The sequence below is a fragment of the Mauremys mutica genome, chromosome 2 (genome assembly GCF_020497125.1).
Source record: "Mauremys mutica isolate MM-2020 ecotype Southern chromosome 2, ASM2049712v1, whole genome shotgun sequence".
Lineage (NCBI taxonomy): Eukaryota > Metazoa > Chordata > Testudines > Geoemydidae > Mauremys > Mauremys mutica.
The window spans coordinates 263,353,756-263,425,844 of record NC_059073.1 but is presented as its reverse complement, the minus strand read 5'-3'; the positions used below and the strand labels follow the sequence as shown (position 1 = coordinate 263,425,844).

At 42.8% G+C, this 72,089-nt stretch overlaps 1 protein-coding gene and 1 long non-coding RNA gene across 2 annotated transcripts; one reads left to right on the top strand and one right to left on the bottom strand.

Annotated features, from left to right (window-relative positions):
* Window positions 1-22,280: 22,280 nt before the first annotated feature.
* RAB18 (RAB18, member RAS oncogene family) lies at window positions 22,281-51,217 on the bottom strand. The gene is made up of 7 exons (XM_045007103.1): window positions 51,075-51,217; window positions 40,832-40,887; window positions 29,659-29,720; window positions 25,695-25,767; window positions 24,631-24,749; window positions 24,480-24,546; window positions 22,281-23,587 (listed from the first exon to the last, which is right to left on the bottom strand). The coding sequence occupies exons 1-7, from the start codon at window positions 51,140-51,142 to the stop codon at window positions 23,412-23,414; spliced, it is 621 nt and encodes a 206-aa protein (XP_044863038.1). The 5' UTR covers window positions 51,143-51,217; the 3' UTR covers window positions 22,281-23,411.
* Window positions 51,218-62,933: 11,716 nt separating this feature from the next.
* LOC123365284 lies at window positions 62,934-67,960 on the top strand. Its single transcript, XR_006577514.1, has 3 exons — window positions 62,934-64,224; window positions 67,134-67,299; window positions 67,715-67,960. It is a non-coding gene; the product is annotated as an uncharacterized LOC123365284 (long non-coding RNA).
* The last annotated feature ends 4,129 nt before the right edge of the window (window positions 67,961-72,089 follow it).

Sequence of the window (72,089 nt, the reverse complement as noted above, 5' to 3'; positions counted from 1 at the left end):
GTTTGTGAGCAGCAGGTCAAGAAGAGCTTTTCCCCTAGTTGGTTCCTCCAGCACTTGCACCAGGAAATTGTCCCCTACACTTTCCAGAAACTTCCTAGATTGTCTGTGCACTGCTGTATTGCTCTCCCAGCAGATATCGGGGTGATTAAAGTCACCCATGAGAACCAGGGCCTGTGATCTAGCAACTTCTGTTAGTTGCTGGAAGAAAGCCTCGTCCACCTCATCCCCCTGGTCCGGTGGTCTGTAGCAGACTCCCACCACGACATTACCCTTGTTGTTCATACTTCTAAATTTAATCCAGAGACACTCAGGTTTTTCTGCAGTTTCATACTGGAGCTCTGAGCAGTCATACTGCTCTCTTACGTACAACGCAACTCCCCCACCTTTTCTGCCCTGCCTGTCCTTCCTGAACAGTTTATATCCATCCATGACAGTACTCCAATCATGTGAGTTATCCCACCAAGTCTCTGTTATTCCAATTACATCATAATTCCCTGACTGTGCCAGGACTTCTAGTTCTCCCTGCTTGTTCCCCAGGCTTCTTGCATTAGTGTATAGGCATTTAAGATAACCCGCTGATTGTCCCGCTTTCTCGGTCTGAGACAGGAGTCCTCCCCTCTTGTAATCTCCTGCTTGTGCTTCCTCCCGGTATCCCACATCCCCACTTACCTCGGGGCTTTGGTCTCCTTCCCCCGGTGAACCTAGTTTAAAGCCCTCCTCACTAGGTTAGCCAGCCTGCTTGCAAAGTCCACACCTTTGGTCCTCTGTCCACACCTTTTCATCGCACTATGTGATCGTCTCCCAAACGAGGGATGACGCCTGGTTTGGTAGGGTGGTGCTCCACCCGGATAACCCTTGAAACTTTACATTTAAACTCCTACTCGCCTCCATCAGGTATAGCTTGGAGTCACCTATAGTGGAATACACATGAGCAATCACTCGAAGAAGAAAGGACAGTTACCTGTTCCGTAACTGGCTTTCTTCGAGTTGTGTTGCTCAGGTGTATTCCATGTCCCACCCTCCTTCCCCTCTGTCAGAGTTGTCTGGCAAGAAGGAACTGAGGGTGGGGGGGGAGCACGCAGCCCCCTTTATAGCGTGATATGTCGGCGCCACTCCAGAGGTGACAGCGGGGCACCCCCACTACGGATACTGCTAAGGGAAAAACTTCCGGCACCGGTGCACATGGCGAACACGCACACACCTATAGTGGAATACACCTGAGCAACACATCTCGAAGAATGCCAGTTATGGAACAGGTAACTGTACTTTCTTAAACTGAAATCAGAGATAAAACTGGGGCAATTTGTGTGTGTAGACAAGGCCTCAGTTTCCACATTTGTAAACATGAGAGCTGTATTTACTGATGTCAGAGGTTTGCTGTGAGCAGTAATAGATTAGCCACTGAGCCAATGGGGCCCGTGCACAGGGGCCCTGGCCAATTGGGGGTTCCAGAAAAATGGACACCCTCATGCCTGCCTGGCAGTCCTGCCGGGGAGTGGGGTTGGGGCCTGGGGTCAGGGCCCAGGGGCTTGCTGCCCTCTGCCTGGCTGGTGCTGGAGCGCCCCAACCCCGCTCCCCAGCAGGAGCGCTGCAGGTATGGTTGCCAATTTTGGCTGGACGTACTCCTGGAGGTTTCTTCACATGACACAACCTTTAATTAAAGATTAATCTTTAATTCCTGGAGACTCCAGACCAATCCTGGAGGATTAGCAACCCTAGCTGGGGGGGTAAGAGAGGGAGGACTCCTGGCAGAAGGGGTGGGGAGGGGCCCCCACTTGCTCTGGCTCAGGGCCCCACAAAACCGTAATCTACCTCTGGGTATGAGAATCAATGTATTGATTTGAAAATGCAAAGCCTTATAGAACTGCTAAATATTAGATGCGAGGAGGAGTATGATTTCAAATCAGGCTTGAGCAAGAGAGAAATCATCGAGGCTAAATACTTCCATCTGCATTTGCATGAGACTCCCACTGACCTTAATATGAAGGATAGCCAAGGATCCAAGATCAGACTGTGACCACTAAAACCAAAGAAGGTTTCACATGGATGGGCCCAGCATCAGAAATATATCTGTATGAGAGAAGCAGGATGGCCTCCAAACAGAAAATTCCAGTCTTCCCAAGCAGCAGCAGCAGTGATTCTAGGGTCCAGCTCTCAAGTGGTTTTTAGGCTCCTAACTCCCATTGAAATCAATGGGAGTTAGGCACCTAAATACTTTTGAGGATTTTGGCCTAAGTCCCCTTCGCCTTGTGTAGCATTTAACACTGGGGCTCTGAGAATGAGCACACTCATCTGGGTTAGCACTGAGGCGCTAAATAATATGTTCATTTTTTACTCCTTCAGCCTATTTCTCCCAGATCCAGCAGGAACCCTGCCTCCTCCTTCACCCTCCTTCCCCTGTAGAAAAGGGGCACCTCTGATCAAGCAAGGACAGATGCCCTTTAAAATACGCAGAATGCCTTACATATCTTACCAGTACTCACTGCTGGCTGCCTCTCCCAGCATAGACACATTCTGGGGTCCTGCTGCACTACCTGAGAGCAGCATAAACCCACTGGTTTCCCCTCTTCCACCTCACTACATTTTGTACCAAACTGCCCCTACTGCTGTTTTGTGGTGAGCATAAAGGCTGAGATTCCTCCCAAAAGTCCCAGAATGGCCCTTTCTCCAGGGCACACCATCACCAGGCAGTGATACCTTAAACCCTGGACACGACCCACCTCCCAGCTAACAGTTGGTGGAAGAGACAGGCTTTCGTGCTTCACCGAGCTCTTCTTCAGGTTTGGGGAAGGTAACTAGAGTGTCTAAGCTAAATACAAGTGGGGACAGATCATTAAGCATACGGGGTTCACATATGCTGTAGGAGCCCACTTAAAAATGAACTGGCAATTAAGAGTCAGCAAATAGTGGGGTGAATTACAAATAGTTATAATGAGCTATAAAACCAGTGTCTCTGTTGAGTCCATGGTTTTTAGTGTCTATCAGAGGTATGAATTTCAATTCCCAATTTTGAGGGTATTGTGCAGGTTTCCTTTGAAGATGAGGACTGGAGAGGTCAAAGATGACGTGATTGCTTTGTGAAAAGTGTTTGCCCAGGGGTGATATGGTATTTTGTCTTTTATCATTTTTTGTGTGTGAGTTCATTCACGAGACTAGTGATTGTCTGGTTTCACCCACATAGCTGTTGTTGGGGGCATTTAGTGCACTGGATGCAGTACACGTGCTGTGATAGATATGTGTAGGACCCATGGATCTTGAAAGGTATGTTGTGGTGGGTATTGATCATTATAGCAGTTCAGATATGTCTGCAGGTTTTGCATCTGTTGTTCTGGCAGACACCTGGAAGCAGTTAGTTTCTAAAGGGTTTATTAAGACAATTCCTGCCCCCAGGCACTTACCTGCTTATGGCCAGATTGTGACCCTTGATGTACATTCATGCAGAGAAGTAAGAGGGTGAATAATAAGGGAAGCCAAAGACATCAGGGAAAAATCCATGGTTGGCAGGACTAAGGACAACCAGTAGGAGTTTTTAAAGTATATTAGGAACCATAGTATATCCAAGCAATAGTATAGACCCCTTACTAGATGGGGGTAGAAACATTGTTAATGATGCAGAAAAGGGAGAAATGATCAAGGAATAGTTCTGTTCTGTATTTGGAAAGAAACTGGATGATGTGCTTGTATCACATGAAGATGATGAAGTACTTTCCAGTTCATTAGTAATCAAAGAAGATGTTAAACAACATCTGCAAGGGATAAACATTTTTAAAATAAGCAGGCCTGGATAACTTGTACCCAAGAGTCGTAAAATAACTGGCGGAGATCTCTGGCTTGCTGACGCTGATTTTTAATGTCTTGGAATACCATGGAAATTCTAGAAGACTGCTAATTTGGGGCCAATATTCAAAAAGGGCAAGGATGATGATCGGGTAGCTACCGGCCAGTTAGCTGCACATCAATCCTGGGCGAGGTAATGTAAAAACTGATACAGGATTGAGTTAATAAAGAATTAAAGGATAGGAATATAATTAATGCCAGTTGTGACCCAGGGACCACGGGTGCCAACTAGCAGAGGGCACAGGGGGTGGATAGTGTTGTGCAGGAATCCCCTGAATCAGATATATGCATAATAATTCACCAAAGAGTGGTATGTGTGTTTTCTCTTGAGAGTCCTTAGCCCACTGGTCATCATAATCACTGTGAAATGTCTGTATGGATAATATTTAAGAAGTTATATAAGTATACACATACTGAAAATTATGTTCTTAACAACTTGGATTTAAGGCAGATCACCAGGAGATGACATACGTTGGAAATATTCCTTTCAGGCAGGAGGTAACAGACACCTATCTCCCTGTCTTGCCATTTGAGTATTGCATGCCTAGTTGCATACTGAGCCAGGTGCAAATTAAGAGATTATAAAATCTACAAAACAGAAAATCTACAGAATGAAACAAATAGTGCATGTGTATAGGTCATCGCCTCAAAGAATGAACTCAGGTTGTTTAACAAGGCCTATTTTCCAAAAAATCATGTTGACTGATGTGATGCTTGCATAGGTGTAATAAACTTTTGTAAGGTGTTTGGCTCAGTAAGCATGATGTGATTAAAAAATTAGCACTGTACAATTTCAATAGAGCATACAATTTCAATGGATTAAAAATTGGCTATCTGACAGATCTCATGAAGATGTCATCAGTGAGGATCATCATTGAATAGGGGGGTTCAAACACCTGACACTATTCAACATTTTCATCAATCATTTGGAAATAAATATAAAATTGCGGCTGATAAAATTTGTGGATGAATCAAAGATTGGCATAATGGTAAATAATGATGAGGACAGAGCAGACATACAGAGTCATCTGAATCACTCGGTAAGATGGACCCAGACAAAATACACTTTAATATAGCCAAATCCAACGTTATATATCTAGAACAAAAGGAGTACAGGCCATACTTTCAGAATGGGGGACTGTATCCTGGAAAGCAATGATTCTGAAAAGGATCTAGTGGCCATAGCAGGGTGATGACCCAGTGCCTTCCCCTGCCTGTGGTAACTGGATTTTTGGTGTCCAGTAAGGACAGGTCCCCTTTCAAACAGACTTTTCATTTGTAGGGTTGCCAGGCACCCGGCAACCCTACAATCATAGCGGAAAAGCAACTCAAGATGAGCTCCCAGTGTGATGCTGTGACAAAAAGGGCTAATGTGATCCTTGGATGTATAAATAGGGGAGTAGCGAGTACGAGAAGGGAGGTGATTTTACCTCTCTATGCAGCATTGGGGAGATCAGTACCAGAGTACTGCACCCAGTTGTGATGTCCACATTGTAACGATTTGGGGGTTCATTAAATAACAAATAAATGAATGAGAATGGAATAAAAGTTTAATAAAACTGGAGAGCTACTGTGGTGACTTGCTGCACACAGCCATGCAGTGTTCCCAACCCATGCCTCCAGGGCACATCTCCAAATTGGCACACTCATGCCACTGTCCCTTTTGAAGGAGCATCTCCAAATCACAGTCTTTCATAAACGTCTCTACATCTACCCTCTTAATGAAAAACAAATTAACTCTCTCTCTCTCTCTCTCTCTCTATATATATATAAACAGTTAATCTAATAACAATTAAATTCTCAACCCATTTAGTACATTTCCATAAACCCAATGTGTCAACTATCTAGAGAGGAGAGGTTACCATCACATCACTCTAGAGTGAGTCTTTACCACTCACTTTCCTCAAATATCCCTCCTCCAGGCAGGCTAGCAAATCTCTATGAGTCTTTCAGGACGTTTAATCTCCTGTTCTAATCTTCTCAGTATCAGCCTTTCATTAGGGTCTGTGTTGTTCTCTTGTTCCTTGAGAGTTTCTCCTTTGTGCATGGATGAAAAAGGATCAGTAACACTGGATCAGCACACATTTCAACGTAATTAAAGGGATCTATGAGTAATCCCACAAAGTTCCAACTCATTGACAGTAGATGTGGACTTTGGCATTTCAAAGTCCACATCTACTGTCAATGTGTTGAAACTTTGTGGGATTACTCATAGATCCCTTTAATTACGTTGAAATGTGTGCCCCTGGCCTGTTTAAGCTACATAAGACCTTAGATGCAGCTGTTCTTTAATGGTACCTCTTTGGCCCCAAGTATTAGTGGTGTGATTCTTCAGGCACATTCTATCACCCAGGTTAAGAGATGGGAGCCCTTTAGTCCAAAAAAAAAAATGCTTTCATTTCTCATTTTCTTTCATCTTCTTTATGACTTCGCTGCTATGAAATTTCAGCAGGTTATCAGTTATTAGTAAATCAGAACTGATCCTTCTTCCCATTAACAGCTGAGCTGGAGAAAAGCCATTCTCCAGGGGTGTACTTCAGTAAACCAGTAACACTTCATACAAATCACCTCCGCCTCCCCCAGTCAAGTGTTTTTCATAAGGTTCTTTACTGACCATATAGACCTTTCCACAAGTCCATTTTATTGGGGTTAATTTGGACTTGATTTTTTGTGATGAAAATTCCAATCTATGGCCAATTGCCTAAAATCTGCACTGGAAAATTGTGGCCCATTGTCACTAAAGACTTCATCTGGAATTCCATGTCTGGAGAAGATTCCCTTCAGCTGGTGATCACTGACTTACTATTAGTATTAAATTTCTGGATACAGAGAATAATAATCTGTGACTATTAAATAATCCTCTGTTTGCCAGATAAATAAATCAGTGCCAACCTTCTCATAAAGCCCTTGTAGAACTGGATGCACTTGACTTTTCTGCATTTGGGACCTTCAGCATTTTGCAAAATGATTATTTTTCTCACATTTATGACAGAGTTTCTCAAAGGCAACACACTGTTTGGGGCCATGCTGTGATCCACACCTTCCATATAATCATCTGTACCTAGTCTTCCTCCAGCAGTGTTTTCATAGCAAGTGGTTCCACTCTTTGATTTGATCTATTCTGTCTATATTATTTTGTATTTAGAATACGCATAAACCCTTCTGGTGAATTCAGCTCTTTGGCTTGTTTCTGCTGCCTTGCATAGTTGGAAAGGTTTTTCTAAAGTTAAGTCTCCCTCACAGAGAAGTCTCCCTTTGTTGGATGCTGTCGCTCTCTTAACACATTGTCTTTAATGCCACATGCTTTCACCTTCTTCAAACTTAAAGTTGTTATAAAATATCCAATGCTTCCTCCCCAACAACATCCAAAAAAATTGATTTCACTTTATCATTTTTATTCTTTGCCCCTATGGCTGCTTAATACAATTCAGATCTCTGTCTGAATTTTTTTTATTTCTCTGCAACATTGACTGACAATTGCAGACTGGATAGAGATTGCAACACCTCCATTTTTGGCTTTTTTCCCCTTCTTAGCCCTGATCTACACTATGAGTTTAGGTCATATTTTGCGGCGTTAGATCGATTTAACCCTGTACCCGTCCACACGATGAAGACATTTTTGTTGACTTAAAGGGCTCTTAAAATTGATTTCTGTACTCCTCCCCGACGAGGGGATTAGCGCTGAAGTTGACCCTGCTGGGTCGAATTTGGGGTAGTGTAGACACAATTTGATGGTATTGGCTTCTGGGAGCTATCCCAGAGTGCTCCATTGTGACCACTCTGGACAGCACTCTCAGCTCGGATGCACTGGCCAGGTAGACAGAAAAAGTCCTGGGAACTTTTGAATTTCAGTTCCTGTTTGGCCAGCGTGGCGAGCTCATCAGCACAGGTGACCATGGAGTCCCAGAATTGCAAAAGAGCTCCAGCATGGACTGAATGGGAGGTAGTGCATCTGATCACTGTATGGGGAGACGAATCTGTGCTATCAGAATTCCGTTCCAAAAGACGAAATGCCCGTGCTTCCCTCCTCCCCCACCCCTCCCGGGCTACCTTGGCAGTTATCCCCCACTTTGTGTCGAATTAATAAAGAATTTGAAACAATGACTTTATTGCCTCTGCAAGCAAAGATCAAAGGGGGGAGGGGAGGGCGGTTGGCTTACAGGGAAGTAGAGTGAACCAAGGGGGTGGGTTTTCATCAAGGAGAAACAAACAGAACTTTCACACTGTAGCCTGGCCAGTCATGAAACTGGTTTTCAGAGCTTCTCTGATGCACAGCACGTCCTGCTGGACTCTTCTATCCACCCTGGTGTCTGGCTGTGTATAATCAGCGGCCAGGCAATTTGCCTCAACCTCCCACCCCACCATAAACATCTCCCTCTTACTCTCCCAAATACTGTGGAGCACACAGCAATCAGTAATAACGATGGGAATATTCGTTTCACGGAGGTCTAACCGAGTCAGTAAACTGTGCCAGCAGACTTTTAAACGTCCAAAGGCACATTCTACCACCATTCTGCACTTGCTCAGCCTATAGTTGAACTGCTCCTTACTACTGTCCAGACTTCACGAGCCATGGGAGCAAGGGAGAGGCTGGGGTAGGTGCAACCGCGCGGTGCTACCGACTGGGAGAGCAGCCTGAGGCAGAAGCCTCCAGTTGGCATGATATTCCAGGAAGGACTGAATCTCCATTAGACGAAACTTAAAGAAGAGAATGACCTGGAGTCATTCCCATTTTTGTCCAGGCGCCCCCGACTGACCTCACCAAGGCCGGCCAGGAGTACCCATGTCTGCTCAGGTGCCTCCGACCAACCTAACTGAGGTTGGCCAGGAGCACCCACGGGACAGTGACGATGGTTAGCAGTTGTATTGCACTGTCTGCTGTCCGCAAGGCAAGGCAAGGGGATGCTGCTGTGTAGTACTGCAGCACCGCATCTGCCAGCAGCACCCAGGAGACATACGGTGACAGTGAGCTGAGTGGGCTTCATGCTTGCCATAGTATGTTATCTGCATGGGTAACCCAGGAAAAAAGGGGAGAAATGATTTTTTGCTATTGCTTTCATGGAGGGCGGGGGGGCCTGATGACATGTACCCAGAACCACCAGTGACAATGTTTTTGCCCCATCAGGCATTGGGAGCTCAACCCAGAAGTCCAATGGGCTGCAGAGACTACAGGAACTGTGGGATAGCTACCACAGTGCAACGCTCCAAAGGTCAACGTTAGCTTTGGTACTGTGGTTGCACACCGCTGACAATGAGTTTAAAGTAGGGACACGCAATTGACTGTATCAAATCAATTTCTAAAAAAATCAACTTCTATTAAATCAACCTAATTTTGTAGTGTAGAAATACCCATAAGCTAGTCAAGCTACAATTGTGCTCACCAAATACATGCAAAAGCCTCTGTGCTTGGTGCTTCAAGTGCTTCTCTGCTGCCTTCCTTTGTCTCTGCTTTCAGTTGCGAAATAAGAATTAACATCAAAATGACTACAGTTTCATTCAGGACTTCTGACACTATGTAATGATCTTGGGGTTCATTAAATAACAAAGCAGTGAATGAGAAAAAAATAAAACTTTGATAAAATAAACCAGAGAGCTACTGTGGTGAACTGCTGCAAAAGGCCATGCAGTGTTCCCAACCCCCACCTGCAGGGTACATCTCCAAAGTGCCACAATCACAACACTGTCCCGTATGAGGGAGTGTCTCCAAATCACAATCTTTCATAAACATATATCTACACACACACACACACACACACACAAAAAAAGATGTTGGAAAAGGTGTGGGCGATTCAAGAGCTGGAGAAAATGCCTAACAGAGAGGTAATGAACTCAATCTTTATGGTTTATCAAAAAGAAGCTTGAGAGGTGATGGCATTACAGTGTATGAGTACCTTCACATGGAGAAAATACTGAATACTAAAGGACTCATTAATCTTGTGGAGAAAGGCAAAACAAGAACCAGTGGCTGGAACCTGAAGCCAGACCAATTCAAATTAGAAATAAGGTACAATTTTTGAAAGAGTGAGGATGAGTAACGACTCAAACAAACTACCAAAGGATGTGGTGGACTCTATCTCTTGACATCTTCAGATCAAGACTGGATACCTTTCTGGAAGAGATGCTTTAGCCAGACAAGTTCTTGGGTTCCATCCAGGTATAACTGGGTGAAATTTAATGGCCTGGGTTAAATAGGTGGTTAGATTAGAAGATTTAATGTTCCCATCTAGCTTTAAACTCTATGAATCTATGAGAAAGGAGTATAAGGTGGCTCTTACATGAGCTACCTCTATTGTTAGTCTATGCCTTGGGGTTATGGGAGGTGGCAACCAGCCTCCATAGAGCTGCTACTCTTTTCCCATATAGGTGGTCAGGGAGTGGATGGAATATTGGCTCCACCCTGCCTCCCAGCAGAACTGAGCTGGTATGGAGAGGGTATAGGACTGATGTATATGGTATAGGTACAGATTACCTCCCTTCTGGAGCAAAAGTGATGGGGGACAGAACTAGAATTAGTTTGTGATTCTGACTCTCAGTCTGAGGCCTGGTCTGGTCCTGAGGCAGCATAACTACATCCTGCCCCTTACTCAGGGCTTGTGACAAAGCCCCAGTCACCACCTTTAGTACCTCCTAGTACAGACCCTCATACAATGAATGAGAAGATTAGAAGGTCCACTCAAATAGCAGTGCAGAATTCTTTGCAGACCATCCCCCACCCACATCTTTCAGTGGTGGATTATTCTTGAAAGGCTTCACACATTTAGTGCCTTCTAAATTGAAAGGGTAGCAGGATGGAATGCTTAAAAGGAAGGATGGTTTAGTGGCAAGAACACTAAAATGGGTCTTGGGAGATACTGGCTCAATTCCTTGGTCTGCCACAGCCTTACTGGGTGACCTTGTGCACGATACTTAGTCTCTCTGTGCCTCAGTTCCCCATCTGTAAAAATGGACATAATATGAGTTCCTGACCTCACAGGGTGGTCAGAGGTTAAATATGTTAAAGACTGTGAGGCACATATTACTTATATAGCACCTATTACTGCATCTTACAATATGCTTTCTCCATGTATCAATTTGTAAAGTCTCTTCTTACATGTGCAGATGTTTTATGATAATGTTCAGACTGTTTAAATAAAAATTCCAGTACATGCATGCCCCAATATTAAAACAGCTGTATAAAATTTCAGTAAAGACCAAAATTACAGTTTCAAGGCTCCACCTCATCTCTTGTAATCAGAGTATTAAAATGATTTTAAAGAGATATGAAAAACACATTAACTTCATCATTTTAACTTTTTCTTTCCTATTAAGCTCCTCTGAATTGCTTTGTTTTGAAACAGGCTTGGGCAGTGCCAGTGTTTTCTTTGGCAGATATGGAAACCTGGGTTTGGGGATAAAAGTAAATTGCTCCAGAGCACCAAGATGAGATTAGGAGATTTGACAGGACTTCATGCAAACCAGTTCTGCACAGGCATAGGAGCAGTTTTTCTTCCCTTCCTTTTAAAGACAAAAATCTTTGCAGGAATGGAGTCCAGGCTAGGTGGCAAACTCCTAAACCCTTGGTAAGCCTACAAGAAAGGCTTTTGGGGAGGTGGGCTTAGAGAGGGTGAGAATACACAACTTAAACGTGGTTGTATGTAATTTTTCTTGCAATGTTCACATGCACTTGAACAATAGCATAGTCCCAAAAATGGACTTTTATGTTAATCTGTTCTTCTAGCAGTTGAGGTAGACAGAAAAGGCACTTTAAAACTCACTTAGCCTTGAAAATGTCTTGGCCTGAATTGTTTCACCTAATAAAAAATATCACACTGTATGGCCTATGCATACCTAGTGGCCGAGGACAGAAGGGAGCATGTTAAGTACAAGGAGAGGAACACATACTTCAGCCTTTATCCACACACAACAGCTGAAACTATGCTAGGAGCACCAATCTTGGGCAAGGTTGTTACCATTCTGGTGTCTGTGACCAGTGGGGACATTTTTCTTTCCCTGAGAACTGTGCTAGGAGTCAGTGTTCTGCATGAGCTAGATATGAGTTTTGGGAGCATGGTTTAGTGAGCACAATGTTCAGAAAGAAAATAATCCTGTGTCTAATGGACAGGAGAACAATGATAACAGCAGCTGTATTTAAACAAGTATTGCAGCAATTTCCAATCAAATGTTGGCATTGAGCACTTGCCGGTAATTAGGGACTATCACAGTATTTCCCCAAATAAGCAAGTTTAGTTCCTTTTCATAAACTAAATTACAGTCATCATGCTACATAATTTCTTCCTTTCTCATCTTTAGCCACTATACAAGCTCAAGCCGTGCCTATGAGGTTGAGCATCCCTGAAATGTTTTCTGCTAGATACCTTTTTACCATTGAATTAAATTTAGGACTAAAATTTTCCATTAAGCATAGGGAAAACTGCACTAATGTTAATTACTTGCAGGTGGTTGCTAGCATGCTAATAGGAATCATTCTAGTATGGTTTCAACTATACAGTGTTGACAGGGCTAAATTCTGCAATTATTTAATTTATTTAGATGCCCAGAGTTGTGGAGCATTTTAAATGCAGAGGCTCAAGACACAATGGAAGCGCAGAAGGAATGGGAAAACAGTCAATTAAAAACTAAAGTAAAATGACTTTAAAATGTACAATTTACTTAGATGAAAAAAACATTCAAAAAACTTAAAACACCATCTGCCATACAAATTATGGTGTTTCCTGCATTTGTTTTCCCTTAACATATTTCCATGTGGTTCCAGGTTCCCTTGCTCTATGATTCCCACTTCAACTAAGCAGGGCACAATGTTATCATTGGTGATCCCCTCTATCTGCCTGACCTCAGGCACAGCCCCTAGAAAGCCAATCATCCAGATGCCAGTTGTCTGAGCTCAGTTATGAATCAGAACTCTAGGGCAGATCTCCTGGAATATTTGCAGTACTACAGAGTAATTAAAAGAAGTCAAGGTGTTTTTATTAACAATTAAGTCTCATAATACCTTTGAGATGTAGACTCCCTATGTATAAAATAGCCTCTCTTTACCATGATAGCCTGAAGTGGCTTTCCCCAAAGTCATAAAACTGAATCTAGTATCTACTTTCAGGTTTAAGCTCTATTATACTAGGATTAATCTCTACAAGGACCAAGCATGTACGTTTGTGTGCTTTTTCAATGCAAGTGGCAACTACATTTTCAGGTTCAGTACTGTATTGCCTGACAAGGGGGAAAAGTTAAAATGGCCACTGTAAAAGTTTTAAACATCACTCTGCAATGCTCTTTCCCATCCAGTAGTCAGTTTGATTACACTTCCATTCTACATAAAAGTCATCAAGAGTTTTCACACTCATGATCTATAGAAAAATACCCCTGGAATGACACGGCTCTGTACAAGCATTACAAAGGATTATAGCAACAGCTCTGGTTGAAGGAGAACACTTTTTACTTGTCACTAAGGTTTACAACTTAGGGACATGGTTAGACTCAAAGCTATTACTGGATACTCAGCTAAGAGACCCAGGCAAGAAGACATTTCTCTCTAATCTGCATTTGATAAGGCAAGTGATACTACTCTGAAATACAGAGCTTGCTGCACTTACCCATGCCTTTGACATCTTTCAGATGGCTAATGTACAGTATACATTAGGGAGGCTACAGCTCAATTCCACTGTGAAAGCAACTAGTGCAGAATACTACAGTTCATTTGTTGATTGGAATGTCACATTGTGAGTACATCAGGCCAATGCTTCAGGTGCCTCAATGCTTTGTTACCTCAGAGTTGCCAGGGGAAATTCAGTGCATTAGTTTTAACTGCTAAAGCCCTTAGTAGTTTGGGAGCTGGTTAATGAGGAACTGACTCTCCTCACATCATTCTGCCACAGATGAAATCAGGAGAGGCACAGAAGAGAGAGAGAAGGGAGATGCCAACAGGGTGCTCTGCATGAAGACCCCTTGGCTTCGGAACTCACTTCCTGGTTTAGTCCATCATAGTCTAGATCTATAAGCCTTTCAATCACATTCCAAGACTTCTCACAGGCATTTGAGTTGATGGTTTTATTGATAGTTAGGAGTAGTGAATTAATAGGTGAATGAGGAGGAAAACCTGTATGACATGTTACAAGAAAGGAAAAAGATGGCAGAGATAGCACCATCCTACATAGCAAGCTGCCACTGGATCAGGAATAGATAGAAATGATAAATTGAGACAGATCAGATTCCAAACCCACGGTGTATCCCAAGTGGATCTTACCTACTTCTGACACCTGGCTCAGAGAATAGGATTGTTTTTAGTTTGTTCACAGACTTTCACAATACTTATTTACTTTACCATATCAATGAATTCTCACTGACTTCACTCTGAATTGACAAGTGTGGGTATGCGCACACCAGGGAGGGAGTAGCTGATAGTATGAACAGGATATTTGTTATTGGCGAATAATAGATGGTCAGTTTAATCATTGTATCAGTACCCAGTACAGTGAATAAATGCATGCTAATGGAATAAGGTCTTGTATAAAAGAAAGATTGTATAATGACATCCATATTTAGTCAGATAGAGACACTTTTTAAAAATGAGACTAACACATGTAGTAGTCTACTGTCCAGTTCACTAGACAAAAATAGAGCAGTAAATTAACAGTTAACATAAGCAGAAAGAATACATGTAGAATCCCCTCAATCTTGAAGGGGGAAATGATTTTTTAAATTTATTTTTATATATAAAACAGCAATTTCCATCTTGAGACAAAACAAGAACCTGCAGTAATTCAGGTATCAACCATCCTCCCCTAACTGTAACCTCACAAGTCTTTGTTTACTACCGAGTTCCACCAGATTGCTGGATTAGGAATACTTTGTAGACTAGTGTCCCATCCATTTGAAAGGAAAGGAGAGTGTTGTTAAAACTTAGCTAGAAAGAGTAGTGCTGCTACTGTAATTGGTTTGCAGTAGGATTGTGGTTACAAATACTAAGTTAGTCATTTGCTAGTTCATCTGCACAGTAGATTTCTTAGTTGAGGGAAGCTTACAACAATTTTTAATAGGTTCTAGATCTGCTATTTCTAGCCAAGACATTTGAATTTAAGGCAAATTATACAAATCAGTTTAGAATTTAGAAGGTTTAGTTCAATTTAAGAGAGGAATTTACATTTTGTAATAAAAGAGTTTTATTATAGCTCTTTGGCTCCTGGGGACCATGGGCATCTACCTTCTTGGAAAGAAGGGGCAATATAACCTGTGGGGACAGAATTGAAAATAACTCTTCTCCTTGCAGTCCGATGTGATGCTGGCCACATCACTCCCTTGCATACCATTGGCCATGAAACTGACATGCCTTAACTGTGTCAACCCAATGAGCCATTGTGTTGGGGGAAACGATGGTTTGCCCTCAAGATTATCATGCGATTACACAGTACTTTTGGCTTCCCACATCCTTCTCTCAGTTTGTTTCAAAGAAAGGAATCCTCAAAGGTTCCAGTTCAAATCCTTTTGAGATTATGACAAAGAAAAGGCAGCAGTTGCCATCCAGCAATAGTCACTGCCATGGTTTAAAAAGTCTGTAAACTATACCCAAGAAAAGAGCTGTATTTTGAAACATGCTTCATTAAGAAATCTTGAAAGACCCCTACTGAAGAAGAGGCAGCCAGATGTCACTGATTTATAAGCAAAGGCCCAGAAGCTGTTACAAGGCGGTCACAAGAACATATTTCAGGAAGATAGGTTAGATCTGTGAGACAACTCTAAGGTTGCAACTTAAAAACAGTGAATACTTGCCTGAAAACTGGGCCCCATGTTAGATCTCGAATAACCAACCTTTTATTTGAAGAATGTTAGCCTGGGAGGGGCTCTCATCCCACTGAACAAGCAAGATCCTAGTGATGTTGGGTCTGCTTAAGGTTAGATGTTACAGCTTCATTGTTGCTCACTCTGGCACCTGGCTGGTTGAAATCAAAACAGAAGCTCTGTGGCAGACACCAAAGCATCAGCAGAATAGCAGAGCTGTCTCTAACTACATTATTAGATCTCCATTTAGCTTCACTTATAGTATAGATCAAAACACTAAAAAATAATAAAACATCTGCAGCTGTAGGGCTCCATACAGAAGGCAGGCAATGCTCCTTTAGTAACTACTTCATTACCATAAATAAGTGCTACCCACTTCTGCCCTTTAAAGTTTACATCAGGGTTCTCAAACTCAATTTACCTTAGGGCCAGTGCCAATCCTCAAATCCTCCCAGCGGGCCAATAATGTCACTCATGCCACCCAAAACTCTGCCCCCACCTGCCTAAGGCTCTGGGCGAAGGTCCGGGGTAGGGGATTGGGGTTCAGGCTCTGGGAGTGAGTTTGGGTGCAGAAGGGGTGAGAGCTTGGGCTCTGGGAATTTGGGTGCTGGGTGCAGGCTCTCGGCTGGGGGTGCAGGAGGAGGAGATGGGGTTGCAGGCTCTGGGAGGAAGTTTGGGGGATAGGGAGGGGGTACAGGTTCTGGGAGGAAGTTTGGGGCCAGGAGGCAGTATGTGGGGTGCAGGATCTGAGAGGGGGGTCAGGGGTGCAGCACTTACCTGGGGCTCCGGGAGGGCTGGGGGGCCGCCGCACACTGCTGCCCACAGGCACCGCCCCCGCAGCTTCTTATTGGCTGCAGGGGCACTTAGGGTGGGGGCAGCATGTGGAAGCACAGCCCCTCCCCGGGGCCAGCAGCCACTGGTGCGAGCAGGCAGATGCCGCTCAGCACTGCCAGGCCCCTGGGGCAGAGCGCCCGGGGGTAGCAGGTGGGGGCAAGGGAGAGACCTGGCCCCAAATCTGCTGGAGCCCCGCAGGCCGGGAGTTTGAGACCCCTAATTTACATCATGAGCAGACCCCAGGCATCTTCACACACCATTCTATGCGAGTCAAGCAGGGCTTCATGATCAATATGTTGCACATCCACTCAAAATGATAATCCTGTAGTCTAACACAGTTGCCAGTGTCAAGACCTGAAACCAAAGTTTTTAAAATGGTCCTAATGTTCTCCAGTCAGCATCTCCTTTATTCCCCTACTGAAAGAAAGGAGGGGAGAAGTGGGCTGTAGATGGATAGGTTCTCAATGACATTTGCTTAAACTACCAAACCCTAGGATATATTAGCCAATTATTCTCTCTTTCAGGAGACAGTAGATCCTATCAAATGAGATATTCCTTACCTACTTTCATAAGCCAGGAGGAATAAGGCTCTCATCCATGAACGGCAAACCTAGTCTTCCACACCCTCATGAGGCATGCCCGGGGGTGATGCTGAAACCCAAGCAGGGGAAATTTTTGTTTCCTTGCTCTGGTCGTCTCTGGTACAAGTCAGCAAAGATAGAAGAATGGCCACAGCTGTCACATCTGCCTGGTGTAGCCAGACTATTCCCTGAACCTGAGTAACTGCTGAGTAATTAGTTATTGCATACATAGCAGAGAGTCTGTTTCACCTCTCTCTCTACAATAGCCCTTTGGGCAACCCTGCATCCAGATCAAGCGTGTTTCACTTAGGCCAGTACCTCTTCACCAGCATGCCGGACTCCTCCTCTGTCAGTTAACCATATGTTCTGGCTTACAGGTAATGTTGTCAGCAGCTGATGACAGCCAGCATTCCCCATGAGATGCTTGATAGTCTCTTTCTGCTGGGTATAGGTTCTTTAACATTTGTAGAATCCGCTGGAATAGACTTCCTGGGGATCCTCAAGGTGAGCCTCTACTTTTGGGAGTTGTATTGGTAGATTACACCAATCAGGGGCGGCTCTAGCAATTTCACCGCCCCAAGCACAGCGGCACGACGCGGGGGGCGCTCTGGCAGTCGCCGGTCCCGCGGCTCCGGTGAACCTCCTGCAGATGTGCCTGCGGAGAGTCCGCTGGTCCCGCGACTCCAGTGGAGCATCCGCAGGCACGCCTGCGGGAGGTCCACCAGAGCCGCCTGCCACCCTCCCGGCAACCGGCAGAGCGCCCCCCGTGGCATGTCGCCCCAAGCACGCGCTTGGCGTGCTGGGGCCTGGAGCCGGCCCTGACACCAATGGAACTATACTGCCAAAGCTGGCCCACCCATGAAAGCTCTGGGGCCCTCTAGGTTTTCAATTAACCATGGGAAAGCAGTTACCTGAATACAAAGCCAAGGTGCTGAGGAGTTAATGCAAACAGTACAAATCACCTAATGTTCACTACCATAGACATCTTGGCATCAAGCCGCTCACTCCCTCCACACTAGGGCTTTGGAGCTGTGCTCTGGCTCCGCTCCAGCTCCAGGCAAAAAATCTGCAGCTCCACTGCTTCAGAGCCGCTCCGTGCTCCAGCTCTGGGCTCTGCTCCAAAGCCCTGCTCCACACTGACCTAGAGGATCACCAGGGGTCATAGTTGAACTATGGCAGATGAAGCACACAGGCAGAAAGTCACAACACCAATGGCACAAAAATTCTGAATGCATCTACCCAGGGGCAGCTCTAGGAATTTTGCCGTCCCAAGCACGGCAGGCAGGCTGCCTTCCGCAGCACGCCTGTGGGAGGTCCGCCGAAGCCGCGGGACCAGCGGACCCTCCGCAGGCAAGCCGCCGAGGGCAGCCTGCCTGCTGCCCTCGCGGTGCCAGCAGAGCACCCCCCACGGCTTGCTGCCCCAAGCACGTGCTTGGCGTGCTGGGGCCTGGAGCCGCCCCTGCATCTACCAGTAGCATAAACAACTCCTCTAGAACTATGCCACTCTAGTAAAGGAGGACCTTTTACTCCCCCACAGTCAATGCAGCAGACTCACAGCTAGTACAGTGAACTAGCTTATCATCCCAAACTGCACAGGCCAGAAATCCAACCCAAGTATCAACCACTGTAAAAAAACAAAAAAACAAAAAAAACCCCACCTATCAGCACACTTTGATAGTTCCATGTGTATTCATTTGATCTTAACTGGGAAAAAAAACTCCATCCCAACCCCATTGTATTATTCACCCCATCACTCTTGAGCTCATTGAGCTGCCCTACCCCCAACACAAGTGCCAAAATTCAAGGAACCCTGAAAAATATTACTGCCACAACCTGGGAAACAAATCCATACCTCTCCTGACTGTTAAAAGCCAGTGAACAACTATGGTCACTATTAATAGAAGTTTTCAATGCCTTTTTCAGGGAAGAACCCTTACCCAAATGCAATAGTTTGATCAACCCTCAAGAAACCACCATTTGATCTTGGAAGACCTGTCCAATTACCATCTCACCTGAAACGTCCCATTCCTGGACAAAACAATTGAGAAAATAGAAGCCAGCAAGCTCCAACATGTGACATCAGCCAAAATCCTGGATGCCTCACAAATCAGGGTTCAGAGCAGGGCACAATGCATAGACAGCACTAACAGCCTTAGAGGAGCACTTCAGTCAGTGAACACAGGCAAAATCTCCACACTCATAATGCTGAACCTCTCCTCAGCTTTTGACACAATAAAACACAAAAGTTAACCTGCTTACATCAAACAATAGAAGATGGCCCAGCACTGCAGTGGTTTTAATCATTCCTCTCCAGCACAATTCAAAGTGGTGATGGGTAATTGCTTCTTGTCTCTGCAGGCCATCACCTGCATGATCCCAGTGATCCCCTCTTCAATATCTACATGAGACCACTAGGAAATACTGTGAGATGCTATGGACTCAGCTGCCAACAATATGCAGACGACACTGTCTTATTCAGCATTGATGCAGTCACCACTGCTATGGTTATGTCTACACGGAGTTAAAAAACCCTGCAGCACAGTCTCAGAGCTCAGGTAAGTTGACTCAGTCTCATGGGGCTTGGACCGCAGGGCTATAAAATTAGTGTAAAATGTTCCCACTCAAGCTGGAGCATGGGCTCTGAGACTCACTTCCCTCATGGGCTGCTAAGCCCCACCAATAGAAACATTGCAAGATATGCTTTCAATCTCCCACAGAAGGTTATGGTAGAACGGTTGAATCTTAAGAATGAAGCTTTGTGGTATTCCACAAATGGAAACTTTACAAGTAGTGGTGTAACTGCCCATCTCAACCTTCTGCCGGTCTGAGAGGAAGGATTTGAATCATTTCCACGTATTCTTAGCAGCATCCAGTGGCAAAAGAAATAGAAGACTGAAATTCTGCAGACATCCAGTAGAATGAGCAAGTATTAAGCAGTTTTCAATGACAGTTTTCTTCCACTAATATACAAAACAATTGTGCCATGGCCTGGTCTAGAGCCTTGCTGGACCATTTTCTGGCTGCCTTGGAGAATATGTGAACTTCCATGACTTTGCTCAGAAATGGAAAATACGGACAGATAGTAGTGTGAAGTATGTAGCACCAAGAACCTATTTCTTGCATATTGGTCAGACAATAGCAAGTTTTAAGGTGGGAGGTAGACTTCTAATCCTTCCTTAGTGCAGTCTTTTTACTGGAAGATTCAGGCAGCCTTTCAGTCACAAAAAGATGACCATAAAACAGTCACAAGTGGTGACTTGCACTTTCTTCAGTGTTTATTGGATGTCCTACATAAGTAGGCCAAATTCTGAAGAGAGCAATAACCTAGGCACATGGCTGTCTAATTCAGTCACTAAGATAGTACAATTGCTATAAAATTGTCGGTGGTGGACTGAGTTCTGTAAGACAAGGGAGCCCAGTTACTGTGGTTTCCTGCCCAGAATAGCTCTACTGGGTATTGCTGGAGTCTCCAACCTCTGCATAATTCTCAGCACAACGGAGAACTCCCATTAGTTGAGGCAACTGAAATTCCCAGCTTATGGAGCAGGGAGACTAGTTCAAGCACACCCTCCCAAGAGTGCAAAGCGAGTCTATTCTAAATTAAGACTTATGTTGCCCTCTTTATCTCCTCACCACCACATACTAAACTCCATCTACAAACTTCACAAATTCTACACATTTCAGCAGTTGCTGCTGGACACAGAGTTTATCCAAGAGCTCTCACAAGCATGAAGTATAGACTGAGTTAGCATTGTAGCTTAGGCACAATCCTTCATTTTGCAAAATGATTTTGCCGAACACCATTCCTATAGAGGTAGCTGGTAGCAACAGACAGACTGTCAAACAGCCGCTAAACAGCTTTCAACACATGTAAATCAGAACACAGATGATGCAAGTGTCATTTGCAACACAACTGCAGGCACCAACAATGTAAGCAAAATATAGTGGGATTTCTTTAGTCAGTTAACTGGTACCAAGGATTTGGAGCTGCTCTGTACTAGATGGTACAGTATCTTGTCCAGATTATTGAGAAATTTAGTGCATGAATGTTGGGGTAACAGAGGGTTGTCAGGAAAAATGAGGAAGGGGAAGAATGGCTTAAGATAAGTCACCCCTCAGCAAATAAGCACAGAAGATCAAAAGGACTATAGCAGGGTTAAAAATCGGCACTTAAATGTGTTTGTGTGTTGGGAGTTAATTATTGCTGTTCAAAACTGCACTGAAACATAGGACCCAACTGAGAGGGTGGCTGAAGAAGTTAGGCCTGTCAAAGTTAGCAGGGGATGGTAAGGTATATGTGCCTGCAGACCAGTTTAAAAAATCTTTCCATTAATGCTTTTTTTTTTTTTTTTTTTTAACTGGAAAATAAAAATAATGTTCAGAAAGCAGCTGATCACTATATTCCATTGGTCACAGCCTCCCAAAGGCAGTCAGACCTGCAGGGTAACAGTTGCTACACAGGGTACTGTAGTCTAGGGGTCAGTTTAAGTGGCAGAATTCTGTGGTGGAATGTAAAAAGGTACAATGCCTGAAACATAAGGGAATGCACTCAGCCTAGACGGGACAGAGCTGCAGCTAGCCCTGAAACTGACAACTAGCTAAAAGTTAAATAATTAGTATCATTTATCAGAAAGTTGCATTTCAGCAGCTGAGGTTTTATGTCAATATTTTTGTAAATGTGTACCTACCCTAATCAAGCATTCAAAGCATAGAGCCAGGACAACCTCACCACTGATGAATAATTGGGTTAGCAAACGTATGCTGTATCAAGACACAGGTAGACACGTCTAAAGTTTTAATGCAACATGGAAGTGTATTAAATTATTGATTACATTTACATATTTAAATGATCCTACTAACAGTAATAGTACTTAAGATACAATATTTGGTAAAAACAGCTAGTATATTTAAGTCTTCAAATTTTGGTAATGTTTTCTACCAAGTGTAAGAGTAGAAATTCATCTATGGAAACCTTGCTAAGTGTACTTAACCAGAAACAATCCAATTGGCTGCAAAATACAGACTTACTATGATGGATTGCTGACATCTACAGAAAATGCAATATTAAAAGGCATTTTAATGTACATTTACAAGAAACTGCTTAGTAGTTTGTTCCAATATGGAGATCAGTTACTTGATTAATTAAGAAGGATGTGCCTAGGCTTGTCTTTGCTTTAATGCACCAGAAATAATCCCTCCACAAAAAGTGTACTAAAAAAATATACACCTGTACAATAGGAAGAGGATAGAAAAGTTGAATACTGTGGAAAAAATTTATTAGTCTATACAGGTAAGTCTTCTGAAACAGATAAACCATTGGTTGTTTACAGTAAACCCAAGTGAAATACTCATTGCAATAGTATTTTCCCCAGAGATCCAAAAGCAGTGTGACTTTCCCCATATTTAGTGTCTGAAAGGAAATTATGTTTCTGAACAAATAGCCACACAAAGCAGTTGTGTGATATAGACCTTCATAGCCATAAGTGAGCTACAGTTTGAGATACATGTACATTACCAATGTTTAGGAAAAGAGCATCTGGACTTAAGTGTGGCAAGCTGATTCACAATGAAAGAATAAAAAGACACCATTCAAATCCTTGGCCAAAAAATGAAGACTCTACAGCAGGACTACAGTGGGCAGCATCATAAAGACTACTGTGCAAGAATGCCATAAATTTAATAGATAAATATGACAGGATTAAAACACCAGTTAAGCAATCAAGTTATCAACTGAAGTGATGATTTTTTAAAAAATCCCTTACTGTGTTTGCTCAACTTCTCAAAGGAAATATTAGAAATCTCTTCAAAAAGTGTTCAGTTTAACTATAAACTGGCAGAGGCCATAGTTTAGATAGCTCTGCTTAATGAAAAAGAATTTCTAAACAGACTTGGCTGTAAGAATTGTGTAATCATGCTGTTTATGTTATACAGTACCAACAAGGACAAGCATTTATCAGTAAAAGATATCATATTTTAGCTTGCATCATTTTTAGGATGTATGCATATAAAGCAATTCTATAATTCCAACAGTACTTAAACAAAAAAATCCAGACAAAAAGCAGACAGAATGCAGCAATGTATATTTGTTAGATGGATTTTTTTTTTTAAAGAGTAGTTACATGATGAATGTATAAGGTCATAAAATTTGAGTGCATTTGTTCTTGTTATTTTATGCTACATATAAAAAACCTGAAGATTGCAAGATGGGCATGCTTACCAGAACATTTTTCAACTGGGAAAGCTGCTGAGCATGTTTTCCTACAAATGTTCACCGCCATGATACAAAACAAATATGTGCAAACTGCAAGGTCCCTAAAAATAGCAGTTAATGAATTTACAGAAAGGTGACACTATCTGTTTAAATATGCAAGAGGATAAGCTTCCCAGAGTTTATAACATAGAACAGTATCCACCACAGGCTCTTCCTCCATAGCCTTCTTCTTGGTTTGATAACTTTACGCCTCGGTTTTGGCTCTCACTTTCCCACAGTCCAGGAGTCTGAATGATTTTTTCAACAAGTTCTTCAAAGGCACACTGCACACCATCACATGTTTTTGCACTTGCCTCTGGGGGAAGAGAGATTTAAGAAGTCAAGCAAGCATTAATGTATCATTCACCATCTTCTTACTTTAACTGTAGAGAACCAACAGGTGTTAAACTCAACATGCATCCTACACTTTTGGTACAGAAGGGAAAGTAGTCACAGATGAACAGCAAGTCCTAGTAGTTAAGGCAGTAAGATGACTTACTCTCTACAGACAGATATGAGCTTTGACATGCTATGTGAAATATTATTCTAACAATTGGCATGTTCAAGTTTTTTTTTTTTAAACTTGAAAGTCTAGCAATGTTAAAGGGTCTATTATACTTTACAGCACAGCCTTGTACTGACATAAAACAAGTCTTGTAATAAGCTAGTGAAGTACTAAGCTAGTGAGGTACTGAGTTAGCAGGATATATGGTCCAGTCATTAGAGTAGTCACAGTGAGTGAGGTTTCTACTAGACATCACCAAATTTAATCCCACTTAGAGAGGTTTCTTAATATGGGAGAGTGGAATAGAGAATGGTATTAGGAACATAAAACAGCCTTTATTTTGACCACAGCATTTAGATACAAAGGTGATGGATGCACTAGAAGCGTACAGATTGAAAAGAACAACTCCAGCTCCAGTCAGGCAGTTTCATCTGCCATGAGTCTAGAAATTTGGATAGACTCATTTTAAGACCAGTCTAAACAAGATGGGAATACCTATCTTGAGGATGTTGAGGCTTAAGTTACATTTTTTTAAAGCACTTAAACAATGCAGCTGAAAGGTACTATTAGATTAGTCAGCTGATACAGTAAAATTTTCACCTTGGCGATTCTGTAAAAAATGGAATCTAACCACAGTTTTATTTGTTACATAATGGTAACTTAAAATATCATGTAGGCTTTACATTCATCTTCAAGAGCATACCTATAAACAACATGGAATGTTTTCTTGCAAATTTGAGACCTTCATTCCTGTCTACTGCACGGTTTTCCTGCAAGAAGAAACAGTACATTATATGCTGTGACAGAAGTATAAGTATAAAACTACTGAAGGTAATTTTTCCAAGTCTGCTTACCTTATCAATCTTGTTTCCAACTAACATTTTAACTATGTCATTCCTTGTGCAATATGTCTCCAATTCATTTAGCCAATTGTCCAGTTTGACAAAGGTGTCTCTTCTTGTGACATCATAAACTGAAAAATATTGCCAATGGTCACTAACCTGATTTAACACATTAAAGACGTTTCCAAATAATTTATTGCAACTATTAAGTGATTGCAGACATTCAAAATCTGAATTATTTTTAAAAATATTTGTAGACAGATCAGCATAATTTCAAGTTATTGCATATACAATAGGACACGAATGAGGTTGAGAATCCTCTTAGAGCCAAGGTGCTTTGTATTTAAGGCTAACAATCACCAAAATTATTTTTGCCCCTAGATTTTTTGTCCACCACTCAACTCCAGCTACAGCGAAACAGACATTGTGCTCCAAGTGCCTAGTAAGGAGGCTTCCAACACACAGTGAGGCAAATACCCAAAGGCAAAGCAATAGTTATCTTCAGAGGGCAGATGCAAGAAGTAAGGTTTTTTGACCCAGTTCTCCTTTCCTTCTATCTGAAGCACAGACTTCTTAATTTAAACCACAGTCTTTTCTAAATGACATTGGGGGGGGGGGTGATAAAAAGGTCATCACTGTTGGGAGCACAATGGATGATATATTTTAGTTAAATAAAACATTGAGACTTGTCTACGTGGCACTGTTCATCCTGATTATGGGGGAGTGTGCATTGTTGGTACCTTTTAGTATGTGTCAGCAGAGTTTACATGGGATAGTAAGAGCATAACATTTTAGCGTGCTCTACATTTCACATCCCTGTAGTCAGAACTGTGGTGCTGTGTATACAAGCTGTGATGGATTTCTTTTGAAAAGAAGGGAGGTGGTTTCCTGATGGAAAGAGATGCTCAAGATGCTTAGATACTCCAGTAATTGGGAGCATTGAACTAGAAGCCAAGAATTTCAGTATTAAATAGCCAAACATAGTTGGAGAAGAATTAGATGGTCTTTAACTTTTACGTAAAACTAGAAAAAAAAAATCAAAGTTTTTAAAGTGGTACATTGAGTAGCATACTTACCTAGAATAACACCCTGTGCTCCTCTATAGTAGCTGGGCGTTAATGTTCTGAACCGCTCCTGACCTGCAGTATCCTAAAAATATTCAGAATGTTTTCCATTACTGTACTTGCACAAAATAATCTACTCTATGTGCTACTGAAAGAAAGTATAGCATCTGCAAGTTCTAATTAACACAATAATAAAGAAACTTCAGAACAATCATGGAATATAGCACCACCAAAGGAATCAAGTTTAATTACCTTTAGATGAAATACAATTAAGATTAGATGCAGAGTTGATAAGACTTTTGCTTTAGGAAGTGGCTTTTAAAGTCTTAGCATTTAAGTAAAATAAGCCACTCTACAATGATATAGGGCACTCACATTTCCACTAAGGCTATTGCTGCTCTACAGCTAACAGGTAAGTGAGACACCAGTGCAACAGATTCACTTGTTTCTAAGTGAACATTTTAGGTTTGCAAAACACTGCAAAGTCTTGTGATAACAAGACAAGATATATGGCTTTTCACTGCTCAGTATTTGATAATTAGCTTCAAACCACAAAAAAACATGTTTAACACGAATAGGGCAAACCAAGCTGTAGCAGAAGTACCAAAAAACTGATCACATTCCTTCTTAAACTGAAGTAGCTTGTGAAATCAGATTTATATCTGAGGACTTTATGAACTTAAAGCACGAATAGGTCTGCAGAGACCAAGTATCAAAATGCTGATTACATATGCTTTGTTGTAGATACTTGAAACTACAGTGAACTATAAGCACCACAGATCACGAGAATATGCATGCATCAGAAACTGAGAAGCTCATTAACTCAAACTCTGTCCCAGTTTAGAAGCGTATTGCTTACAAACAAGAAGTAAATGCCACCCAATCTACCTCCAAAAGAACAGTCATTCCAATAATATCAGCAACGTTTTTCCATTCAGGTTCAAAATTCACTCCACCACCATAGATCCTGAATATTCAGGCTCAATGTGAGTGGAGTGCAGAACACTTCAGTGAAGAGAAAAGTCTACTCCCACCCCCATCTCAAACTAGAGCCAGAGCACAGGATTCCTTTGCAAATGCCTCTCACCAGTCTACACCCAGGGACTGTTATCCAGGGCTGTAATAGTATTGCTTCTCCAGGCCACCTGAAGCACAGAAATGCAGAACTCTGGCCCCTCCACCAGCCTGTTTCCCTACCAGACACCACTGTGGTTTTCTAGACTTGCATGGAGACCGTACCACTGTACGTGGGTACACAGAAACCAGCAATCTTCCTAGCACTTAATGAACATGTTTTATGCTGCATTCCTGAGTTTAGCATGGACCATGAGTGACTGTAGTGGTCACAGAGAAAGCCAGCAGTTTTATAACTTAGGTTTGTGTTTTGGAGATGCAGGCCTTAAAAGAAAAGAGAAGTTATCTTTCCCTTTGAGTAGGATTCTCTCTACGAATGATTCACCCTGTCTCTTTTTTTTTTTTTTTCCTGAAGAGTATGCAGGTGTCCTATCTGGCTCATTTTCTTCCTCCCAGGAAAGAGTTCTGCTGCTCTGTGACTCCTGCCTCAGAGAGGAAATGTTCCATTGGCTCCTGTTCTTTCTCATATGCTTATGAGGCCCTTATATGGCTGTGTCCATTTTCTCAGGCCTTGTCTACACTGGGAGGGGAGGAATTGATTTAAGTTATGCAACTTCAGCTATGTTATTCACGTAGCTAAGTCGACGTACTTAGATCTACTTACCGCAGTGTCTTCACTATGGTGAGTCTACTGCTGCCGCTCCCCCGTCGACTCTGCCTGCACCTCTCGCCAAGTTGGAGTACAGGAGTCGACAGGAGAGTGCATGGGGATTGATTTATTGTGTCTAGACTAGACACGATAAATCAATCGCCACTGGATCAATCGCTGCCCATCGATCCGGCCGGTAGCGAAGACATAACCTCAGTCATCATATCCACTCTGCTTTGCTTGATCGAGGATATGTTTGGAGATCTGACTGTAAGTGCCTACCTCAGAGCCTACGATTTGGTACTTGAGGTATGCAGCACTTTTGATATCAAAGCAAGGGAAGTATCCCCGATCTATATTTTTCTCCCTCCTGTACTCTGCTTCTTTCCTCAGACAGACCAGGCAGGCATCACCAGAATTGCTCCATTTTGCTTAGCAGTGAAAGAGTTTCAAGCAGCCCGCCACCACAGAGCAACTGACAGCCCTGGAATTCCAGTGGTTGTTCCATAACAGAGGTGAAGTCTGTGACCATAGAACATGAGCCCTGTGTGACAAAGTGGGGGGGTTTCTGTGTTTTCCAGTGGGTTGCATGCAGAGGGGGTGGGACTCAGTGTCCTTGGGTGTTACTGGTTTAAAGAGGTGAGGGGAGAGGGAGTTTGTTGTTACAGAGGACCGGAGAGGGATCTTGAGACCCCAGCCGATGGCCTGGAGGATGGAGACCCCAGCGACTGGTGACCTGGAGACCCAGCACAGGAGTCACAGCCCGTTCTGGCCAGTGGGAGGACAATGGGCTGTGAAGAGAGGACCCCAGTGACCTGACCAGCCGGTTCTGGCCAGAGGAGGGCTGAGAGGAGAGTAGACCCAGGCCTTCCTGTTTACAAGCCTGTTTACCTGGAGAGAAGACAATGGACAGAGGCGGGGCTTGGGGCTGGGGATATTGGAGGCCCAGCTGGGAAGCAGGGGGGGCTCTGGGCTGGAGAGAGGGAGCAGGCAGAGCCCACCTGGCTGCAGGGAGACTGGGATATGCTGGGCTGAGGGAGGCCAGGCTTGAGGCCCTGAGAGTTTCCTGTGCTGTGTTCAACTCTCAATAAACCCTCCTGTTTTATGCTGGCTGAGTGTCACTTTGGTCTAGAGAACAGGGTTGCATAAATCCCTTCAGGGTTGAGGAGGCCCAGGGGGTCCAGTGCGAGTGGACTCCCCAAGGGGCTCATGGCAGAGAGAGACGTGCTAAGGCTCAGAGAGTTGCAGCTCCAGGAGGTGGAGGGGCCTGACCCTGAGAGAGAGTGGACCCCCTGAGAAGGGCTGTCACACTGTAGGGGGTTCTCCCTACGGACCACACGGGGCCACAAGTGGCCACGATCTGTGAGTCCATGACACCTTGCTTATGGATTAAAAAGCAAATATATCATTAAGAGTTATTGGGAAACCTTTGCCCTCTCTTTCTTTCCATAGTTCAAGGTTTGAGGTTTCCCTTCAACAGTCAAGGTCATCACAAGTACTTAAACTGAGTTATGCAGGATACAGAGCTTCTTGCTCTATTTTAGCTGCTATTTTAATAGAGGAAATCCTGAACTCAAACCTTAGCAGGCAAACTCCTTTTGGTTCACCGGAGTGTTTCTACATTCTTGTCACTTTAAAGTTACATTAAAGTTACTACTGTAAATTAAACATGCACACCTGTGGCAATTCTCAAGCTATGTAAAATGTATGGAAAATGTAAAGTCTTAGTTCAGAAGATTTTTTCTTTAGAAATGTGAATTCAGTGTGAGAAGCTTTATACCTAATTTTACATGTTTAGTTATCAGGCTCAAACTGTGTAGTCTGGATATCAAACTCAAGTAGAAGTTATAAGAGGCACAGGTAAAATTTATTTGTAGTCAAATTAAGGACTTTTCCTTCTAACGTAACTCCATACTCTCCTGTATACTTGTTGGCCTCTAAATTTTGTTTGATAACAGTAAAAAAGTCTCTTCCCATAAGAGAGTTCTACAGAACATTTTCTTCTTTCAGATACCAGAGCTGATACTATAGCTATGTTACCTATCCTGAAAACGGGAAAATCCCACCAGTAACCTTTTCATGAATGACCCAGTACAACCAAAAGACAAACACAAAAAACCCTACACACCCCTCTACTAACAAAGCCTGTTAACATGGCAAATCCCTTCAACTGCATATTTCCATAAAAATCATCACCACTAGTACAAATCAAACTACGTAAAGCTCTGGTGTTTTACTATGTTCAGAACTTACCCATATTGCCAGTTTAGCTTTATTTCCATCAACTGAAATTGTTTTCACCTTGAAGTCAACACCTGGAAAAATAAAAAGGTTTTAATTCTCCTTCAAACATGCGTTATGATTAATTTTGTCAGATAGAAAGACAACAAAAGATCCAAGTAAGTCAAACTGAAGTTGTGCTTGACAATAGCAGGTGGAATGGATTAGTTTAATCCGTTACTATTTGCCCACTCACCCCCCACATCTCTCCTACTTTCCTTCTATGGTCCTACACCAGGCATTGAAATTAAGGCTTAGAAGAGTCTTCAAGTAACCTTGGGCCATGGGCCAATAGGTATATCATGGAAGTGAAGCAGGTACTAATATTTCCTTCATGAAGTGTAGTGTTCTTGAGTATGCTGTTTAGGTTAACTCCAAATTCCCTCCTCCTCCACATAGTTTGCTCCAGTCTAGATTCCAATATCTAACCTTTCATTCCACCATTTCCTAGTGTGGATCAGCTATACCAGAAGCTATGGGCTTGATGCATTCCATAGTCCCATGTTATGCAGGAGATCAGACTAGGTGGTCATAATTATCCCCCTTCTGGCCTTAAGATCTAAGACACTGATCTAACAGTTAAAGGCTATTCAGATGAAGATGCTGTAATGCCTCTTAGAAAAGTCCCAGCAGACAGTGCTGGTCAATTGCTTCTCTGTCCCAGGGAACCTCAAGGATATCACCTGGGGTCTATTCTATTACTTCTTGCTTAAAAAGCCACTGGGAGGATTAAACAGGAAAGATGGTTTGTGGCATACTCATTGCTGAGGACACTCAATTATCTTCCACACATTTGACCCAGCTAGTGCAGTGGGACTAATGGCTTACTGTTTGCATGAGGACAAGCTGCCCAAAGCTCAGTCCAGATAAGATAGAAATAATGTTACTAGATTGGGGGGGGAGGGGGAGAGTATGCATGTCACCTTCAACAAAAGTTTGGGTACTATTAGGTTCTGGGTTGCTCCTGAATGCCTAGGTATTGTCTGTGGTCAAGACTGCCTCTCCACCCCTGGCTAGGAGAGTGGACCAGTTCCTGGTAGATGAAGACCTGGGCTCAATTATTCATAATTTGTCACCAACAGGCTAGATTAGAGTGTTTTACATGGGATTACAACCATACCATTTAGAAACTTTAGTATGGAATGTCTTTTATGAAGCAGTGCTTCACCTAGAGAGCATATTACATTAGCATTTCCAGAGTCACATACACTGCTAATAAGTCTGAATGGAGTTCAAGGTATTTTCAGTTTATCAAGTCACAAATGACAGCCTGGTTACCTGGCACACTGCTTTCATGCGAGGATGCTGCTGTTACAATCAATGGAGTCACTACAGCTGGAGTCTAACTCAATTTTCTGAAGGGTCCTTTACTTTGGAACTCTCTCCCTGCTTGACTGCTCCACAGCTTGGATTCATTAATTTTCTAGGCACACTACATCATGAAACACCTAGATCAGGGGTCGGCAACCTACGGCATGCGTGCCAAAGGTGGCACGCGAGCCGATTTTTGACAGCACACAGAGTGGGCTGAGCTGCTCAGCCTGCCACCGCTCTGGGGTTCCCGCTGCTGGGCCCTGGCCAACCAGGGTCCCTCCGCCGGTCCCACTCAGCGCCCACTGCTGGCCTGGGGTTCCTTCCCCCATGCTGGCAGTGGGCTGAGACCCCAGCTGGCAGGAACCAGTGGCTGAAACCCCAGAGGGGGGCTGACGGAGACGCTCAGCCCACCCCTGAAACCCCAGAGCTAGGTGAGCTGACTCGCTCAGCCTGCTGCTGCTCTGGGGTTCTGGCTGCTGGCCCCTTACCAGCTGGGGTCCCAACTGCAGCCCCACTCACCTTGCTTCCAGCACAGACCCCCTGCCAGACAGGGTCCAGGCCTCTGGCCCTGCTCAGCCCTACCAGCCACCAGCTCCACTCACCTCAGCTGCTGATCTGGGGTTCCAGCCGCTGACCTCCTGCCAGCAGTTATCAACCTTATAACTCAGAAGCCAGTGTGCAGCTTAAAGTATCTAAATACGTGCCACCAGACACTGGAAAACTCAGCAAGGGCAAGGATCACACTAAACTAATAAGATCTGCATTTTAATTTTAAATAAAGCTTCTGAAACATTTTGAAAACCTTGTTTACTTTACATATAACAGTAGTTTTGTTATATATTATAGACTTATAGAAAGACCTTCTAAAAAACATTAAAATGCATTACCGGCACGCGAAGCCTTAAATTAGAGTGTATACATGAAGACTTGGCACACCACTGCTGAAAGGTTGCCGACCCCAAACCTAGATTTGCTATAAGATTTATCTAGGTCATGATTGTAGAATGCACTGAATATTAGAGAGATTTTTTATAAAAAAACCCACTGTCATCAAAACTACTTTTATAACCAAAAAAGTACACTAAAGTCTAGTTTATTTGAATGTTTTTAAATTAAGATTCTTAATCCATAATTGACAGTTTATAACAGTACCACATATTCAGAGGGGTGGCCGTGTTAGTCTGGATCTGTAAAAGCAGCAAAAGAGTCCTGTGGCACCTTATAGACTAACAGTCGTATTGGAGCATGAGCTTTCGTGGGTGAATACCCACTTCGTCGGATGCATGTACATCCACTCCAATACGTCCGTTAGTCTATAAAGTGCCACAGGACTCTTTGCTGATTTTACAGTACCACATAATGTTTTCTTAAGATTGGTTTAGCACACAATTACTGTTGAATGAACAGGCTGCAGAGCCAGAAATTCTAATCACTATATCTCCAGTTACATGTCAGTAGCAAATGTGCTGTAAGTAGGTAAAACAGGAACTTGTCATGCTTACAATTTGATTTAGATTAAGCCTAAATAACCTGCTGCCCTGTCAATTTTCAGCATTCAACATAAAAAGAGCTGGCTCTTAAAACTAATAGCATTCTATGCTGAGCTGCATCAAAGGGTACCTCTGCTAAAACCATGACAGCCCTAACGAACAGCTAAGTAGTGTACATTTTAAAACAGATATATACTTTAAGCTACAATTATTTTTTACAACCCTGTTTTTACATGATCATGACCATCTTAAAAACAAAAAAAACCACAGAAGCCACTTTAGCTGAAATTTCTCTCATTCTCAGCCCAATTATAAGTTTCAGGAAGTGAGCATAGCTTGTCTATACCACTACAAAAAGTTTAGCTGAACTTTGAGGTAATGGCACCTTGCTCAGATTCCACAAACAGGCCCAAGATTTTGTTCCTGGATACAGTTATGCAACTTCAACTGGAAATGCACACACATCTTTGACATCATTGGTCCCCATTATCAGTTACTCCTTCTGAGCAATAGAGGCCAATCAAGATTAACACACACACAAAATCAATTTTGAATTTGATGGAGGTATTTAAAAATGTAAACTTAGTGTTATATTTACTCTTATAATACATGCATAGGAAAAAGTATTTTAAAATAAGCATGCTGCTTAGCATTACACCAAATTGTATATTTTAACCCTTTTAGGTGATAATGGGAAGGAGAGCATAGTTACAGTATAGTAGAAGACATAAATAGTAACTTGACCCATGTTTCTAACAAACTGCAGGGCTCTTGATGCAACAAGACTATCACCTTAACTTGTACAAAAGAAACCCGTTATCACAATGCTAAACGTAGTTATGATCTCTGTAAATGTATCACTGATACGCATTAATATTTGAGCTGTTGCTACTTTAGTCTTCATTAATTTGATAAGAAGCCCAATTAAAAAAAAAAGTGAGCTTGCAGAAAAGCACATTTGTAACATAGCTAGATTCCACAAACAGACAGATGCAAAAAGGGTTAACCATGAAAAGTCTACTGGTGTAAACACAGCAAATGCACAATCCACCAGCATAGATTCAGAACACATACAAATACCTTATATTTATACTGTACATATAGTTCCTTTCATCCAGAAAGATCTCAAGAACTTTGAATTGAATGCCAGTATTACTTCATCCACTACTGAAATAAGTTGTCTAAGAGTGCACGTGGGACACCATGCTACACAGCAATTCTGGGGGACTGGGGGAGAATGGTAAAATGAGGAAGCGAACAAAAGATTTATCCAGCTGAAAATACTGGGGGTTAAGTTATTTACAATGCAACTTGTCCTCTGGTTGGACTTTGGCCAGGAAAATCTACTCTTATAAGAGTATCTTTGGAAAGTTAATGGATCTGTGTTCAGGCTTTCATTTCACAGTGCTACCAGAAGATTACGTACAAATACATGGCTAAATAGGGTGAAATCCTGGACCAGTGAAGTCAATGGAAAGACTCCCATTTACTTTAAAGGAACTATGACTTCATCCATAGTATTTACATATGCAGCACATTAGTAACTCTGGACTTTCTACTCCCAGCCTTCAGCCATTTGAGCTAAAGGAGAGTTGACAGTAACCATCTAAGCCAGTGGTCCCCAACCTTTTCCGGGTGGCGGGCGCCAGATGACAAGCCACCGAGGACTGTGGCCGGCTGACAAGAATCTGGCAAGAAACTGCAATGTCAAGAGGCATCGCCGCCGAAAATCAGAGGAATTTTGGCGGTGACGCCTCTTGATGACGCCACTTTTCAGCGGCATTTTGGCAGATGCTTCTCCGTCGGCCAGTACGCGGGTGCACATGCGTCAAGGCACCTGCGGGCACCGCGTCGGGGACCCCTGATCTAAGCCCTGGTCTACACTGAGGGGGGGGGAGGGGAGGAGTTGATCTAAGTTACGCAACTTCATCTACGTGAATAACGTGCTGTCACTCCCCCATCGACTCTGCCTGCACTTCTTGCAGTGCTGGAGTACAGGAGTCAACGAGAGAGGGCTTGGAGGTCAATTTATTGATCCCCACTGGATCGATTGCTGCTCGCTGATCTGGCGGGTAGTGTAGACCTACCCTTAGTGACCAAACAAAGCAAGTCTGACACTTAATCCAATAGAGAGCAGTGCTACCCACCAGCTAGTACAGTGGTTCTCAAACTTTTGTACTGGTGACCCCTTTTATAGGCTTGCTATGAGTGTGGACCCCCCCCTTAAATATACTAAAAGGTGTTTTTAATTTATAACACCATTACAATGCTGAAGGCAAAGCGGGACTTGGGGGTGTAGCCTGACAGCTCCCAACCCACCGTGTAATACCCTCACAACCCCAAGGGGTAACAAACCCCAGTTTGAGAACCCCTGAACTAGTACATGATAATGGCATTTCTGAGGTTCAAAATACTATACACCACCATGTTGGAGCACTGGTCCATAGAGCCCTGTGCAGATACATAATTAGTATCCACATGTGATCCACAAAAAATGATCCACAGATATCTGCAGATTTGCAGGGCTTTAGATATAAAATTTGGATCCAACCGCAATCCACAAAAATAGTCCATGGATGTGGATACCTGTGGATAATTTGTGGTTTGCAGGGCTCTACTGATCCAGTAGAGCTATTTACTGGCCAACAAAGCTGACGGTGTCATGAGCTAGGACCACCAAAGGACAATAGCCACTGAAGACCTCATGCCACAGTTCAGCCTAGAATTTGAGAGGCCTTCCCTGAGTTGTTGAGCATGATCATCGGTATGCATGGAAATATGCAGTTATGCATTAGCAGAGGCTAAGAGAAAGGAAAGCTAACTATTTAACAATGTAATCCCTCTCCAAAGTAGGCAGGGCACTGCACTTTGTATTTCACAAGTGGAGTTCATTCCCAGGAGGAAGGTCTTAACATTTTTAAACCTCCATTCCAAAAATGGAACAAAGTTCTATCAGCACAATAAAATAGCTCAGCTCCTACATTTCTATTAACTCAGCATACTTCTCTTCCCCCCCCGCCGAAAAAAAAACAAAAAAAAGGAAAAAGAGCATAAAAGGAGATACTTTTACAATGGGATACTGCTTAATGTTAGCCATGTAAGTTAGCCCTTTGGAACCTCAGTCTTCCTCCTCCATCCATTAAGAGAGGGACTTATATCCATTACTGGAAAAGTGGTTTCAGGATTTTTTTTTTAAATTAAGCACATTTAAGCTTTATTCTGTGTTTATGAATGCTTTTTCCTCTCCTCTTTAAAGCATTTCAGAACACTGGCCATGCACAGTTCAAGACACTTTTTTTGAGAGCTATTACACCCAGCAAATAAGTTAAGTGCCAAAAGTTAGCATTGTAGCAATGCTCAGGTTGAGAAATCAGCTTTTAAATTAGGAGCTTGATAATTTAAGATTTTAAGCTTATGCCAATCAATTACATATAAGCATTTCTAATTTATTCCTGTCCTTTGTAAGGCTCTATTTGTTGCTATGTAGTCTACAATGTAAGTTCTCTCTACTATGCTTGGCATTAATGTTGCCACTTTTTTTTTTAAGTTCCTTATTTTCTGAACTGATTGCTGCATATTTCTCAAATCTTTCATTGATAGGTTTTGCATTGTTACATGGTACATGCACCAACTTCAGAAAGTGAACAGTCTACAACAATGCATGTTAGAACAAGAAGTTAGGCCAATTGTGCATATTAACTGATAGGGACCAAATTTCATGTATGAAATTTTGCTATTGGCTCCCAAAGGCTCATGACTAGACTAAATCATTCCTTCTATAAGGGCACTCGCAGGCTTTTCATAAGAACAGAAAATGTGGGCATAAAGGCAAGATTTGGAATTCCACCTGGGCAGGGTCATAACTATAATGGAATGGTTAATCCAGGACCATCAACGAAGAGGTTAAAAATATGATTAATGCAAGTCGGCAAGATTTAATGGAAGATAGGTCTTATCTGACAAGCCAGCTGTCTTTCTGACTGGCCTGGCTAATGAAAGCAACTTCATTGATGTGTCTACATGGGAACACTAAGGAAAGTTAATCTGAATCAAATGTGTGAATTTAAAAGTGGAGTAGTTAAATTGCATTAAACTCTTGTTTAGATACTCTCACTCAGAATTAAAGTAACCTTAATTGGGTTTAAGTAAACTAAATGTTATTAAAATGTCAGGTTGAATACAAGATGTAGTTGTTAATGGGGGAAGTATCAATTATCAGGGTTGTTTCTAGCAGGTCCCTCAGAAATGTGTTCTTGGTCCAATGCTATTTAATTTTTATCAATGATCTAGATGATTTAAAATCTTTGCTGGTAAAAATTTGTAGATCACAAAGATTGCTGAGATAGTAAATAATGAGGACTGGTTACTGTTAGAGTGATCTGAATCACCCAGTTAAATGGTTATAATTCAATAAAATGTTTTACTACTGTCAGTCTAATTGAGGTATTTTATCTGGAAATCAAGAATGCAGGTTATACCTACACAATGGGAGACCATCTGGGCAGTGATTTAGAAGGATTTAGAGGTCAACATAGTCACCTCAATATGAGTTCTCAGTGCAATGCTGTGGCAAAATGGACTAACAAGATTTTTGATGTACACGTGGACTATTAAGCAGAAGTAGGGGATGCACTTCTCAAAACGGATGTGGAAATCCTGGAGAGTTCACAGGAGGACCACAAAAATGATCCAGGGGCTGGAAAACCCCCCAAAACAAAACAGCCTTACAGTATGAGTAGAGCCCCATGCAGATACAAGACTTGTAGGCGCATTTGATCTGCAAACATAGTCCGTAGATATCTGCAGACATAAAATGGATATTCATAGATCTGCAGGGCTCTAAGTACGAGCCTTAAGGAGCTCAACTTATTCAGCTTAATGAAGATACTGTTGACACGTAGTTTGATCACTATGTACAGGTTCTATACAGGGAAAAGATCTGATGAGGCTTTTACAATTTTGCTGACAAAGGCATAAGATGCAGTGGCTTAAAGTTGGACAAATTAAACCCTGAAATAAGCATTTCCTAGCAGTGAGGGTAATTAAACAATGGAACAGATCAGCTCAACAGAGAAGATGGTAGACTCAGCATTGCTTGGAGTCTTTAAAACAAGATTACATAACTTTCTAAATTATATGCTTTAAACCAGATTCTGGTAGAAGCAGCCTGTGTGTCAGAAGCCAGGCTGGTCTCTTCTTGCTTGGGAATCTGTGAATCCCCATGTTCATCCCCTTCCTTAATGGGCCACAGCAGAACAAGATTGCCTGCATCGCCTTCAGCATGGTCAAAACACTTGCAGCTTTGCATTAATACAATAGCTATAATCAATTTTCATGCTTAGGGCTTCAGCCAGTAACCTGCAGGCATCAGGAAGGAAATCCCCTCCCCCTCAATGCACAATTGGCCAGATGTATAGTTTCACATCCCACACCTTCCTCTGAAGCATCAAAGAGTAGCCACAGCTGGAGATGGAACACAGGATAAAGGTGAAGCAGTGCTCTGAAGAGGTTCATAGAATCCTTTTTTCTTAGATGGCTGGTCAGTGTGTCTTGCTCAAGGTCAAACTGATCACCAGGTTTGTCATTGGGAAGCAATTTTTAACTCAGGTCACACTGGCAGGGACCTTGGGGAATGGAGGTGGAGGGTTTGCCTTCCTCTGCAGCATGAATTGCCTGTTAGGATAATCTGGGCATCTCTCACCAAGTCAATTCCCCACTATCACAGGGACTTCAGGCACTGGTAACACCTCAGTCTATCCTGTTTTCTGTTTGTGACACACAACAGTTTAGTCTCCTGAGGACTGAAATGCTTTAATCTAACTAAACTTTTTGCAGAATTTTATATTGAAGACTTCATTATTAAATCTTGTAAAAAGAAGAAGCTGGATGTTTGTGTGCCCAGGAAAGTATGTGAAGCAGCTAAGATACACATTTGATAGCTGTGTCTGCTAAGGAGAGGAGATCAGTAGTGAAACAGTTAATATTGCGATCTATATCACCATTAGATTTTAGAGTCAACAACACTTCATTGAGATGAACGATGAAAGCTCTCCCATAAGAACTATTTTTGAGTCCATTTTTAAGATAGTATTTCTTTGGTTTATGCCAGGCACCTTGTTGGGAAGGTTCTCTTGCAAAACAGTTTAGAACCTCAGTATTATTAAAGTCAAGCTTTGTTCCAGAGTAAAAGGTGGATACTGGGGCTCTTATACAACTGTGGAATAATAGTGTCCACAGGGCTAGCAGCAGTATGTAGCAGTAAAACTGTAACTAGTAATCTACATCAGCTAATGATATGGTTAATGAAGTTAAACAATATGCTTCAAGTTCAACATTAACTTTAGGTTGATACAGAATCAATTTTTGATTCCTTTGCTGAAAAGTTTTAATATTTGGGAGTTTATGCAATAGTTGACAATTATCAGCTTTATATAGATTTGGCCCCTTGAGAAGAGACATTTTTAAAACTCAGGCAAGTTGACCTGCATCATGAGTTTTATCCTCAATTCATGTTCCATTAATGGTTTCCTTCAGGGCCTGCACTGTTTAAGGAAAAAGCAGCAGGAGCTCAAAGGACCTCCTTTTTTCTTGCCAGGATGAGCTCAAGCAGTTCTTGTTGATGTGGAAATATATTTCTACTCAATACTCACCTGAAAGCAAGTGAGCTGACAGAGCATTGACATTTTTGTCACCATACTGATGTATGTCCATAATACTGCAGTGCTAGTGCCAGGGGATATCACTGAAAAGAAAGGTACATCTTTTTCTCACTCCACAAGCCATTAAGAGACGGTAGATTGAAAGGATGGTATCAAGCAATGCCTTGTCAACAAGTCCCAACTACTAATTTGGGCAACTGAGACATCCAAAAGAAGTGAAGTATTAGTATTTCTGCAATACCTATTTTTTCTGCTTTAGGAGTTGGAATTAAAATATGGCTATCCCTAAATAGTTTCCTACTCACCGCCCCCCCCAATATTTAATTCAGCTAGTCAAATACATTAGACAACTATACAGTTATTTTTGGCTTTACATTAGTGTTTCTCTCTCAGTAGCCACCTCGACTGATCAAGAGTTTAAGGAAAATTACTTGCTCTCTTCCAGGTCTTTAGTTAGAACCTCCATTGCAGAAAGTCTAGTGTTAGAATTAGAATACCTTGTACAGGAAAGTTACCTTAATTTGCTCCCAGTTCACCAGCTATTTGTTTATCTTGGATTACGGTCATATGATACATTACATAATAGCAGGACGGGTTTTAGGCATTTTACTGCCTTTTACAAACTTCAATATCCATACCAGCACCCTTCCCATTCTGGGGTCTGTCTCTCCCTCCTAAATACAATTCAATTAATGCTGGGCCCTTACTGCTACCCATATCACTCACACCATCCCGGCACACAGTTTTTTAGCAGCTCTGGGCACTCCCCTCTTCCCTTGGGCCACTTGCCCAGGAGCTAATAGTTATTTTGGGGTAGGTAAGGAAGGAGCCACTTCTTACCATTCAGACATCTGTTCCTTGAAGTGGGAGGATTAGGAGACAGGAGTTCAGTGCCCAGTATAATGTAGAGCTTCTCTGGAGCAGGCCACCTATGCAACTTACTCTAACATGAATTCTGTGCAGTATTCTTCTTACTATTAAACTAAGTTCCAATCTCCTATTACTTTTGAGAGATTTTACTGATTTCTCACATAGGTTAGCAAGAATCTTTTGCGCACGGCTCTAATAAATTCACTAACACCATGAGTGTGGTTGTAGTGCTAACAGATTTAGGTTTCCTTCAGTGACAGTCCATGTCTATACCTTCCATCTTCAAGAATACAGAATACACACGTGACAACACTGTCTCAATTCTGAACTAATTTTGTACAAAGTATAACAGCGCCCAATTACTGTTTGTACTTCTGTAGTGTTTATAGTGTACAGAGTTACATATGTCTACACCTAAAAAGTTTCAGCGGCATACCTGCACCACAATAGTGCTGCAATGTAGGCACTACCTAAGCTGACAGGAGGCATTCTCCCATTGGTGTAGGTAATCCAACTCCCCAACAGACAGTAGGTAGGTCTTCTGTCAACCTAGCATTGTCTACAGTGGGGGCTAGGTCAGCTTAAACTATGCCACTTAGGGGTGTGCATTTTTTACACCCTCAAGCAACATAGTTTAACTGACTTCATTTCTAGTGTAGACCAGGCTAATGATGAGCCAAGATCATCCCCTTCCCCCTTACTGAAGAGCAGATAAGGTTGAACCTCATTACCAGTTGCGCAAACACAGCAAGTCACTGTCTTCTACCTAAGTTAGTTTGAATTTTTATGAAGTCGTGTTGCACACACACTTACCAATTGTTGCTGCAAGTTCTGGGTCAAATGTATCATCTGTGAACCGCAACAAAAGGCTGATGGAGGGAGGAAAAAAAGATACTATTAGAACACTAAGTATTTTGTTGTTGCAGTGTAACTGTAGCTTGCCAGATGAGTGCATTATTGTATACCACAAGTCTGAAAGCAACATTAATATAAAACAAGGTAGACCTGAGTGTCATCTTCAAGACAGTGCAAATAAAAGGAATGCATGTCAGCTTGCTGTATAACTAATTATGTTTTGAGAAAGGAGTAGTTATTTTTACTCTTCAATTCCAATACTGAGTAAGCCTCTTTGAGGCTAGGCCTCAATCCAAAACAACGTCACATGCTCTACTGTTCAGAATATTTTATTTCTATTGTTCTATTTCAAGTCTCCTAAAACTCAGTGCAAAAAAGCACAACATTTTTACAAGTTTGAAAGAAGCTCCAGAGTGCAAGTTCACTTACCACAGTAGGAAGAATCTAAGGAACAATACATGTGCAAAACTTTTTAGACACAGAAAGCCACAGAACTTTAGTGGTAAGTATGAAAAACCTCACAATTATTTCTATTTCTAATGTACAGGTTCCAAAATACACTGAAAAATATGAACGCAACCTCACACAAATTAAAGTTCTGATGAAACTGTGAACACTAAAGTTAAATTTTACATTGTACAGGTGTGGATGGCACTTCAAATTATAGAAAGTTCTGTAACGGGCCCATCTAAAAATCTATTATCCAAGAGCAGCTAGTCCTATAAAAAGAGGGGAAGAGTCAGTGAAGACACCCAGAGAAATACAGGAGGACTCGCAGAAGATTGCGAGGGAGAATAAAAGACAAGAGAACTTGCAGTCAGAAAAAAAAAAACACAGGGGGAAGGCCAGAGAATCACACTATCACCTGGAAAAGGCAGGTCTACGTGATTGGTGACTTCCTACTAAGAACAGACAGGCCTGTCACCAGACCTGATCCGGAGAAAAAGAAGGGTGTGCTGTCTGCCAGAAGCTAAGACTTGGGATGTGGACCTGAGGTTGAAGAAGATCCTAATTGGAGCAGGAAAGAATCCACTGATTATTCCCACATGAAGGACAAATTATACTTTCCAGCGAGAATCTAGCTGTAACAAGGGAGGATATGCCAGGCTGGGAAATGGAGGCTCAAATGATCTTCAGTGGGATCTACATGTCCCTAGAGTGGGAGAACAAAGGGGAGACAAGATGATGATCAACAGATGGTTCGGGCAGTGGTGCTATAAGGAGGACTTTGGGATGTTTGACCACTGGAAGGCATTCATGGACAGAAGACTGTTCTCCTGGGATGGACTCCACCTGTGCCAGGAGGGAAATAAACTTCTGGGATGGATGCTGGCACAACTGATTAAGAGTTTAAAATAGGAACTTGGAGGAGACAGTTGGGAGACGCTTGTGTAATCTTCATGCTTGATTTGAACATTGAGCAGGAGGAAAATCAAGTAAGGAAGGATACAGCAATGGAGAAAGGAACAGCAGCAGGGAGTACAATGGACATTAAGAGGAAAGACAGTGCTGATACCTATGAAGCTAACAGTCAGTTAGATGATACTGAAAGTAGAATGACTATGCATTTGGCTGAGGAATCTGGGCAAAAGACAAGTTTTAACACCATTGCAAGGAACCTGGGTAACAAAATAGAAGAACTAGAACTACAGATGCAGAAAGTGAAACCAGATATTATAGGGATAACAGAAACATGGAATAGTAGTCATGACTGGAGTACAGGTATCAAAGGGTAAATATTGTTCAAGAAACAGAAATAAAGGTAAAGGTGGTAGAATAGCATTGTATGCTAATGATGAGATAGACTGTAAAGACATTAGAAGAGATGGAATGACTAAGACAGAATCTGTTTTGGCCAAAATCACGTTGGGGAAGAAAGCTGTTAGAGGTTTCCCCTGGGATAGTACTAGGGGTATGCTACAGACCTCCAGGATCCAATTTGGTTACAGACAGAGACCTCTTTAATGTTTTTGGTGAAATAAATACTACTAGGAATTGCATGATTATGGGAGATGTTAATTAGTTAGGGAAGTGGACTGGACAGAAGAACTCAAGGATCTGAATGTGGAGGAGGCTTGGAATTACCTTAAGTCAAAGCTGCAGAAACTATCCAAAGCCTGCATCCCAAGCAAGGGGGAAAATTTTGTAGGGGAGAGTTGCAGACCAAGCTGTATAAGCAAGCATCTCAAACAGGTAATTAAGAGAAAGCCTACAAGGAATGGAAGATGGGATGGATTAGCAAGGAAAGCTACCTCTTGAAGGTCAGGAAGTGTAGGTATAAAATGAGAACTGTCAAAAGCCAAACAGAGTTGGACCTTGCAAAGGAAATTAAAACCGGTAGTAAGAGGTTCTATAACCATATAAGATGAAAAAAAGAAAGTAGGTGGACCGCTAAGCACAGAGGATGGGGTGGAGATTCAAGATAATACTGTATAGGCATGGCCCAACAACTAAATGAATACTCTGCCTCAGTTTTTAATATGACTAATGAATAGCTTAGGGGCAGTGGCAGGGTGGCTAATGGGAATGAGTATATGGAAGTGACCACATCCGAGGTGGAAGTCAAACTCAAACAGTTTAACAGGACTAAATCTGGGGACCCAGATAATCTCCATCTGAGAATATTAAAGGAACTAGCACGTGAAATTGCAAGCCCAAATAGCAAGAATTTTTCAAGAAACTGTAAACTTGGGGGTTATATCCTATGACTGGAAAATTGCTAATACAGTTCCTACTTATAAGAAAGGGTAAAAGTGATCTGGGAAGCTACAGGCCTGTTAGTTTGACTTGAACTGTATGCAAGGCAGGGTGGATTTGATTTAAATCATGATTTAAATCACCAGTCAGGAAGACTTGATTTAATCATGGGTTTCTACATAAAGGTGCATTCTTGTTGGTTGTTATAACCTTAATACAGTAACTCCTCAATTAATGTTGTAGTTACATTCCTGAAAAATGCAACTTTAAGTGAAATGATGTTAAGCGAATCCAATTTCCCCATAAGAATTAATGTAAATGAGGGGGTTAGGTTCCAGGGAATTTTTTTCCCCCCACCAAACAAGACTATACGATATACACATACACAGAGTATAAGTTTTTAATACTGGTACGCAGTGATGATGATTGTGAAGCTTGGTTGAGGTGGAGGAGTCAGAGGGTGGGATATTTCCCTTACTGCTAAATGATGAACTAGCAATTGGCTGAGCCCTCAAAGGTTAACTCTCTCACTCTACAAGGCAGCAGGAATGAAGGGAGGGGTATGTGTGAGAGATATGCGCATTTACCCTTTAATTACACTGCCTTGTTAATTAGATCAGCTTGCTGAGACCTCAGCTGCTGCAAGCTCCTTCTGTCCTGAGCCCTGATGTGTCCCCCCTGCTGGAAGATGGAGTAAGCGGGGTGCAGGAGCAGGAGGGAGGGGGACACCCTGACATTAGCCTTCTTCTTCCTTCCCTCCCCCCCGCACAGCAGGAAGGAGTCTCGGGAGCAGCCCCAAGGCAGAGGGCAGGAGCAGCACATGGCAGAGAGAGAGGGGGGCGGGGACAGCTGCACTGCAGGCAGCTGCTACATAGGGAACTTAGGGGAGCAGGGGGCTGACCAGCTAGCTGCAATGGGCTGCTCTTCCTGCAAGCAGTAGACAAAGCAGGTGGCTGCCAAACGAGGTTAGAAGGAAGCATTGCACAACTTTAAACGAGCATGTTCCCTAATTGATCAGCAACATAACAACGTTAAGTGAGGAGTTACTGTACATATTCTTCACAACTCAGAGATAGATGTAGGTTTCATTTTTAGAAGGTATACACTACACATTTTTAAAGTGATTTATTTTGAAGACTTTTCAGATTAGTTATCTCAGAAAATGAATGACGGGTTATTTCATTTACCAAAGGTAATTGAAGCAGATATTTATGAAGTCATTGGGAGGTGAACTATCTCCAATTCAACAGGTTAATCATTAATATTTGGAGGATTTTCTTGCCATGCTGTATTAGGAGGAGATCATCATCAGACAGACATTTAAATTGTTTTATTTAACTAAAACAATGTTATGTATTCTGGATTTTTTTCTTCAACAGCAAACATATATTAACAAAACAGGCATATGAATTTTTTAATCTAGTTAAACATTCAAGTTTTTTAAAATCAGGTGTTTTTTTAAATAAAATAGTTAAATGAAAAACAAATTAAATCAACTATGTCAACCAGCTCAATATGAAAAACTCAAAATATTGGCTTCTGCAGCTAAGTTACTTCACCTTCATTTTCCTGTTTTTATTTTCCAGATTATGAACAAACAAGCTTTCCTGCTTTTTCAGGTCCCAAACGATTTCTCAATTTGGAATGAATTAGTCCAAGGGAAGAAAATATTCTTTCTACACCGGCAGAAGAAGCTACTGCCATTAAGTGAGATTATCACTTCATCAGTCTCTGAATCCAAGTGCTTAAGTGACTTCAACCAGTTCCCTGGTGTGACTCTCTTTAAAACATCAAACATATATTTCTTGAATGGTTCTTATTCCCAAACTGGGACTCTTTTACAGCTTGCTGCCATTATAGGTTTTCCCTTCTAGTGAAAGAATGGTATGGTAGATCTCAAAATCAATTAAGGCTACACTCAGAAAGACCTCAAGACTTCTGGAATACGCTGCTCAAACAGTTCCACTTTTGATTCTACTGCCAGTCCCTCCCTTCTCACATTTATCTACAGACTTCTTCTCCTTGTCCAGATGTATTTCACCCTCAACAATAGGGTGACCAGATGTCCCGATTTTATAGGGACAGTCCCGATTTTTTGGTCTTTTTCTTATATGGGCTATTACCCCCCATCCTCTGTCCCGAGTTTTCACATTTGCTGTCTGGTCACCGTACTCAGTCTTCTATTCATTGAACTTTTTGAAACTTTGCACTTTTAGAGAGGTAAGGGATTGACTCTGTGTTCACAAATTTGCAGAGGGACAATAGGGTTGATTTTAAATAAATATATAAAGGTAAGAAATAAGAAAACATTTTTTGCTGTTAACAAGCACGTTATCTCTGGAGACACAAATCCACAGTTTGACAACTGCAAAACTAAGCATCTCTGATGGTATCTTCTAGACTGACCACTGAGTCCCATTGGGTAGATAAAAAGATGAACCTAAATAATCTATATAGAAGCCCCTAGAATCCCATAAATTTGGGTCCCTAATCCATGAACTATTGGAACTCATTTACAAAACTTGTCTTAAACATTACATGAATATATTGTCTCTTCCTATAGAATTAATAATCCCTATTCCATGATGAGATAGTTTTAATTAAGATACATTATAGCTCAAAGATACCTTTAGATTGTTTTTTGAGGAAATCAAAAAAAAAAAATCAGATAAAAAAATCCAATTAAAAAATCATTGATTTTTATCCACCCTGATGCAAGGACTTAGAACAAATTTTGAAAGAGAAAGCAGCCAAGGATATAGAGGTAAACAGTAATTGGGATAAAATACAACATGGCTTTACAAAAGGTAGAGCATGCCCAACCAACCTGATCTTTGAGAAGTTAACTGAGTTTTTAAAAAAAGGAAATGCATTAGATCTAATCTATCTGGTTTCAGTAAGGCACTTGATATAATTTCTCATGTGGAGTGTTAGTTAAATTGGAGAATATGGAGAACTGAAAGGTGGATAAGGAATTGGTTAAAGGGGAGACTACAATGGGTCATAGAGAAAGATGAACTGTCAGGCTGGAGAGAGGTTACTAGTGGAGTTCCTCAGGGATCAGTCTTGGGACTGAATCTTATTTAAGATTTTTTATTAATAAACTTGGAACAAGAAGTGGGAGTGTGCTAACAAAATCTGTGGATGACACAAAGTTGGGAGGTATTGCCAATATGGAGGAGGACCAAAATATCATACAAGAAGAGCTGGATGGCATTGAAACGGGACTAATAGAAATGGGATGAAATTTAATAGTTCAAAGTCATGCACTTAGTGAACAACAAAAATAATGTTTGCTATAAGCTAGAGATGTATCAGTTGGAAGTGACAAGAGGAGAAAGATCTGGGTGTATTGGTTGATCATAGGATGACTATGAGCGGCCAATGTGATGTGGCAGTGAAAAAGGCTAATGCAGTCCTATGATGCATCAGACAAGGTATTTCTGTAGAGAGGAAAGTGTTAGTATTATTATACAAGGCACTGAGGAGATTTCAAGGCACTGAGGAGATTTCATCTGGAATACTGTACGCAATTCTGGTCTCCCATGTTTAAGAAAGATTAATTCAAATTGGAACAGGTAAAGAGACGGGCTACTAGGATGATCCGACAAATGAAAAACCTACCTTATGAGAGGAGACTCAAAGACCTTGGCTTGTTTAGCCCAACCAAAAGAGGGCTATTGGAAGATGATTGTTCTCTATAAATACATCAGAGGGATAAACACCAGGGAGGGAGAGGGGCTATTTAAATTAAGTGCCAACATGCACACAAAAACAAGTGGATATAAACTGGTTATCAACAAGTTTAGGCTTAAAATTAGACAAAGGTTTCTAACTATCAGAGGAGTGACGGTTCTGGACCAGCTTTCCAAGGGGAACAGTGGAGGGCAAAAAACCTACTTGGCTTCAAGACTGAGCTTGATAAGTTTATAGAGGGGATAGTATGAGGAGACTGGCTACTTGCCAGCGTAAGCAATCTGTCACTGCTAGCAGCAAATATCTCCAGTGGCTGGAACACTAGATGGGGAGGGCTCTGAGTTACTACAGAGAATTCTTTCCCAGGTGCCTGGCTGGTGAGTATTGCCTACATGCTCAGGGTCTAACTAATTCTTATATTGGGGGTGGGAAGGAATTTCCCCCTGGGTCAGACTGACAGAGACAATGGGATTTTTTTGCCTTCCTCTGCAGCATGGGGCATGGGTCACTTGCAGGCTTAAACTAGTGTAAATGGTGGATTCTCTGTAACTTGAAGGCTTTAAATCATGATTTGAGGACTTCAGTAATTCAGCCAGAGGTTGTGTTTCTGTTACAGGAGTGGTTGGGTGAAGTTCTGTGGCCTGTAACGTGCAGGAGGTGAGACTAGATTATCATGATAGTGCCTTCTGGCCTTAAAGTCTATGTACAAGGATTCTCATTTTGGCATATTAGCCATAATACTACACTGAGAAAGTTCCTTTTAAGATACTGATCAGTGATTTTACATGTTTGGGACAAGAGTTTATAACCATGTGGCAGACAGCCAATAACTATGATGGACATCCTGTATTGAATTTCACTGTTTAGTGCAGCAAAATACAGGGCATCTGAAGTGTGACACTATCACATATAGAAACCAAGTTTATTTTACAGAGAGTTTGAACGTAAGTGCTGGTATGGCCAGAAATGTGACTATAGAACTTCCTCAACTTTATCTGCTGTGTGTGTGCGTATTGCAAGCCCTAACTGCTTACTTTACAAAGGAGTAAGAGCTTAATTAAGGAAGGGTTAAATTGTCCGAGCAGAAGCAGTGTTTTTAGTATAAAAAAAACACTACAGTAACTCATCGCTGAACATCCTCCCACTTAACATTGTTTCAAAGTTACATCACTGCTCCATTAGGGAACATACTCGTTTAAAGTTGTGCAATGCTCCCTTATAACGTCGTTTGGCTGACTTTACAAGGGAGCATTGCACAAGTTCCTCTTCTCGGCTTCCTCTCCCTCCCTTTCTCCCAGTGCTTTCCCCGCCACCAAACAGCTGTTTGGCAGTGCTTAGGACTTTCTGGGAGGGATGGAGGGAGGGAGTGAGCGAGTGGGGAAGCTGTAAGTGAGGATTTACTGTACTTGACACAAAGTTGCAGTTTACCTTCCAAGTAAGTGAAGAAAACTTTAAATGCTAAGTGGCTTTAATGTTATTCTGGGATATAAAATAGTAAAATCCTTATGACACAGAAATAAGATTTTAAATGTCTGTTTTGAGATATTAAATACATACAATAGGTAACTAAGATGTGGGAGTTATTTATCTAAGTGTAAACTTTCACAAGGTCACATGAACAAGAGATGACTTAATCTAAAAGAAATGTGCTCAAGTCATGTCGGTCATCACAGGATTAGTGCAAAACTTTACAGATCCGATACACTGAGGGTTAGAAAGAAGCAGTGACTAGCTGTCACCTTGTTTAAACTATTAGAAAGCAATACTTTTAGCAGTAGCTGTTTCCCTTTTATCTGATGCAAGATAGCAGAATTAAGTTATTGTTTTAAAAAGCATTTATTTCTAAATGTAATACAGTTAGGCTTGCAATGATTAGACTTTTTTTATTAGTAAATGTCAACAAACAGTAATGGAAATAAACCAAAAAATATTTTGATAATAGAAATTTACAGATAGGCAAAAGAAAGAAAAATGATGTTTGAGAACTGCATTTGATTTAAGGATATTTACTTAGTGATTTAATATTCTAAAGCTTTAACTTTGTACAGCTCAAGGTCTACTGTCATTAAGTAACAAGGGGCAGGGGAGGAATAGCTCAGTGGTTTGAGCATTGGCCTGCTAAACCCAGGGTTGTGAGTTCAATCCTTGACGGGGCCACTTAAGGATATGGGGCAAAAATTGGTCCTGCTAGTGAAGGCAGGGGGCTGGACTCAATGACCTTTCAAGGTCCCTTCCAGTTCTAGGAGATTGGTATATCTCCAATTATTATAATTACTGTGACACCCCCCAACTGTCCAACCCCACATAATTTCCCATATCTGTGAAAATAAATTAAAATCAGTAAAAATGATTTAACACTATTATCCACCAAAATGATAAAAAATAAAAATCAAATTCTGCCAAACCTAACTTTGATACCCTCACATGTACAGAATATACATCTTTTCGACACAGTGTGGTCAGGTCCCTCTTTTCAGATCTCATTTGAAAGACCCATGCATAATAAAATGGAGAGGAGTCAACATATGTCTGAGTAGGGCAGTTTTGATATTTTTATTTAGTCCCTGTTTTAACTAGGTCAGGGGACTGTTCAAAGAACCCCTATTCCCTCACTGCAAGAAGGTCCATGCTAGTATGATCCTCAGGTACTGGGAAGCAGTGGTTCAGAAGTAGTTTAACAAGTTGCACCTAAAGCACCATTGGTGGGGTGGGGGGGGAGCTAAGAGGGAGCCTGCTTCTGAACAGAAACTGAGAGGACAACTAGGTAAGAGGGTCCTCAAGGATAAGCAGGAGGGAAGATTTCCTCCTCACAGTCAGGCTCATCCCAGACAAGGCATGGGAGGCCCCTAAATGAGGAGGGGCAGAGGGTAAAGTCCCAAACCTGAGGCAGGGGGCAGTCTGTGACCAGATCCAGGACGTGAAGGGCCCCTGCTAGCTGTGACCAGGGACGGAGGAAAGGGGTCCGGACCTGAGGGGAGGGGGGACGCCGCTGGCTGTCACCAGGGCCGGAGGGAAGGGGCCTGGCCTGGCCCAGAGGCGGGCCCACAGCTGGCTGTTAACACAAGGGGCCCGGACCTGAGGGGAGGGGGGACGCCGCTAGCTGTCACCAGGGCCGGAGGGGAGGGGCCCGGATCCTCCCGCTGGGTGTGAGCAAGGGAGGGGCCCGGACCTGAGGGGGGCGGGGCCGCAGGCTGTCACCAGAGCCAGAGGGCCCCAGACCTGAGGGGGGAGGGGAAGGTTGGCTGTCAACAGGGCCGGGGGAGGGGCCCGGACCCGAGGAGGGGGGACGCCGCTGGCTGTCAACAGGACCGGAGGGGCCCAGACCTGAGGGGGGGGAGGGAGGTCCAGAACTGGCGGGGGGGCGTTGGCTGGAGGGGCCCAGATCCTCCCGCTGGGTGTGAACAAGGGAGAGGTCCGGACCTGAAGCGGGGGGGGGGGACGACCCGGACCTGAGGCGGGGGGGGGGTTCCGCCGCTGGCTGTCAACAGGGCCGGGGGGGCCCAGACCTGAGGGGGGGGAGGGAGGTCCAGAACTGGCGGGGGGGGGCGTTGGCTGGAGGGGCCCAGATCCTCCCGCTGGGTGTGAACAAGGGAGGGGTCCGGACCTGACGGGGGGGGGGGAAGACCCGGACCTGAGGCGGGGGGGGGGGTTCCGCCGCTGACTGTCAACAGGGCCGGGGGGCGAGGCGATACCCGAGACCGGCAGCGCCGCACCAGGAGGCCTCGCCGGGCCCCTCGGGAGGCGGGTGGCCAGCACAGCACCGGGCCCAGTCATGACCAGCCGGCCCGAGACACTGGCGCTGCCTCACCTGGACTTGCCGACGCCGCTCTCGCCGATGATGAGGATCTTCAGCGTGGTCAGTATGTCCTCGTCCATCCCGAGCGAGCCCAACTCTCGGCTCCTTGCGCAGGCTAGTCTAGTCCAGTCCGCTCGTGACTGCGCATGCGCACGCAGCCCTTTTTATTTTTCAGTTTTCTAGCGCAGCCCCTCCACGCATGCGCTTTGACCCGTCTCCACTTACCAGTCCGAACTTCCGACGCCTCCCCTGCGGCGCATGCGCCGGAGAAGGCAGTTGTCTTTAGCCGCTCACAGGCGGGTGCGTTCGGCGATGTGCTGTCAGCGCGCGACCGGTCTGCGCGCCCCGCTCAGTACCTCAGCGAACAGCCCCGTGCGCTGCGTCACCCGCGCAGACTGGGGCCATCGGCTGCTGCTCTTCTGCCCCCGGCCTGGGTGCTGCCCGGGGGCTATGGCTGCGCTGCGGCCCGGATCAGCCCCCCCCACCCCTGGGTGCTGCCCGGGGGGTATGGCTGCGCTGCGGCCGGGGGATCAGCCCCCCACCCCTGGGTGCTGCCCGGGGGGTATGGCTGCGCTGCGGCCGGGATTAGCCCCCCCATACCTGGGTGCTGCCCGGGGGGTATGGCTGAGCTATGGCCGGAATCAGCCCCCCCCCCCACTCCTGGGTGCTGCCCGGGGGGTATGGCTGCACTGCGGCCGGGATCAGCCCCCCCACCCCTGGGTGCTGCCCGGGGGGTATGGCTGCGCTGCGGTTGGGGGATCAGCCCCCCACACCTGGGTGCTGCCCAGGGGGTATGGCTGAGCTATGGCCGGGATCAGCCCCCCACCCCTGGGTGCTGCCCAGGTGGTATGGCTGCGCTGCGGTTGGGGGATCAGCCCCCACACCTGGGTGCTGCCCGGGGGCTATGGCTGCGCTGCGGCCGGAGGATCAGCCCCCCACACCTGGGTGCTGCCTGGGGGGTATGGCTGCGCTCCTTTTGGGGGATCAGCCCCCACACACCTGGGTGCTGCCCGGGGGTATGGCTGTGCTGTGGCCAGAATCAGCCTCCCACACCTGGGTGCTGCCCGGGGGGTGTGGCTGCGCTGCGGTTGGAGGATCAGCCCCCCACACCTGGGTGCTGCCCAGAGGGTATGGCTGAGCTATGGCCGGGATCAGCCCCCCACACATGGGTGCTGCTGGGGGGCTATGGCTGCGCTGCGGCTGGGATCAGCCCCCCACACCTGGGTGCTGCCCAGGGGGTATGGCTGAGCTATGGCCGGGATCAGCCCCCCACCCCTGGGTGCTGCCCAGGTGGTATGGCTGCGCTGCGGTTGGGGGATCAGCCCCCACACCTGGGTGCTGCCCGGGGGCTATGGCTGCGCTGCGGCCGGAGGATCAGCCCCCCACACCTGGGTGCTGCCTGGGGGGTATGGCTGCGCTCCTTTTGGGGGATCAGCCCCCACACACCTGGGTGCTGCCCGGGGGTATGGCTGTGCTGTGGCCAGAATCAGCCTCCCACACCTGGGTGCTGCCCGGGGGGTGTGGCTGCGCTGCGGTTGGAGGATCAGCCCCCCACACCTGGGTGCTGCCCAGAGGGTATGGCTGAGCTATGGCCGGGATCAGCCCCCCACACATGGGTGCTGCTGGGGGGCTATGGCTGCGCTGCGGCTGGGATCAGCCCCCCACACCTGGGTGCTGCCCAGGTGGTATGGCTGCGCTGCGGCTGGGGGATCAGCCCCCACACCTGGGTGCAGCCCAGGGGGTATGGCTGCACTGCGGTTGGGGGATCAGTCTCCCCCCTGTAAACAAACTTGCACTAGCTCCGCTCCAGCATGCCAAAAATTGCAGCATGGAAGTTGTGATGGGGGTGGCAGCTCGGGCTAGTCACCTGACTCAGACCCAAGAGGTGGAAGGGCTTGGACTCCAGCCACCAGTGGAGCCCCAATGTCCGTGGGCTATTTCTAGCATGCTAGTGTAACCCACACACCTTCTGGGTGTGGTGTTCTGTCCCATCTAGTGGCACAAAATCGACTTAAAGAGAGAGATAAAATGACTCTGCTCTACAGCCTTAGCTAACAGCCAGTCTGCTTTTAGTTTATGCAGTAGAGGCTCCTGCACTAAGCGCCAGAGATTCCAGCTTCAATCCTGCCCACCGACAGACCCTGGTTGTCAGTGTTTTTCTAGCTCCAGCAGAGTTAGCAGTGTCTACCCATGCTGGGAGGCATGATCACAGCTATTCTGTGGACATATCCTTATTAGTGACCAAATCTACACGGGGAAGTGGGACAACAGGCTAAATACTATATTGGGGAAGGGGCTCTATTCAAGAGAATTGGGGTCTTACCCCTCAGGGATTTGGAAGGGATAAATTGAGGGCATTTGCTATGGGGAGATGGGGAATTGTCAAGAAACCGTCTGCCCACCCTGTTTATCCATTTTCCCTCCTCTTACATCATTCTTAGCCTACTATTCATCCAGTTACCACAGGAAATAAAATTACTATATAAATTATACACATATACTTGGGGAGCCAGGGCTAGAACCTTGTACTACCCAAAAAGAAGGGCCCTACTTAAGATAAAGGATTAGCAGTAGGTATTTTATTCCTTCCTCGTATCAGCTTCTAGAGGGCAAGTGCATATATATATAGACAGACTCCTTCCATCCTGCTCTCTCAGAGCCATTCTGTACTGGATGAAGTTTCAGGGTCTAGCTGAGAAGCAGCTCGGCACCATGATTCCTTTAAAAGTGCGGAGGGGTTGCCATCCATACCTGCCTGTCTTCAGGGTTTCAGCTGAAAACAGCTGAAATTATAAATTATTTTCTTGATTTAAAATAAGGTCTAAATTATCTTTCCCCTCCCCCCTCCCCAGGTGCTGAATATTTCAGTTTCTCTGTGTAGGCAGGTGTGGTACCTTTGGGACTGGATATCACAGCTGAAGTAGAGAAAAAGTCAGATACAACTGCAAAGAGGAAGGAGAGAGGGAGGGCTACTACCAAATGGAGACTAGCAAGCAAATCATGTTGAAATGGAGAACAAAATCACTTTCAATGTGCTGGGGCACGCATGCTACCCCTCAAAACTGAAATATTCAGCATGTAATTGGAACATTTGCTCAAACCTATCCTTACAAATATTAATATTGATGCAATCACTGCTTGAATACTGTATTCAATTCTGTTGCCCACAGTTCAAGAAGGATGTTGAAAAATTGGAAAGGGTTCAGAGAAGAGCCACAAGAATGATTAAAGGATTAGAAAACCTGCCTTACAGTGATAGACAGTATTTAGCTCAATCTATTTAGCTTAACAAAGAAAACGTTAAGCGGTGACTTTATTACAGTTTATAAATACATACATAGAGAACAAATATTTAATAATGGGCTCTTTAACGGAGAAAGGTATAACATGGTCCAGTGGCTGGAAGTTATAGCTAGACAAATTCAGACTGGAAATAAGGTGTACCTTTTTAACAGTGAGGTAGTTCACTGGAACAGTTTACCAAGGATTGTGGTGGATTCTCCATCACTGACAATTTTTAAATCAATATCAGATGTTTTCTAAAAGAGATGCTCTAAGTATTATTTGGGGGTAGTCCTATGGCCTGTGTTATACAGATGTCAGACTAGATGATCACAGTGGTTCCTTCTGGCCATGGAATCTATAAATATAAATGCATACAAGCTCATATATAAAAGTTACATTGACATGATACAATATTGTACCAGTACCTTTTTTGTACCAACTGTACCTTTTTGCCTGTACAGACCTGCTTTACAGGTATATCAATAAATGTATTGGTTTCCTAATGTTCTCCATTCACTTCCCCCATCTCCTGTCCCACACATATTGCATATTTTGAGATTATTTTTTTCAGGTTAACATGACCCATCCCCCTTCTGGACACTTGATGACACAGGTCCTTCCCTGGGAGATGCTTGATCAGGATAAGGAGTAATGGGTTTAATCTGCAGCAAGGGAGATTTAGGTTAGAAATTAGGGGAAACTTTCTAATTATAAGGATAGGTAAACACTAGAATAGGCTTCCAAGGGAAGTTATGGAATCCCTGTAATTAGAGGTTTTTAAGAACCGGTTAGACAAACACCTGTCAGGTATAATCTAGGTATACTTGGACTCACCTCAGCACAGAGGGGCTGGGCTATATGACTTCTTGAGGTCCCTTTCAGTCCTAAAGTTCTATGATTCCCTCAGGGATCCTAACTCCCAATGACTGTGCTATATGAGCACGAAAACAATCATTGTCTTATTAGATGTTACAGGCACATCCCTGCAAATAGATGACTATGGCTGTGTCTCTTGTAATATTCTGAGATGCGTTGAAGGTGTTATATATTATTTTATTACACTAGTATGTATATAAATCCATATAATTTTGGGGCCCTGTGCACTGTGGCAGTTGCCCCCCCTCCCACCCGCTTCTGGAGGGTGGGAGCTCCCCGGTGAGAGAGCAAGCACTCCCTATCCTCCTCCCACAGCAGCTCCTGTCCCATGTAGCTGGCCTGGCTCTTCACTCCAACCTGTTGGCTTTTCCCACATTGTTCAGGAGTGACACCCCCCTGTGATGTGATGCTCTGCCACATCCCCTTTGTGGCCCTGAGTTGCTTTGTGTGTGGGTGTGGGAAGGTGGTTTTTTTCCTCCAGTGATTGGGGGCTCCACTGAGATGGGAGCCATATGCCAGTGCACTGAGTGCACATTGGTTAATCCAGGCCTGTTGAAGTCACTTAGCACCTCACAGAATCAGACCTTACATCTCAGTTTCCATTTAAATAACAGAAAGTTTCTAGCAATTTTGCTTTCAAAGATATCTTTGAAAAAGTAAACTGATTGCCAGGATTGAAGGTTTGTTGCTTATTTTCCTGAAAGCCAGTGACTGCCTCTCCACCCCTTTACCCAGAGCTGATCTATGAAAAACAGGGCCACTGGATTCCTTGACTGATGGCTGCATGGATAAGTGCCATCTAGCTCATTACTGATTTAATGCTGATGCCACTCTGTGAGGCACTCTGAGCCAACTGTCTGCAGTTGGACCAGCTCCCATGCTGAGCAGATGTAACTTGTAGCCATAAGGATGGGTGACTCAGTAAGGTGAGATGCAATGTAAAGTATGGGATTGACAACAAAGTCTAGTCCTGGGTGTGACAGACTCCTTTGACAGTTTTGCCAAATCACTTAACCTTTCTGTTTTAATTTTGACATCTGTAGAATGGGGATAATAAAATTTACCTCAGAAGATGTTCCAGCAATTGATTAGGTAGTATTTACGCATTTTCTCCAGGCTGCACACAAAACCTTCTGAAGCAGAGGTCCACAAATTGTGGGGCATGCCCCCAGCAGGGGGTGGAGGAACGTTCAGGAGGTGCAGTTGGTGCCCAAGCCTTTTCTGGAGTCCTGAGTATAATGAAAATGAGCATGCTATGGCTGACCTCTCCTTTGAAGGCTCCAACCTATTTTTCTGAAGGAGATGCATGAGAATACCGTCTCTCTCCCTGCTGTCAGCAGCCAGGTTAAGCACAGCCTCTCCTGCAGAGATTCACAAGCCTACACATGCTCAATGAGTTTCCGTGACCAGCGCAGAGGACTAAGGAGCCAGGTATGTAACATTGAGCAATTAAAGTAAACTGCTCATAGTCAACACACTTTTAAGAGATGGATTACACATTGTTGTGATAATGATGGACAGGAACTGGCTATTTGGTAGGTGGGTAACATGAAAAATTGTGTTGCAGGCCTACCCAAAAATGCTAACGCTGCTTTTGATAGTGACATCATAACTTTGAACATTTTTCAGGAAAACTCAGTTCTTGCTGGTAGTGAAAATCAACACATTTTTAAGATAATTAAAAAGGTACTCTGTATTAATCATTTATAGACTATCCTGGTTTTATGCTAAAGGAATTTGGTTACCTTCAGTAGTGTTCAAGTTTAGTTTTGTGCCTTTAAATGTGGCAAATTTACTAACTAAATGTTAGGCTTCAGTGCTCATTTCACAACTCACCGCACTTTATATCAGCTGGAAGATTTTGTAAAAGGCTGGCCAAGTCTCCATTCTGTTAAATTCTGTTCAAATAAATGGATTAATCATTTAATCCCAACAAGAGCAAGCAGTAGTTTTAAAAATCAAAGCCACTTTTTCAGCACTGTGTCAATAACCTTTCAGCTCAACCAAGAACTGACTTTTAAGACTGATTGGATGCACTAAATACACTTTTAAAAATATCTCTAAAGCTACCATTAAAAAGGTATAAACATAGCAATGCACAAGTGTACCTCTGTTTGGGCATCAGTTTCAGGTGTGCATTCATTACATCCTAAAAAGGAGCAACATATCTTTTATATTTTTAATTACAACAAAAGTACCAACCGTGAAAAGGATGGGGCAACGATCAGTGAAAGATCACAGAAGGACCAATGACACATGTGACTAGTTCTGAACCTTGGAGTTTTCCCTCGGTAGCCAAATGTGAGTAAGGCAGAGGTGTGCACCTTGTAAGCATACTGAAACAATTAGGGTTGTGATGAAATTTCTTTGTTCATAGGAAGTATATTTTTATCCAGTACAGTAATCTTAGAAATATTTTACCTAACACCATAAAAAAGTAGAAGTTAAAGAAGGGGCTATTCATAGAACAGACCAAGATGACAAGTCAGTTTCAAATAGAATATATATGCAGGGATCTTGATGAGTTATAAAAAGAATTAGTAACACATTTCCAAAGCTTAGTATCCCCACTTCACTGCATTCATTTCTGAAAGGCTAACTCGAGACTTCTTGCAGATTTATAATGGTGGTGATAGAGCAAGAGATATTTTTCTGAATATAGGAAACTCTTGCTTGTGGGTGCAGATTAGGCTGGTATGTGTCTGCAAGCAAACCAAATCAAGTAATTTCTTAGCAATTGTTCTAGGTAAGAAAATAAATAGACCACTTTTTTTTTCTTAAATAGATTGAACCTTGAATAAAGGTTGTTAAAAGGAGGAAAGTCAGCAATGAGTCTTTTTTGCACTTGAGAACAAATGCCCTCATTTACCACAAGCCAGTTGGTCTCATGACTTAATAAGGCTAATGCAGCACCTTACAAGAGGCTTTGCCCTCATACACATCTGCAACATATGATTCAAAGGCTGCCACAACAGAAGCCATCTGATAAGTTAGGAACACAACCAACCAAGTGAAAAAGATCCTTTTCTGGCTCAGGAATATGGATGTGAGAAAGTGAGGAAGTGACGAGGGCCCACGGTACAAGAGGGAATGGGCCATCTGTCTGGCGGTGCTGTGTCTGACAGGCTGAGAATCTGAATGAAGTGCCCCTAAAATTCAGGTGCTGGATGAAAGGTGTATAGTAAGCAAGGATGCCTGAGTAATAGGAGTTTTCTTCTCCCTCCTGCAGTTGCAGATCATGCTGCATCCACAAATTTCCAGGCTTAGACAGAAAGGACTAGGAATTGGAACCCAAGTTTCTGTGTATTATGTAAAAGGCCAATACTAGATTCCAAGGCTGTCGCAAGTCAGCTGCCATTATTCAATTCTCTCCTATGCCCGTTCATCACTAACTAGCCATGGCAGCATAACAGCACACATTGTATATCCTTTCTTACATCTTCCCCTATAAAAACTGCAGCATCAGAGAGTCTTGAAAAGATTTTCTTCTATCCTGCCATGGCTACTGCAGCCTCCTCTTCTCTGAGGTCTTCAAACCACAATTTGAGGACTTCAATAACTCAGACATAGGTTAGGGGTTTGTTACAGGAGTGGGTGGGTGAGATTCTGTGGCCTGTGTTGTGCAGGAGGTTGGACTAGATGATCATAATGGTCCCTTCTGACCTGAAAGTCTATGAGTCTATAAGTATCTATGTTTTCGGTTTCATCATGTTACTTTTTCATTTATAATATCTTATTATTTTGGGGGCTTATGCTGGAGCATACTGAGCAGCTGCAAGTTTCTTTCAATGGGAAATGGGGGTGTTCACCCTTCACAATGAAGTCTATTATAGTTGTAATAGTAATAATAAATATTACTATAGTGTCTCACAGTTACGTAATGCCCTTCATCCCAAAGTGATTTGCAAACTCCTTAGGAATCTTTTTAACAACTGCAAGTGAAGCTACCCCTGCTGTAGAAAGCAGCAACTGTTTAACAGCACACTGCAGTACTGCAGAACCGTTTAGGACAGGAGAAAAAAAAATACCATCTCTATTTGCAAGTGAAGCATAAAGTTAGATCGGTAAAGACAAAATATAATTACCTAAATTAGGATTTGGGCAGGACAACAGCTAACACTCGCTGGTACACTCTTGTGAAAATTGTAACGGGGGTGTTTAATCACAACTAAGGCTGCAAGTTTCTTTCAGAGATTACAGATTCTGTGACTTTCTGTGACCTCCGTGATTTCTGCCACAGCTGGTGCAGCTGGCTTCGGGGCTGTACAGGCAGTTCAGGCAGCCCCAGGCCAGTTGCACTGGCTGCAGCTGGGGCAGTCTCGGGCCACCGCACCTCTGCCCCCCAACAGCAGCAGGGGAAGTTTGGGAGTGTGGGGGTCTCAGGGCTAGGGTGTGGGAGTGGGTGAGGGCTCTGGGCAGCGCTTACCTTTGGGGGGTTCCCCGGAAGCAGCACCATTTCCTTCCCTCCCTTAGCGCCTAGCTCTATGTGCTGCCTCTTCCCGCAGTCACCGTCCCCACAACTCACATTGGCCACAGTTCCTGGCCAATGGGAGCTGCGGAGCTGGCAAAGCGTGGAGTTAGGAGCTTAGGGAGGGACATGTCGCCACTTCCAAGAAGCCGGGTAGGGAGCCTGCCAATCCCACCAACTTCTCTCCCCCCCACCCTCCCCCAGCATGAGTCCTGGGCTGCTCCCACCCAAGCACCACGGCACCCCAATGACAGCTCCCCCCTGCACTCGCAGTACCCCCTGGACTGGCCCCTCAACACCTGCCACACTCCCGCACTCCCAAGGACCCTGCAATGTCCCCCGGGCTTCCCCCACAGTAGCCACGCCCCACCACGAGCACCCGCAGCACTCCCAAGATTTAGTCAGGGGTATAGTACAAGTCATGGACAGATCACGGGTCGTGAATTTTTGTTTACTACCCGTGACATGTCCATTACTTTTACTAAAAATACTGTGACTAAAACGTAGCCTTAATCACAACTAATGTTCAGAGCCTTGTTTTTACATTTTACTTGATGTAAATTACCTACTAATTAAACAATCCTTTCCCACACCATGCTGGGGTATTGGTTTACTATTATTTTTAATATTTCTGTTGCTTTAGTGTCCAGAGGCCTGCATCAGGATTGGACCCTACTGTGTTTAGGTGCTGTATGGCCACAGGTCTATGTCCTAAAGAGCTGATCCAGAGAGAAAAGAACCATCTATTAGGTAGAGAATAATAATGCCTATGCCATCTTGAGTTTTCTTGGTGAACTGCTCCTTCAAATACTGACCAGACTTGACCCTGTCTAACTCATGAAATAAGAACGGCCATACTGGGTCAGACCAAAGGTCCATCTTGCCCAGTATTCTGTCTTCCGACAGTGGCCAATGTCAGGTGTCCCAGAGGGAATTAACAGAACAGGTAATCAAGTGATCCATCCCCTGCTGCCCATTCCCGGGTGCTCATTCACATTCCCCAGCACAATCCTGGTGGTGGCACAATGCACAGTGCTAATTTCAAGAACAACATATATGCAATTTCATCTTCTCATAACAACATGTAAACCAAAATGCTTACAGATAAACCAAAACATTTCTTCTGTATCAGGAGTTTGAATTAGGTGACTGAGTTTTCCTGGCATTGAGAGGATTATTCTCTGTTTTACCTATTGCACCTCTGTTATAAGTATATATAGTTGCACATACTTTTTTTGTGTCTTGTTGATTTGCTAAGATTACTTTTCCACTGGGTTTCCTGCATCTTGGTAGTATTCCCCCTTGATTCTCTGGATTCAGTTAGTTAATTGTCTATTTATGAAGCATCTGGTAACTTGAATGCAGTTAGAGTTTTTTATATTTGTCATTTAGCCTTTGGATAGTCTTCACTATAGTCCCCAGAGTCTTGTATCCTGTTTTTAACTTCTGTTCATATCACATGCCATCCATTGTGTCTGGGTAGCTTTTCCGATGAGTATTTCAATTATGTGTCAATATGAAGTATTTGTTATGGGCTTCAAAAGACTCTGGTTTCCATTTGTCATTTGAGCTTTTTACATAGAGTGCTGAGAGCATATTGAACTTTGGAAGCACTTTTGCAGATCTTCATGCCTTTGTTTGATCCTTAATTTCTAGGGGACTCTTAAGTATCTTTAGCTATTAGTAATTGTTTTAACAAGATGATTTAAACCTAAACTATTCTTCATGATAATCTGAGCTGGTGAGGCACAGTATGCTCACCAATATAAGTGATTCTAGATTCCACAGTACTGTGATATGAATCATTTCCTGCTGTCTCTAAACTTTTAACAGTCTGATGCCTTCCTCATGCAGAACATTTCCTTATCAACTTTTTGGAGTATACAATATAGCTTTACGGAGATTTGCCAATGTATAAATACTCATTCCTGTTGTAGTTGAACGAATTTGTTTCCAGAATTTTCCATGGGCAATCCATTACCTTATTTTTTAACTTAATTTCAGCTTTGCTGTTGTTCATTTACTTGGAGGCTGTCAAAGATGAAAAAGCACCACTGTGTTATTAATGATCATCATGAGTTATACTAGTTCCAGATTTCCAACTTGATCCAGCTCCCATTGAGGTTAATGGGACAAATCTATAATTAACTTCACTGTCAGCAAGACAAGGCCCTAATCCAGTTTTTTAGTTGCAGTATTGGTTCTGGGTTTACAATACCTCAATATAGAAATAACACATAACTGTACTGTGTTTGTGTCTGAAGAGTAATATATACTGCTGTTGAATGCTAGCTAGATCGCTCCATATTAGAACAAAAACTCAGTTATTTTTTCCCATGGTAATCTGGATTACTTAGTTGTTTTCTTGTAGAATTACAGATGCCTGAACTTGTTCATTTTTTTTTTAATATCTAGATCTACAAACCAGAAGCCAGGGAATTTCAGCACCTAACATTCCCAGTACAGAGCCCCTTATTTTCAGTCTCTACTCACTTACACAGTGCTTGAGATTCCTCCTATTGAAGCTAATAGAAAAACTTGTGATTTCAACAGGAGCGAAATTTTTGTGCACATTCCACTGTTCTGTCATGATTCATGAATAGGAGTATGAATCTGTAATACAGAGTCTATGCATAGTGATAAGGAATGTACTTATTTGTTTGGAGGAAATTAGAAAAATAATTGTTTAATAAGAGAAATTAATTCATCTATTCAAGCAGGAAAGAGCTAATTCCAGTTCAGAAACTCAACCCACCAAAGCTATGGAAACAGGCTACAGAGTTATAAGCATTACATCCTCAGAATACACTCTAATTGACTGATCTGGATGCACAAAACAGTTAACCAGCAGCTTCTATGATGTGATGACTCCTCTTCTAGATTTCACATACATCACAGTGCTCACTGTGATATCACTGGAGTTGGTATAATGAAGTTCACATATCCATGAGGTGATATAATCTTCTAGTTTAATTTTAAATTAATTCTGGGGCACATGGCACCTCAGCCTTATTATATGGTTTTTCAGCAGTGATTGGAGACTGATGTAATCCAAGTACGAACAGGATGGTTCAAAAGACTTATTTGTTCAAGAGTGCTGTTCAAAAGACTCTTAATTTGATCACTTGCTAAGAATTATTCAGAATTATTTTTAAAACAGGTATTAATAAATGTTGTGTGCTGCTGATTATCCATTCTTTTGAATTCCATGAGTAAATCCTGTCCACTTTGCAGTCAATAGGGTCAGAATTTCACCCCATATAGTTAAATATTGTTTTGGTTTAGCAATAGTTCAACATTTCAAAAACCTAAAATAACAGATTGTCCTAATAATTCAAAATTTTCTTGTTACAGCAAAAGATGTCTAGGGAAAATTTAGCAGCAGCATAGTTTACCTGAATTGTATTCTTGTAAAGTTAAGTAATAGATGAATAATATGCAAAATAATCAAAGTTCTCATCTTCAGCTAGTGCAGTGAAGATTTATTGCACCTACGAGATTTGGACTTAGTACTTTCTTCTCAAAGCAAAAAGGTATGTAAAGTTTCAACATGTTCAACATGCAAAATAAGTGCTCTGTGGAACTCACCTTTGATCATGTTGGAAAGACTGTGTGATTGAAGCACTGAATGAAAGACAATATTACTCAGCTCCCAAGCTGAGAGGAATCAGATCTGTGTCTTAATTGTATAATGCTTCTGCCTGAGTACCCATTGGATGGATGGACAGATGGCCTGTCTTCTGCTAGAATTCCTCATCATCATCTCGTTGCATGCTTCCTAGAAAACCAATAAAATAACGCTGATTTTTCACACTAATTCTTTATTAATACTTGTTTCTCAGTGTGTGGATGGCTTATTGGCAGTATCGCAATGCAGCCATCGCTACTCTGTGTTATACATTTCACAGTTTCTAAGCCAAGTTTTGGGTCAACCTGCCACTATGTAAACAATGTTCTGGTTAAAAACATTTTTTTCTCTGCCCCATACCTTTGTCTGTCTACAATCCTACTGTTGGGCACATCACCTTTCGGCACAGCAAGAAATATATATGTGCTGGTAAAATAATATGACAATTTTGTGTTTGTGGACTCAGACTTCAGTCTGCTGAAAAACAGAACATGATATGTTCATAACTTGTTTCCTATGTATTGAATTGATCCAGCCTTTGGGAGATATATATGTGCCTCAGAATTAAGTTAATAGAATAGTATGTATATATATACACACAATTGCTGTCTGAAAAAAACCTCTCCATTTACTTCCTTCCCAACCCTGCTGTGAGCCTCATCTCCTGGAAAGTCTCCTTCCAGCTGAGAGAAGATGGAGGTTCCTTCTCCTATTGCCCATAAACTTCATGCTGAATAAAATATGGAGGAGGAGGAGGTAGCTGAAGAGGAATGTGAGGTCTGTTCACTCCTATATACACATCAGGAGCTGGGTGTGTTGCCACTGCAGTGCTTTCAGCCTCTGCCATCCTGGGTAGTTCAGAACCCCTCCTTTGCAGCACAAATCCCTGGATCAGATTCTGAGATGTGAGTCTAAATTGCTTTAACTTACTCCTTCTTCCACCCACTCCACATATAAATTACATCAGCTAGACTGCCTTAGGGTACGTCTACACTACGGGATTATTCCGAATTTACATAAACCGGTTTAACAAAACAGATTGTATAAAATCGAGTGTGCGCGGCCACACTAAACACATTAAATCGGTGGTGTGCGTCCACGGTCCGAGGCTAGCGTCGATTTCTGGAGCATTGCACTGTGGGTAGCTACTCCGTAGCTATCCCATAGTTCCCACAGCCTCCCCCGCCCCTTTGAATTTCCGGGTTGAGATCCCAGTGCCTGATGCGGCAAAAATCATTGTCGCGGGTGGTTCTGGGTAAATGTCGTCAGTCACTCCTTCCGCTGGGAAAGCAACGGCAGACAAGCATTTCATGCCTTTTTTCCCTGGATTGCCCTGGAAGATGCCATAGCATGGCAATCATGAGCCTGTTTCGCCTTTTGTGACTGTCACCGTATGTGTACTAGATGCCGTTCACAGAGGCGATTCAGCAGCGCTACACAGCAGCATGCTTTTGCTTTTGCATGATAGCAGAGATGGTTATCAGCCATATTGTACCATCTACCATACCATAAATTGGTAATAAGATGATCGTGGCTACCAGTCCTTTTGCACTGTTCCATTTGCTGCTGTCATAAGTGCCCCTGGCTGCTCTTAGCCAGGGGCGCAAAAGCCAAAATTGGGAATGACTCCCTGAGTCAATCCCTCCTTTTTGGTATCTAAAAATAGAATCAGTCCTGCCTAGAATATGGGCAAGCGTACTAGAGAACAACTGTATATCATAACCAGAGAGCACAGCTGCTCTGTGTCAGATCCTGCAGAAATTATGAGTTGTATGCTATTCACAGGGGGTGCTCCTGCAACAACCCCACCTGTTCATTCTGTTCTTCCCTCAGCCTTCCTGGGCTACAATAGCATTGTCCCCCCACTTGTGTGATGACACAGTGACTTGTTAGTGAGAAATGAGTGGAAGGCAGCCTCCAGCTGCTATGATAGTCCAGACAGGACTGTAAGGAGTGTGTAGGAGAGGAGCCCAGCATCCCTCTGCTAGTTCAGGGGCAATTGAATCTTTTCTTTACACATGAAGGGTGGGGGCTGATGGAGCTCAGCCCCCTGTTGCTATGATGACGATGGTTATCAGCCATACTGTACCATCTACCAGGAAAAATTAGGACCAGGCGCCCTTGATCGACCTAACAGATGCTAGTCAGCATGGTTACCAGTCCTTTTGCACTGCCCCATGTGCCAATAGGCTGATGATGAGGACGGATACCAGTCGTATTGTACCATCAGCCATCCATAGCGTGGGGGGAGCAAGGATGTTGGTGTTGAGTGCTGCACCATCGCGTCTATCTGCAGCATTCAGTAAAGATAGGGTGACATGTAAAAGAGTCAAGAGAGGATTGTTTTCCCTTTCACTTCTGGGGGTGGGTGGGGGGGGCGCGTAAATCGCCTAGCTATGCCCTGACCCACCGCGGACACTGTTTTTGACCCTAGAAGCATTTGGAGCTCAGCCAAGAATGCAAATGCTTTTCAGAGACTGCAGGAACTGTGGGATAGCTTGAGTCCTCCAGTCCATGAGCATCCATTTGATTCTTTGGCTTTCCGTTACGCTTGTCACGCAGCAGTGCGCTGAGTCCCTGCTATGGCATCTGTCTGGAGATATTTAAAAAATGATTTTGAATTTCGTCTTCTGTAACGGAGTGCTGATAGAACAGATTTGCCTGCCCCTACAGCGATCACGTCCGCATCGTCCATGCGGGAGCTCTTTCTTTATTTTGATTTTTAACTGCATCATCACCCGTGCTGATCGGAGCTCCACGCTGGGCAAACAGGAAATATTCAAAAGTTCGCAGGGCTTTTCCTGTCTACCTGGCCACTGCATCCGAGTTCAGATTGCTGTCCAGAGCGGTCAGTGGTGCACTGTGGGATACCGCCCGGAGGCCAATACCGTCGATCTGCGGCCACACTAACCCCAATCCGATATGGTAATACCGATATTAGCGCTACTCCTCTCGTTAGGGAGGAGTACAGAAACCGGTTTAAAGAGCCCTTTATACCGATATAAAGGGCCTCTTAGTGTGGACGGGTGTGGCGTTAAATTGGTTTTACGCTCCTAAAACCGGTTTAAACGCGTAGTGTAGACCAGGCTTTAGACTCACACTCACATACTGTAATTTACACATCAACTCTGAATTTGCCTCCCTGAGCCCGATTATGAACTCACACTGGTGTAAATCAGGAGCAATGTCAGTGAAGTTAATGATGCTAAAACATTGTAAAATTGGTGTGAGACAAATCAGAAGTAGGGCCACTAATCTAAGGGAAGGGAAGCTTGTGTAATTTATACAATTATGAGTTGTATATAAGGGTTATAGCTGGAAAAGCAACTGAAAGAAGGTGTAAGAGTTACTGATCTTCCACCTTATTTTACTGTACTAGTAATTATAGCTATTGTTCTTACTGCAGTAACACTTTGGGGCCCCTATCAGAGATCAAGGCCCGAAATCCCATATTGTGTAGATTTTTTTCATCTTGTTGCATAAATAGCAACTACTGCATACTATCTTTGTTTTTTCTTTATGACTTATGGAAGAATAACAAAGGCAAATGCAAAAAGAACATTGCTGTTAAAAATCTAAACTGTGATCCTCTTCAGGAATGATATGGCAATGTAAATGTATATGGTTCTAATTACACTAACCTGCAAAGGTAAAACATGGTTTACGCCCTCTTTTGCTGCTCTATAACGTATATAAAGTCCTGACAGGTCTAAAAATAGTGTTGGGGTGGAAATGTTTCTATATATTTCTTACCTTAGAAATATCAGGAATGTTCAATCTGACTTTTCCATGTTTTTTATTTTTTGTATTTGAGGACTCAGATATGAATTGGGAGATTTCTCAGCCCTTCATTAAGCCCTAATCCTGCCCCATAGAAGTCAATGGGAGTTTTAGCATTGGTGTCAATGGGAGTAGGATCAAGCACTTGAGTGACTGGAGAATCCAATCTTACAAACAGAGCCTTTCTTCCACTGTTTATAGTAAGTTTGATATTTATTGTTTATTGTCTTTGTTTCTGCATATTCTTCTGTAATGCACTAGTTTGGTATTTGTGATGTCATAAAACTACTAGTTCTCCAGTTGTCCAGGAAAAACAGGACAGATATGCAGAAAAAGTCTAAAAAAACCCAAACAACCCAACCCCTCCAGGTCTTCATTTCACATCAGAAGGGGGGTAGGGGTAGAAGGATGAAGGCACAACCCCCTTTTATTTGTTTGATTTGTTTTTTCAGGTCACCTTTAAAGCAGCTGGAGTGGTGGTTTTTTGGTCTAGTGGCTAGCTGCACGTTGTGCTGTCATATATAGATCTAGGTTTTGTTCCTGAACTCCTAAGCTTGCATGTGCTAACCCTAACTGGAGGCTGTGCCTTGCTCACTCTCTAATGTGTTTTTCTAGCAACACCTGGAGTGATGCTGATACGGTCCAGAGGGAGTCTCCACCAGCTCTCTTTGACAAATGGGTTGGTTGTCACGATTCAAGGCCATCAGGGGTTGGAAGATATGAAGCATGAAAACAGAGGGAACACTGGGTCTCAAAAAATAAAAGGTTTCTGGGAAATATATAGTAGGTAGAGATGGCTGAGATTTTTGACAGAAAAATATTCCCATCAAAAACAGAATTTTAATGAAAGTAAGATTTTTCACCAGAAAATGTGCTTTTATTATATTTTTCCTATGGGCAATTTGTAAATAAAAATTTTCATTTAGTTTTAAAGTGAAAAATTTATTTCAGTTTTTGAAAATCACCTTTAAAAATATTTCTCTTCACAGGTTTTGCTTTTTTGTCACTTAAAGCAACAGAATTAATGATGCAGGGAAAAGATTCCTTTTTTTTAATTTTTACTTTTTGTTTGGAGTGTTCCCCCCACACACACCAATTTACTTTTTCTATTCTGCTGCTTTTCAAAACTTTCCCAAAATTTACATAGTTAGAGGGACTGAGTTAAGTTTGAGAAGTTTTGAAAAGTTTGAGTAGAAAAGGAATAAATGTCTGGAGGGAGCAATATCCTGGACAGTATTCATTTTATTGCATGCAGTGGCAAGGAGGACATTTAAAAAAAAAGAGAGAGAGAGAGAGAGAGAGAGCAACCAGGTAGAAAAGAGAAAAAAAAATTTTTTAAATGAAAATTTTAAAAAAAGTATAAACTGCACCATTTCAAAGTCCTCAAATGGAAGTGACATCACAATTGTTTATGAAATTGTTTTCCAGTTTTTCAATCATCTCTGATAAGGGACTTGATTAATCACTGTGTTCCAGTCTTATGTCAGTTGAATTCCATGGAAAACACTGGACTTTCACTGACAAAAAACTGAAGTAATGCAGTTTTGAACCAGACCTAGCAACTTGGAGTTTAAATGTTATGGGGTATATCTAGTCACTGCAGTTGGAGTAATTTGCACTTGCAGTTATCCACAAACAAGATGAACAATGGGAGTACATATAAGTAGCTATATGTGTAACTGAATTGTAGGTACAAAAATGTGGGTGTAACGTGTGCCTTTAAATGGGAGGCCACTGTCCTGAAAATTTCACAGCTTCTAATGTTCTCCTAGGGAGGAATATTTGTATGTGTAAACAAATGATCTTCCAAACACAGGTCATCTATGAACCTTGCCTATGGAAGTTGTACAGACAAATTCATCTTTCTTGGTGGCTTTCATACAAGAATGTCAGAGCTCGTTCCTTTTCCATAGCTTTCAAAAATGTTAAGATGGGCTCACTGAACCCTTTGGGAAATATCATTTTTAGCGCAGAATTTAGTTTCATATAGCACCTTCCATATGGGAGGTATCCCAAAGTACTTTGAGCATTAAATTACAGAGATACTGGACATGCATTGACTAGACAAACAGGGAAGCCATTATACACTCAGCAAGACTTCATGCAGAATGTTGGATATTAGAAACTTGTTTTACTGAAGGGGGGGGGGGGATGTTGTCATCAACCATGACATCTGGTTTAGGCAGTTCCCCCCAGCCCCCCCCTTTTTTTTTCCTAAAAGGACCATGAAATATTTAACTTCTACCAGGACAGCCACAAAAAGTAGGCAGAGGGGACTTTAGTGTAACCGTTCATCTAAAGGATGACACTTCTAACAGTATAAAAAAAATAATAAATTGTACTTCTATAGCACCTTTCCAAAATTTGCATTCACACACGTGTGCTCAACAACCAGCATTTGCACAAACAAACAGGCTTGGGTGCATCTTTAGAGGCTGCTTTTAAGATATAAATTATAATATGAATCATGTTAGAAATTAAAATGGATAAAGAAAGCCACAAAGAGTATTACTAGAAGTGACTCTTGACTGGTATTTGAAAAAGCAATGGCACTGTTTCTAATTAAGAAACAAATAGGTGGAGATGCTGTGTCAATTATAACTTCATTAAGTTTGCAGTGAAACAGAACTGAGGGCTCAGTCCTGTAACTCTTAAGCCCCATCCATTTCAGTGTGCTGTCCCTTATAGGCTATGATTGAAGGATTGAGCCCTTAACAGATAAAGGACACAGAATAAGCATCTAACCCAAAGATATCTAACTCAGCTCATCGGACACATTTACTGATTATCATCCTTTCATCCTCTCAATTTCAGTCTATGCCCTATTTCAAATAAAATATGATGCACTGGTTATGAAACATAGGACTTTGTGAACAATAGAGAAAGCAGAAGGACCTGCATTAGATTGGTCTTGTGCCTTCCCGTGTTCCTGAATGTTACCGTGAAAAAGTATTAAATGAAAAGAGCAATGGGAGGTATCAAAACTTTGTAGTGAACTACAGTGTGGAAGCAAATGTCTCCTCACTAATAGAACATTCACACAAAGAGTTGGGGGAAAGCAACTGAAAGCACACACAATAGCTAGTAGAATTAGAGGATGTAGATGGAAGAAAGTGATGCCAATTCTGTACAATTATGTTTTTGTCGGTCCTTGATTTTTAGAATTTTCTTATTCATCAGAGTCCAGTTCATATTTACTTTGTTTTGATGTCTGGAATACTGTGCATTTCAGTCTAATAGTCTTCTCTATTCTAAATGTTTATACAGTGTGATTTACTACAATGTGGCTGTGTAATTATGTTGATGATTAGACAAAACATTTTTGACATGAAAGGAAAACAGTAGTTAATAATGTTTTCCATCTGTTTGGTAAAACCTCACTTTTTTTAAAAACAAAAACGAGCCCTTCACATGTAGCAGCATCCAAGGCAACACCTATGCAAGTACATGACAGAAATATAAATCCTAATGAATTCATTCTGATCATTACTCACACATTTTGGAAAGCGTTGCCATCTGTTTTATAGATAAATATTACTGTAATTAGTGTCAGCACATGTTTATATTATATCAGTCCCAGAGTCTTATTTTAGAGTTAAGACCCTGATTTTCCCCCAGAAAGAATAAAGGTGTATTTTAAGCTATTGGCAGGAAATACATTGTAATTAGGATGAAATGAGTGTATTTCAATAATGGCTTCTTTTTTGGAGAACTTAAGAGCATTTAATGCTCCTGCTCTTCATTCAGGGTCGAATACTGGGTCATTGCCTGCACATGAAAGATATTTTAAAATAGCGAGCCAGCTGCAGAGGGGATGTTGCAACTGTGGTTACCCTATACCCTTGAGTTTTCTATTGCAGGTCTCTGCAACGTCCCCATGTTGAATGAGGACTTAAGGTTTGATCATGCAAGATGTTGAGCACTTGGGGTCTGATCTAGTAAAGTCTATGCCTTTAAGCATATGCCTAAAGTTAAATGCACAGGACCTGAGCACTCAGCAGTCTGTAGGGTCAAGCTTATAGTGACCAGGCCACAGCTGCTAATCTTCCCTATGGCCTTTAGTAGTGGGCTGGCTCTGCATGCAGCCTGTCTTTGTGGGTAAGGATTTTGCCCCTCAGCCCCCACAATATTCCAACAAAAGCAAAATCTTTTTATATCGACTTTTCTCCTTCACCATCGGAAATCTCAGAAAATATATCTGACACCAGACAGACCCCTGAAATTAGCTGACACTTATTAATTTAGAATGTCTGTATCTGATGTGCCAGACAAAATGCTCTAAAGGCCTGATCAAAAGCCCACTGAAGTCAACTGAGAGACTCCTGTTGTCTTCAGCTGGCATTGAATCACGATCCAGCTGCATTTATAGATCCAGAAATATGTTCCAGATGCACAAATACTATTCCGACAATACTGAAACATAACCTTTATTTTTCCTCATTATAGCAATAACTTTCTCTAGCCCAGATAAAGTAAGTCACCACTGAATTTTTCTTGCCTCGCTCCTGATATTTCTTGCACCTGCAGAAGGACCTGGTATTTGAAAATCTTTGCTGGGTGACAGAGATTGATGGCATTTTGTTTCCAATAAGGTTTCAGTTACATTTCCTTTTCCTCCATAGATTCTATGCTACCAGTCCTACCCAGAACACTGATATATCAGCATTTAGCACTAGTATCTCAGCTTTTCTTAACAGGTGGTTATTTTGTGTTCTACAGGAGCTGCAGCACATACTGCCTTGGCTGAATGTAGGTGAGATTTAAGTTTCTCTGAAGAGGCTTAAATCTACTAGCACTACTTTTGTTGTACACAACTAGCAGCCAATAGATTTTCCAGGATGGTTTCCATCATAGATTCCACTTAGGCAAGGTTTATAAGTATCCATTTAATTTTCCAGTCAGATAATTGCTGCTAAGATTATTTGCAAAAAAATGTGCCAGGTTTGTTTCCATTCAAAACAAAACAACTCACTGGATATTGTAACAGAGA

Bases quoted from the DNA above. Each gene is read 5' to 3' on its own strand.
- RAB18 (XM_045007103.1), bottom strand. From the start codon at position 51,142: ATGGACGAGGACATACTGACCACGCTGAAGATCCTCATCATCGGCGAG. The intron at 40,888-51,074 runs GTGAGGCAGCGC...TCCCTCCATCAG, and splicing joins AGCGGCGTCGGCAAGTCCAG to CCTTTTGTTGCGGTTCACAG. The intron at 24,750-25,694 runs GTAAGTATGCTA...AATATTTTTCAG, and splicing joins AGCACAGGGTGTTATTCTAG to TTTATGATGTCACAAGAAGA.